Source organism: Vicugna pacos, unplaced genomic scaffold (genome assembly GCF_048564905.1).
Source record: "Vicugna pacos unplaced genomic scaffold, VicPac4 scaffold_21, whole genome shotgun sequence".
NCBI lineage: Eukaryota > Metazoa > Chordata > Mammalia > Artiodactyla > Camelidae > Vicugna > Vicugna pacos.
The window spans coordinates 17576108-17647632 of NW_027328742.1; the positions used below are offsets into that span (position 1 = coordinate 17576108).

The 71525-nt window shown below is 46.4% G+C and overlaps 2 long non-coding RNA genes, 1 other non-coding gene and 2 pseudogenes across 3 annotated transcripts; 2 read left to right on the plus strand and 3 right to left on the minus strand.

The window, feature by feature from the left end:
* Nucleotides 1-22309: 22309 nt before the first annotated feature.
* LOC140694516 (uncharacterized) lies at nucleotides 22310-28765 on the minus strand. The gene is made up of 3 exons (XR_012070138.1): nucleotides 28616-28765; nucleotides 25400-25489; nucleotides 22310-22441 (listed from the first exon to the last, which is right to left on the minus strand). It is a non-coding gene; the product is annotated as an uncharacterized lncRNA (long non-coding RNA).
* Nucleotides 28766-29657: 892 nt separating this feature from the next.
* Nucleotides 29658-41582, plus strand: LOC140694387 (tectonic-like complex member MKS1; annotated as a pseudogene).
* A 94-nt stretch (nucleotides 41583-41676) lies between these two features.
* LOC140694478 (uncharacterized) lies at nucleotides 41677-44598 on the plus strand. Its single transcript, XR_012070117.1, has 3 exons — nucleotides 41677-42095; nucleotides 42242-42304; nucleotides 44549-44598. It is a non-coding gene; the product is annotated as an uncharacterized lncRNA (long non-coding RNA).
* On the minus strand, nucleotides 42312-52583 carry LOC140694477 (eosinophil peroxidase-like; annotated as a pseudogene).
* Nucleotides 52584-56060: 3477 nt separating this feature from the next.
* Nucleotides 56061-56165, minus strand: LOC140694565 (U6 spliceosomal RNA). The gene has a single exon (XR_012070158.1). It is a non-coding gene; the product is annotated as a U6 spliceosomal RNA (small nuclear RNA).
* Nucleotides 56166-71525: the final 15360 nt, after the last annotated feature.

Below are 71525 nucleotides of genomic sequence, written 5' to 3' on the forward strand. Positions count from 1 at the left end.
AGAGATAAATTGGGAGTTTGGGCTTAGCAGATGCAAAACTGCTATAGATAAAATAGATAAACAACAAGGTCTTACAGCACAGGACACGGAACTATATTCAGTACCTTGTAATAACCTGTAATGAAAAAGAATATGAAAAGAAATATATATGTGTGTATAAATGAATCGCAATGCTGTACACCAGAAATTAACACTACATTGCAAACTGACTGTACGTCAATTAAAAAAAGAAAAGCTATGTTGAAAGAAGCAGAAAATGAGTGGTTCCCTCTTTGTCCAGGGGAATCCTTCCCTTGCCTGGAAAGATGAACGCACCGGTCCATGAAGTGAGCAAGAGCATCACCATCACGTATCCACAGCACTCATTTGGAATTAGAGAGGCAGGGCTGGCGAAAGGGGCTCTCCAATCTCTCGTAACCCACTTTCAGCTGTACCATTTGAACCAGGCTTTGGAATCGCCCCATCAGTATCAAAAGCACACAGATCACCAGATCCAGCATGGACTCATCAGCTCTTCAGCGACTTGATCCGAGAGCAACATCTCTTGTGTGATCTGGGCTTGCAGCACTCTTGCGGAAGCACACTCCCGGCTTTGTTCTCCATGGCTCCACATTCTCTTGGTCCTCCTCCTGTTTCTCTCTTGCTCCTTTCTAATTGTCTGCCCTAATTCTAAGCATTGAAGTTCCTTAATCCTAAATCTTTTCTCTGCTCTCTGCTGTCTTTCCCTCCTTGTTGTCCGCATCGACTGATGTGATTCAAACTTCCATCTATACACAGATGACTTGTAAATTCATATCTGACACAGCTCATCTCTGAGTCCCAGATCTGTGTTTTCCATTATGATCTCCACCTGGCTGTCTCAAAATACATCGAACTGAATAGAGTTTTACCTGCTCTTTGCCTCTCCCCTGACCTGGTCCTTCTCTACTGTTTCTTAGTAATGAATGGCCTCTCCATCTTTCCATTAGTCCATTCTTGAATCCTGTTTCCCTTACATCCGTATCTAATCATCAGTTCTGTCCTTTTCCTCCGAAATCTCATCCGCATCTCCATTCCACTTCCATCGTTGTTCAGCTGCAGTCAGTCACCTGGACTCACACGATGGTCTCTTAATTTGTTCTCCGTGTTCCTTGCTCTACTCTATTCTACACACCAGTCAGAAAGAGCTCTAGAAAAAGACTAATTTGGTTGTGTCCTTTCCCCTTTAAACTCACTGAATGTGTAAGTTCAAGTGCACTCTTCCCCGTGGGATGCTGGACCCGTTGACTGAGACTTGCTCCTTCCCCAGCCCCACTCCCTGCGCCAGGCTCCTATACCACAGGATGCCCTGTTCCCTCCCGAGATGCGGCACGTGGACATCCTGTTCCCTCTGCCTGGCTCCACCTTCTCTTCCTTCCCATGACACTGGCTAACTAGTCATACATACCTCCTTAAATCTCAGGTCAAATTTTAGTTCCTCAGCATGGGCTTCACTAACCCCCAAGCAAAGCCACAATGCACTTTTCTAGAACCTTGAGGACCTGTAAGTTCTTCCTTCTTGTCACAGTTGGCACATCTGTATTTATCTATGTGGTTATTTGATGCATGCCTGGAAGGAGGCTGGACGCTCCCCCAGGACAAGGACCAAGGCTGTTTTGCTCCCTAGTAAGGTCAAGGCAAATGAAAGCCATGCCAACCGGTTCTCAGCAAAGAGGCATGGAATGGAGGACTCCTGCCGCAGGGAGGAGATTCTCAGCATCCCCAGGATCATTGTGGACCCTGCCCTGCCTGCCTTCCTTCTGCACACCCCTCCATACCGGCTTACAGGACGCTCAAAAAATGGTCCGAGAAAGGCAACAGCCAGCAAGCTTGACGGCCCAGCTGTGAAAGCTGATTCTCTGCAACAGGGAGGCAGGATGTGGACTGGATTCACCAGAATCGTTCCTGCGATGTCTGGGAACTCCCGTTCCTGAGTGAGATTTCTCTTTGATTTTTGTTTCATTCTGTACTTGTTTCGTGCTGATATCAAGAACAACTGGTGGGGGGGTTCTTTTTTTTTAACTTTCAAGAAGACTTAGTAAGTATTTGAAACTGAAGTTTCCTTGAAAAGTTGAAAGTATCCGCCTGTAAAATTGCATGAGTCTGGTGTTTTATTTGTGAAAAGATTTTTAAATATTCATTCAATTTGTTTAATGCTTATAGGATGGTTCAGGCTTTCTAATTCAACCACAGGTCATCTCAGATTTTGAAAAGCCAATTTTGGTGTATTTCTAGGAATCTGTCCATTTTGTCTAAAAGTTTATAATTTTTTTAAAAAACTCTTTAGATCTGTCCTTATGTTTCCCCTTTGCAGCCCTATTACTGAGAATCTGTGCCCTCCCTTTCTTGACCAGTGTCCCCAGAGGACTATTTTGCTGTCTTTTCCAAGACCCAGTGTTTGACACCACTGACCCTCCCAGTGTTATCTTTGCTATTTTATTTCTCTCTGCTTTTAACTTTTACCATAACAGCTTTCTTTTTGCATTCTAGGCTTCTATTGATTTATTTTTCTAGCTTCTTAGATGAAAAGCTGAACATAATACCTCATTAAATTCTTTCCCAGTCTGTTGCTCTCAGCTTCCCTGGAAGCCTTACCTGAACTCTCCCCATATGTTTTCATGGGTGTTACTTTCCTTATTGTTCAGTTATATTCTTTTCATTTGCATTGATTTTTCTTTCATTGGAATTTGACATACGAATTTGAAGTTTTGTAAATATCTCAAGATTCACACATTTCAAAAGTCATGGTCATTTTTGATTTACCACCGACTGCCTTATAACCAGAGCATGTAGCACCCTTTAATTCTTGGAAATTCATTTAGACTTGTTCCATGGTGGAGTGTATGATGCTTGTGTACACGTCCCTTGTAGTGATGAAAATGACAGCGTTCTCAAACCGTGCAGTGGAGTTTGTGTTATAAGTCCACTAAACCCAGCTGGCTGATTGTGATGTTTAACTCTTTCTATCTGTACTACATATTTCCCTGCCTGACCTGTCAATCTCTAACCAGGTTATGTGGCTGTATTCAAGTCTGTTAATGAATTTGCCTGTATCACCGTATAATTCTGTCCATTTTTTTTGTTTTTATATTTTGTGGCTATTTTATTACATCCATAAATATTTAGAATTTTTATAACCTCCTAGACAATTTAAATTTAAATCAGGATATAACGACCCTCTTCATCTGTAGTAACAGTTTTTGCCTTTTTAGCCTTTTTTCTGACATTAATATTCCTATGTCAGATTTCTTTTGGCTGTTATTTGCCATGCATACAGTTTCCAGTTAATTACCTGAACACATCTATGTTCTCATGCTTTAGGCATAGCTCTTGCAAAAATTTGATTTCTAAAATTCTATCTAGCACATTTATTCCTTGTGATTACTAACATATTTGGATTTATTTTCACCATTTCATTTTGTACTTTCTCTTTGTCACACTGTTTTCTGAATTTTTTTCTTTGTCACTTATATTTATATATATATATTTACACACACATGCACACACACATTCTAAGTAGTATGTCTTAAGTTAATTCAGCATATTTACTCTTCTCATGAACAAGAAACAGAGTGTAGGGTACTCTCTCACCGTCCACATCTGGCTTACCCATGATTGTCAGTCCTATGATTTCATTGCATTAATTTTGCTCCATTAAATTACACATTCCAGTTATCACTCCACGAGCCACAGTTGGGCAGACTGGGCGTGTGCTCCGAAGTTCTTCCTCCCCTCACTTTCCTCTGAGATGCTTCTCATTGTCTCTGAAGTCAATCCTGTCAAAGTCCCTTTAGGAAGTCTCCAGGGTTGTAAAATCTTCAGTTTTTGTTTTTCTAAAAATTCTTATTATTTCACTCTTGATCTTGAGAGATCATTTCATCACCTACAGAAATCTAGACTCGTGTTTGTCTTCCTCATCCTTTTAAAGATATCCTCCATTTTCTCCTGGTGTGTACCTATAGTTTGATTTCTTTTAATCAGTTCTGAAAAGTTCCCGTATCAGCTCTTCTTTCTTTCCCTCCCTCGTGTTCCATTTTCTTGGTCGTTCTCCGTGTGTGTCTGACCCTCCCAGTATGCGACGTCTTTGGGACTGAAGGTATCTGTGGCTTCTGCTGGTTCTCCCTGGTACAGACTTGCTTCCTTACGAGGCGCTGATTTGCTGTCTATTATGAGCTAATATTGGGTCAAATGTAATGTATGCAGATCCCTCGGCACCAGAAACTGTTTTCTCCAGAGAGGATGTGCCTTAAACACACCAAGTACCACTGGGAAGGGTCACGTAGTGCCTGAGCCTGGGGCTCCCTTGAGTTCATGGTGCCCAGTGCAGCCGACCTCCAGATCCACACGAGACCAAGGAGACGTCCCGTGTTCTCAGAGGAGACGATTTTTCCCTTCAGAAATGGACTGAGTTAGAGACGTTCTTCTGGGTTCCCTCATCAGGTTTCAACCATGCCCCGTTTCCCTGAAGCCGTGGTGCCTTCAGTTGTCCTAGCTTTGTGTGGGCGGCTTGACTCCAACAAGCCGACTTTGCAAGCATCTTCAAAGATCAGTCCCTCATTCCTCTCTGGGGCCACGTCAATCCCCAAAGCAAGGCTGCCAGGACTGTCATCTGGCTCCAAACTTTGGCATGTGGGTTTTATTTTTATTGCTTGCCTTCCTGCAGCTCTGGTTTCATTTTATTCAGATTTTTTCTAGCCCTTAGAGTTCTGGACTGGGGTGTGTGTGTGTGTGTGTGTGTGTGTGTGTGTGTAACTTACTCAGCCTGAGGACATTTCAGAAACCCTGATCTGCCCCTCCTCCCATCAGCAGATTTCCGTGGAAACCTCTGCTCTTCTGTAAAAGAGGGGTTTTGGCAACTGGATTCCCTTTAGTTCTTAGATTCTATGGAATAACTGATATCCAGCACGTGTTGGGTGTGATAGGGTGTGTGTGTGTGTAAAGCAGACTGGGCAAAGACCATTGTGAAAACTTCTTTTTGCTTTAGTTCTCTCTCTCTTCCCCACCAGCGAAGAGAGTGAGGGAGTCACAGCACACCGTGATTCATGGTCCATCCATGGACACCTTCCACCCAGACTTTATTCTTTCAGCCTTTTCCTCTTCATTGATCACCATGAGCACAATCCTTTCTGGACCAAGGCACCCACTCAGATGTGTTTTTTAAATGTCCTTGGATGCAAATGTATCCTTGAAAGACATACAGTATAAACGTGACCTTAAACCACACAAATCATTTTGTGCTGCAGACCCCGTTTTGTTTTTCCACTCAATGCTGTGTTTTCGAGATCTCTCCACATTGTTAAATTTTGCTTCTCACAGTGGCATCAAATGCAAACATACATTTTCATCAAGTGTACTTATCTGGTCACCTAGGGATGGGCACCTGGGTTTCTTCCAACCCCTCCTATCACAAATGGCACCACGCATCTTTCCATGCGGACCAGCATGAGCTTCTCTGAACAGAGTATATAAGTGCTTATCTTTCATAGAAGCCACAGATGCTCTCCAGGGTGAATGAACCTGATTCCTCTCCCAACAAGGACTGAGGGTACCCATTTCCTATTTCATAACCAGTTGAAGGAAGATGGACCATATGTGGACCATGCAGTAGCAGTGAGAGTGGTGAGAAAAAAGATTCTGGATGTGTTTTCAAAGTAGACCCTGGAGTTTCCTAATGGAGTCATTGTGGGATGTGAAAGGAAAAGGGAAGTTAAGGAGACTCCAAGGAACGGAAACTGAGTGCCTTGTATTGACGTCAACCAAGATGGGAAAGACTGGAGGACTAGACTGGGGAGTAAGAAGGAAAAGTCAGGAGCCGGTCTTGAGTATGCGGAGTTTAGGTGTTTAATTAGAGACCCACATGGAAGCAGGGAGCAGGCAACTGGACATCCAGTTTGAACTTCACGGGAGAGCTCTGTGCCAGAGATAGAGGTTTGGGAGTCATCAGCACACAGATGGTGCTCAAAACCGTAACGTCAGATGAAATCCCCCAGGGAGTGTGTGTGGCCATAGAGGGGGAAGGCACAAATCCTGAGTCCGAGCCTGTGCATGTTCTAAATGGATGAGGCTGGGAACAGGAGAAGAAACAGCAAAGGAGCACCCAAAGGGATAGAAGAAAACCAATGGAGCGTGCCGTCCTGCAAGACAGAAGATCTACCAAGGAGGGGGAGGAATACATTTGTTAAATCCACCTGGAAGGCTCACCCCCCACAAGAGCATGATTGACACCTGGACTTGCTAGGCGGGCATCGGTGACCTAAGGAGGGGAGTTGCGAGGTGAAGAAAGCATCGATCTTGGGTTGGGTGTGAGTAAAAGTGAGAGTGAATACAGATCACATTTTTGAAGAATTTTGCTTTTATAGAGAAGTCTATAGGGACAGAGAGATCACAGGTTTTTGTTTGTTTTTTATGATAGGAGAACTCATAACCTGTTGATGTTGGAATTGGTCCAGGAATGGGAAAAATTGGTGATGTAGGAGGGAGGAGAGAATGGCTGGGCAATACCTTGGAGACCCCAGTGCACAGATGGGGAGCTTGACCTCGGAGAGAGTGAGCAGTTCATCTGTGGTAACAGGTAGGATGGCAGAGTACTTCCTCACAGACTTCTCGGAACGTGGGTAGAAGCAGTTAATGCAAATTTATTAACTTCAAGGCTGAGAGTGAGGAAGGGACATTTGTTGGGGCTTTAGGAGGGAGGGGAAAGTGTGAAACAGTCAACTAGGTGACCCTGAACTTCTGAGGCTCCCCTTTGCAGAAAAGAGCTGTTCTTGAGAGTTTGAACTCACAAGAAAGAGTGTGAGTTTTTCCTTTGCTTGGAGAAATCTGATTATAATTTAAATTTCCTTAATGGTTATCTGCGTACTCAGTTTTCCTGTTACTTCTGAGCCTTTTTAACATTTTATAATTTTTCCCAGAAATATATCCTTTCAATTAGTTTTAAAATGCGTTATAATTGTTATTAAGATTCTTTTCATTTTTTAAATCAGTAAGATCTGTTCTTTCCTCTTTTTCTTTCAATATTATTTTAAAATTTTCTTTGGCCAAAGTTTGTCTTTTTACTAACATTTCAGAGAAGCAAATTTTGCTATTATTCCTGTTGTCAGACTTGTTCTTTTTTTTTTTTTTTTGATCTTGTACATTTTTGTATTTTTCTTCCCATTTGTCTTTGCTTACTCTTTTTTTTTTCTAGATTTCTGCTTTGGATGTTGATTTCTCTGCTTTGTTTTTTGCTTTTTTTCCCCCTAGTTTCTAATAAATGTGGTCCCTCCTGAGCGTGTTAGCAGCTGCCCACAAAATTTGGGATGTGGTGCCCTGACTGCTCCTTAGTTCCAAGTATTTCTTTTTTAACACAAGGGTTATTTAATATATTTCTGTTTATTTCTTAACATACAGAATTTTTAAATTATTCTTTTGCATGGAGTCACAGTTCTACTGGGTTATGGATGGAGAACCCTTCCGTGTTGTCATTTTCTCCCTGGGCGAATCTGCCCTGCGTGTTCTCGGCCTCATCCTTCCAGCGTCTCTACCAAGGGACATGCTGTCTTGTTGACATCGAGCAAAACTCACCCTTGTAAAGGTCGGAAGTCCCAAATGTGTCCGCATCTGCAGGGCTGGGCCCTCCAGGAGGCTCCAGGGCAGGGCTGCCGGCTCCCGGAGGCTGCTGTGTTCTGACTCCTGGCGCCTCCCCCCTCTCCCCAGCCTGGGGTGGGCGGTTGGCTGTCTTCCACGTTGCATCCCTGAGACGCTGAATCTCCTGGCTCCCTCCTTCCTTGTGAGGACCCTCGTGGTCCCACTGAGCCCAAGCAGATGACCCAGGATCGTCTCCCCATCTTAAGATCCTGGGCCAGGCACAGAGCCCGAGTCCCTCCTGCCTAGTAAGGGGACGTATCCACAGGTTCTGGGGACCTGGGCTGTTCTGTTCTGGGGAGTGGGGAGGAGGGCATGGTTCCGCCCGCCACCGGCGAGTGCAGAGGCAGAAGCTGTAACCACCAGGTCCCCGGGAGCCACAGTGAGCGGAATCTGACAGACAGGGCCCACCGGGGGCGCGAGTCTTCTCAGCGTCCTAGAGAAACAACACAACAGCAACACAAACAGCAACAACTCCAAAGCTTCCGGAGCAGCAGCACCGAGAGGAGGAGCCTGGGCGGGGCTCGGGGACGCGCGGCAGCGGCCCACGCAGGCGCAGTGAGCCGCCCGCGCCCGCGTGTGGACAAGCGCCGAGCGCAGCGCTGGGAAAGGTCACCTGTGAACATTCAGGGACTGATTATCCTCGAGAAGGCACTGAACAGGCCGTGCTGGAAAAAAGTCGTTGCTTCATATTGCCAGGCGCTTTCCGCCCCAGCGGAGCTCAAAACTCCTTTGCCTTTTCCTCTTCTGCTGTGCTTCGGCCTGAGTCTGGGCTGGCGGGAAAGGCGTCTGGCCGCGGGGCACCCGGCCCCGGCCCCCGCGGCGGCCCGGACGTGCGTCTCAGAGAATCCTGGGCCGGCCGGGCCGGGCTGCTGGCCCCCGAGAGCTGGAGCCCAGGCGGGTGTGAGGGGCGTCCCAGCCCGCCCAGGGAACGCGGTCAGGACGGAACCCGCGTGGTCCCCAGAGGCTCGCGTGCACCCGGGGAGCACATCCCTGGGTGCGGGACTCTCGCCGCGACGTCCCCTGGTACCTCTCAGGCTCCTTCTTCTGGGCGGGTCAGAGTCCTCCAAGTCTGTTTCTTGTCAAAACAGCCCCGGGCGCCCTCTCTCCAGGAGCCTCCTCAGTTCTACAAACTATTCTCCCTCTTCTGTCACGTGGTTTGCAAAAGAGCCTGGAAAATTTTTTTTCAATTTTATCTAGTTATAAATTGCCTTTTTTGGGGAGACGCAAATGGCTGCTGAAAGTGATTGAGTAAATAAAATGCAAAAGGGGTACCGACCTCCAACAAATGCTAACAGGCCCTTCAGGAATGCAGCTGGGATGTTAGCTTTAAGTGAGAAAATTACGTTGTGGGATAAAAACATCCCAAAGCAAAACAGGAGGGGGAAAAAAAGAGATTTTGAGCGAGATTCTGGAGTGACGCACTTAGCATTATCAGTAATGATAAAATAATAGTGTGTGTGAACTCTCCTCTGAGAACTCCTCTTCTTTTCCGTTACAGTTTATTACAGGATGTTGAATACGGTTCCCTGTGCTGTGCGGCAGGGCCTTGATGTTAACCTCTTCTGCATGTGGTAGTTTGTATCTGCAAATGCCAGGCTCCCAGTTTATCCCTCCCCTGAGAACTCGCTATGTACTATGTCATTTGATGGTAATAACCTGTGCGTAGAGGTGGATTATTTCCATCTACACGAGATGAAATGGGAGCACAGAGATGCTGAATAACTTTTCCAAGGGCACGCTTGTTAATAAGTGATTGATTTCAGAACATACATTGACACTTCAATGTCCTCTGTCTTCGCATGGCTTAAACAGCGAATCGCACTTAGAAATGGAAACTTCCTGGGAATTTTGAAGCTGGCATAATGTCTTTTTTCTCCTCACCAATAGGAACAGGTTGGAGGAACTTGAAATATTTGCACGACTGACTTCTTGGTACCCTTTACAGACTAAGTCTCTGAAAGCATTTTCAGTCATTATAAGAAAATTACTTATAATGTCACTTTTGCCTTTACTGTTCAGTGCAGTTTCTCTTTGATTCAGAGGAACGCTTTACAAGACTCAGGTCAGATTTTCCTTGTACTCACTGGGAGATGTATTAGTGTCTTAGGACTACTGCCACAAAGTGACACAAATTGGGTGGTTTATATTGAATAAAGTTCCCTGTGTTATACAATAGAAACTTGTGGTTTATCTATTTTATATATAGTAGCTAGCATCTGCAAATCTCAAACTCCTACTTTATCCCTCCCTACCCACTTCTGCATAACCCCTGTAACTGTAAGTTTGTTTTCTATGTTTGTGAGTCTGTTTCTGTTTTGTAAATAAGTTCATTTGTGTATTTTTTTTTAGATTCCACATATGAGTGACATCATATGATATTTTTCTTTCTTTTTCTGACTTACTTCACTTAGAATGATGATCTCCAGTTCCATCCAGGCTGCTGCAAAAGACATTATTTTATTCTTTTTATGGCTGAATAGTATTCTATTGTATAAACATACCACAGCTTCTTTTTCTGTTGATGGACATTTAGGTAGTTTCCATGTCTTGGCTATTGTAAACAGTGCTGCTATGAACATTGGGGTGCAGGTGTCTTTTTGAATTAGAGTTCCCTCTGGATATATGGCCAAGGGTGGTGGGATTGCTAGATCATATGGTAAGTCTACTTTTAGTCTTTTAAGGAATCTCCATACTGTTTTCCACAGTGGCTTCACAAACTGCATTCCCACCAACACTGTAGGAGGCTTCCCTTTTCTCCACACCCCCTCCAGCATTTATCATTTGTAGTCTTTTTTTTTTTTTTTTTTTTTTTTTTTAGTGGTTGAGTGTTATAATGAATCAAAAGTGATCTTTTTAATGATGGCCATTCTGCTGGTGTGAGGTGATACCACATTGAAGTTTTAAATTGCATTTCTCTGATAATTAGTGATATGGAGCCAGGCCAGGAATCATTAAATGACACAAAGCTAACACTTGATAGCAGCATGGTGACTCTTTGCCTTATTTACAAAAAGACCGGTGTGGACATCACATTCTACATCATAATGGCAGGATAGCGAAGGTGACAACCAGACCCTCTGTCACACCTCTGTGGACGCATACAGAAACAGACCAGGGTCACAGGGTGTCATGGTGCCAGATGCTGGACATGAAGCCAAGCGTCCCCCCTCCTGGCTGCTCTCTCCTCCCCACCACAGTGTGGTCCAGGTTGACGACCTGGTGGAATGAAGCTCAGTTGCCTTAATTTGGCTGCTCAGCCTGGTTACTGCCTATCTGTCCCACAAGACAACCTCCTTATGCAGGGAAATCCAACACGAACCTCAACCATCCTGGGCTCTGCTCCCTGTCAACAAGCCAGGAGTCATCCTTGAGGTGGCATGTGTCCACCTGGAATGTGGGTGACAGGTCGATCCCACCCACCCCATGCCCAGTCTTTTCACCTCCCACCGCTGAGTCACTGTCACGCTCGCCTCCCCACAGTGTCACCTCTGTTCTCCCAGCGTGAATCATCGCAACTCGATTCAAGCATCTCTCTTTCACACAAGCTCCATCCTGCATCCATGTGGCTTCAGGGTTGTTACAATGGCTGCCAGTCAGTGGAACACACCTACAGTGACCAAATTGTCCCCAAATCCCCCTCAGGGAAAAAAGCATGGTACCCCTCAGGCCAACTTCCATGGCTCCCCACTTGAGTCCCCAAAACATTTCTAATTCCTGTGGTACAATGAGCGTAGAAGACTTTCACCTCCTTGTCCTCTTTAAAAGCATCTTCACTCATCTCTGCCTTAACTTTCCTTCTCTGTGTGAGGATGAGTAGGCACTGGACAGAAATACCGCCGGCTGCAGACCATGGTGAGAGACGTGCAGGGCAACAACAGCCAAAACCAAAAGCCTCGCATCTGATTTTCAAGCAGTCTTGGAGCTGGTTGATATTTGGAACGTCTATGACATCTTATTTCCGGGTTATATTCGCTTTTTCAAATGTATGATTTCTCTCTTTTCACGTGTACCTTGAAACACCTTAACCGAATAATATTCACGCCGCTCCCTCTCCTTCCTCCTCCCTCCTCGCCGTCCTGCCTCTTTTGCGTGTTCCCAGGTAGGAGTTCTGCATTTCTCTGTTTTTAGATCCAGTGGCTCATGATTGGAGTTTACTTTTTTGTCTACATAAAATCTGAGAGTATTTTACCTTTTAATAATATATTTCAAACCACTCCCATTAATTTTGGGGGAGGTAATTAGGTTAATGTACTTTATTTATTTTCTGATGGAAGTACTGGGGATTGAACGCAGGACCACGTGCATGCTAAGCACATGCTCTACCATTGAGCTATTCCCCTCACTCCTCCCATTAATTTTTATAAAAGGAATAACACCAACGTGTCAATTATCTTGTTCTCTGTTCCCTTCCCGAATGTCTCCGTGCTGTTTATTCACGTTCTCCCCACCCCTGCGTTGTCCTGCGTAGTGGAATTCTTTCACCTCCATCAACGTGACACACTCCTTCACACCCTCTGCCTGCCATGCTCCCCTCCCGCGTCTTCCATCGCCACCTCGGCTTGGCGAACACTTACTCAATATGAAGTCTCATCTCAAATGATTCTGCCCTGGAAGAGCCTCCTTCGCCCTCTGCCCTCTTCGCCCTCTGCCCTCTGGCAACCTGCATCTCCTGGTCTTATATGATTACATGTTCTGTCGAGCTGCTTTGCAAGAGTGAAAACTCCGTAAGGTTAGAGATGATTCTGCAACCGAGCACACAGCATGGTTCCTGGGACAAAGTGACTCAATAAATATTTGTAATAGCTGAATGCGTAGTTAGTGAGTTAGAGAGCCCAGCTAGCCAACAGATTTTTGAAGATTCCAGGGAAGAGTGGCCGCATCTGCTGAGGGAGCCTCCGCTTTGTTTGTCCTCGGCTCCCTGTTGTGCCCGAAATCAGCTGATGGTCAGCTTCCCCGCCCATCTCAGGCCGGCCCCCGGCAGTGCCGGCCAGCTATTTCAGGGCTTCATCTTTGCAGCTGTGGGACAGGCTGGGAGCTCTGTCAGCGTCTCCAAACCCTTATGTACTGGCTCTGAGTTCAGCAGTGTGGGTTCCCCTCTGGCCCCCAATTTCTCATGCACCAGGTGAAGAGGGACAGGCGATGACCCCCCTGGACCCACCTCCCTGAGCTGTCGGGGAATCTGCAGCTTTGGTTTCCCACTCAAATCAAGCCACACCATCTGAGGGCTCTCCACCTGGACCACACGGCTTTGGCTTTTCCCAGAACTGCATTGATGGACATTTTCAGAACCACCCTCCTAAAACTTATTATTCAAGCTATTTATTGTGCAAACCCCCATAATGTCACACATGCCACTTTGGAGGACCCATAAGAGAAATTCCACTTGCATGTAAATATCAGAAGATGCGCCCCACCAGCCTGGGCATTTGCTTTTTGACGTTCATTCTTATCACACTGCGAACCACGTGCTCACCAGTGACCTGGCTGCTAGGAATCTTGCAGCAAAATGCGCTTTCCCACCCCCCACCTAGATGGCCTTGTTACTTCTCACCGATTCCCCATGTGCAAACTGTGCTCTCCTCCCTCCTTAATAAAAATAGCAAATAACCTTCTCATGGGTCATCGAGGCTCAGGAGGAAATTTCACATCTTTGACAAACACAATAATGCCCTAAGGGTGTTATTACCACACTCACTTTTTCACAGGAGAAAATGGAAATTCAAATGGGAAGAGCATGGGTCTGAGATGTTGTTTAACTTGTCCAAGGTCTTGCAGGTGGCACGGGGCGATCCAGTACCCGGATGGACAGCATTGTCTCCAGACTTGGGTAGGACCAGGCTCAGATTGCAGCTCCTGTATCTTCTCTGTATGGCAGTCTCCATGGCCTCTTTTCCTGCATTCCATTATATTAAATATGGATCATGTGTGAATCTGCTTTAGGGGGTGCTAGGAAGTTAAATGAGATGATAAATGTAGAAGGCGAGCTTTAAGCTTCTAAGACAACATAAGCTCTCACTAGACCTTTATTTAAGAGACTAATATATTCACTGGATTTGAATCTAGGACTTTGGATTCCAGAGCTCAGTTTCTCTTCTCATTAAGCCATGTTCTCAGTCCAGAGATGGTGGAGAGAGATTTGGGAGCCAGGTGGAGAAGGCCTGAAGGCGAGTGACAAGGTGTGAAGCCAGAAGCCACTTCGGTTGAACCCATCTGCATCCACGGACTGAGCAGTGGTTTTTGTGACTTGTCCTGAGAGCAGCAGCTAAAACACATTCTCATGGAGATACTGCCTTCCTTCTGGGGGGAACCGCCTTCAGTTCGGTATCACAGAAGCAAACGGGACAATTAACATGCAGACAGATGATGCCAAGTTGTGGAAAAGTGTAGACCTGAGTCTCACTGTCTACGTAGCACACATCAGTCCAGCAAGAAAGGTCTGAAAAGGTTTCATAACAGCCTGAACCTTCAAGGGAGAGTGGAATAGACCAGCCTAGACCAGACCAGCCCAGTCCAGTCCACAGTTACCCAGGAACAAGACTTACTGACTTTGAGAAAGTATGTCTGAGATGGCAGCGCAGCTTCTTGTGTCAGCAGCCAGTGGTGCTGTGTCTTAAGTACCAAGTCTTAAGAAACTTTTTGTTGCTGTTTTTGCAACATAGTCAGTGTAACTGTGACAGTCCCAGCACTGGCGTGATCACATTCTTAAGCTGCATGTGAGCAGAATGGAAAGGCTTTCGCCCATCAGTGACATCCGCCCGGAGCCCAGACTGGGGGAAATGTCAGAACATGTGTCACCATCTTTGGCCTGGAGATTACATTTTCCCACCATCGTCTCGCCAACTGAGTCACCTCAGTAACTAGACAGAGAAGCGTGTCCTTCCTCTGCACCCTCCCATAGACAGCAGAGCGCAGCACAGTAGAAGTCCCAGATCAGCGAGACCACACTGCATTTCTGGATGTTGTTTGATCACTGCAGCTTTTCTAATAACTCACGGACCTGAGCTCTGCAAAACCACACTCACTGGAAAGAAAACATTTGTTTCAGGAGGCTTAAAGGTAGGGGTAAAACAATTGGTATTCATTTAAAACATAATGTCATCTATAATTAATGGGAAAACTCTGGTCAGTAGAGCTTGAAACTACAATATACATTGGAAGCTGGATTTCTAGTTTCCGAGATGAGAAAGACATTCACCCTTAAGCTTTTATTTTGTTTTGTTTTGTTTTTTCATGGAAAAAAAATGATTTCCAGTGATGCAACATTTGGTATCTTTTTAGTATGTTTTTGACGAGTGCTGTGTGCTCTCACGTTGTAGAGCAAGGCTCCTCTGCTTTTAAACCGTGGCCCTGAAACTGCAGGTGTCAACTTGGAAACCACGAATTCTTCTGATGCCTGCCCTCCGAGCCAACATTTGAACTCCTGACATAGTTTTTTAAAAGAAGGTTTAAAAAAAGACAATTTAAAGGCTTTTTTTCTATCTTGATATACATTCAAAAAATAAAGGCTTCCATTTTGTAAGACAATGTTGAGAAAAAAGCTGTGACTCATTGTAATATTATTGAAATCTACTCCTCAATAAATGTCCATCTAAATGCGCGACGCACAACCATGCAGAATGACGCCTGCACCCTCCTGAGAGAGTCGCGCCCCCACAGAAGTCTCACTGAGCCTATGGACAGGGAACTGTCCCAGGGAACACGGCGGGGGCCATTGCCTCATTCATTTCATCAGTCTGGATTTCAAAACCTTGTCAGTTTTCCCGTATGTAAGGGGTCTTCATGCTTCAGTCTCATTCATTTACAGAATCAGACCTAGAAAAGCACCCTGAATAATTCCAACACAATTAAGACTTAAAAACAATACAAGTACACTGATGAACTTGTTTACCAAACAGAAGCAGACTTGCGGACATAGTCAACAGACTTACGGTTACCGGGGGAAAGAGGGTGGGAAGGGGTAAACTGGGAGTTCGAGATTTGGAAACATTAACCACTATATATAAAATGGGTAAAAAAACAAACAAATTTCTTCTGACCAGCACAGGGGACTACACTCAACGTCTTACTGTAACCTACAAAGAAAACGAATATGACAATGAATGTATGTGTGCATATGCGTGACTGAAACATGATGCTGGACACCAGAAAGTGACACACTGTAACCGACTATACTTCAATTAAAAAAAAATATATATATATATATATATGTACAAATATCAGCACTAAATGTTCAGAAGGACAGGGATTCAGAAAATTCCCCAGAAGAGGTTGGCGCTTGTGTTGAGGTTGACAGGGAGGTAAAACTGTAACAGACACAGATGAGAAGAGAAAAGGCCCTCCAGGTGGGCAAGGTGGTTGGAAGAAAAGTACGAAGAGGAGATGACCTAAGATAATCAGCCAAGTGTCCTTTATTCACCCGACATGGAGTCCAAATCATGGCGTCCATCAGAGACGGCAGTAATGCAATTTGAGACTGAGTCGCAGGGGCTCTTGAAAGGCTCACAAAAAAGGCTGAAATTTACCACTGACATCACCAATCTATAGCTTTTGTTTGTTTGTTTGTTTTTGAGCCGGAAATGTTCTGATTAAAGCTGTGATTGGTAACAGTGATTTGATAGAGGTGAGAACTCTGGAGGAAGCATGAGCTGCTGGAAACAAGATGAAGATCCGAGAGCCCTGGGTCAGGGAACCCTTTAAAACACTGCAGACTTTTCCCTATAGTTCGGTGGTCGCATCATATCACACCAGTCTCAAGAACACCATGTGTCATTCTGTGACTAATTTCCCCCAACTTTCTGTGTGACCTGGACCCATGATCTCTCTGAAGCCTCAGTTCCCAACAGGATGGATGAGAGATCTATGGTACCTTCTAGCCCTAAGAGTTTATGATTCTATGACTCAGTTTTCAGACTCAGAAATGCCTCCTTATCCAACAAAGGGATTCAATCACATTCTCCCTTACACAAAATGGGGATGACCTGCCAGGGTGGCAGCCAGAGCTGGCAACAGAAAATGCCTGATGAAGACAAGTCCAAATCCAGTACCAAGCTTTCTGAGAAGTCTTTAGGAAATTTCATCATCAACTGCACAGAAACCAGGAAAGATTAAAATTAATGACTCTTACCTGCCAAGGGCCTTGGCCTCCTGTGGCAGCCAGGTGTGTTTCTCTGCTTGAAGGAGTTGGTTTTTATACCGTCTATCATAATTTATTTCTGGGAGAGGCCCAGAAGGAAAGATTTTGAGGGGCTGATGTGGCTTGGAGGAGACGCTTAGGTTCAGCGGGAAACACCCTGTGACTCTAAGGCAGACGCATGAGGAAACTGCAGAATGGCAGGGACTGGTTGATACAGTATCACTGACTCTGGGTGAAGCAAAATCCTCTTCTTCCCATGTTCCAGGTCAAATACGGAGTCCTGCTGCAGTCATGGAAGGCAAACCTCCAATCTCTGAGCAGGCTTGTCCCTTTTATGCCCTTAATGGGATCTGAATAGCTCTCAAAATTAGGAACAATTAAATAAATGGCTCTCTTCTCCATTCGTTTATTCACTATCCTTTGATTCCTCCCTTACCTTTCACCCAATCCATTGTGGAAGCCAACAGAGATTTAAAATGATTTCTATTTTTTAATTTTTATTTTTTGAGTGAGGTAATTAAGTTTATATGTTTATTTATTTAAATGGAGGTACTGAGTGTTGGACCCAGGACCTCGTGCATGCCAAGCACACACTCTATCGCTGTGCTATTACCCTGCCCCCTAAAATGATTTTTAAATGTTGACTTTTTCTGGCCCAAGTTTTAAAATACTGCCCTTTCTTGGCCACCAGAGAAGTGAGAAGAGCCCTGGACTTGTTCCCACCTCTGTCCCTGTGTGGCTGTGGACAAGTCATTCACCTTCTGGTGCCTGATACACTTTAGTTGCAAAATTGATGGCTGGTTTAGATGATTACTAACGTGCTATGACTTCATACCTTCTATGGGGCACTCATTAAAAAACACCAATATCTGGGAATTTAATAATTTAAAGCCCAAGTATAATGTTATATACCATCAAGTTCATTAAATCCATACAGGAAGGAAACAGGAAGGTTCAATGAAAATGAAATTTCATAAAAGTGTATTTTACAGACTGACAACACATTAGCCTTTTTATGAAATTATACTTTGGGGTGAAGATACTCTGGAGGACTATCAGAAACTCATCATCCAAAAACCAACCCCCTGAATTTACCTTCCAAAAAGTGATATTCCTTTGCTCTGGCTGATGGAATGGAGTTAGAAGCTGCTTCTCTTGTGGTGAATCCAGGCAAATGAGCTGGGCATCTCGAAAGAAGGCAGCTGTCCAGGAAAGGTAGTGAGAGACTTCAGGCTCTTCTTGTTTTCTTTGAAAGACATTTCTGCTTCTCAGCCAAGTTTTTCTCTGTCTGATCCTTCCCTGAACTTTGAAGCACGTGTCTCAAGGCTCTCGCCTCTGGGTTTCGAGACTTATGATTTAATGAAGGTGTGTCTTTAGATGGATTTTGACCTAGTTGGTTCTGAATGATTTCAAAATGAAACTTCCTTCTGGAAGAGCATATAGGATAACGCTGTCTTCCTGTGTGCAATATATAGTGAGCTACTGGAGTCAAGGTAAGAGCAAAATGCAGATCTGACTGTCCCTGGGTCTTGATCGTGTTATGAGATGATATGATGTCTTAGGTTCGATCTTTTTGGAATGGGCAGGGGTGGGGCAGTGTCAGCTCCAGACGAGGGTGGTCCTTCCTTTGTTCTGGGCATGAGGCATACCTGGAGGCAGTCACAGTGGATGTGTAACTGTCCTGTGGCTAATCTGTATTTTCAGAGCTTTGCTGACATGTAATGATGTGTTCCTGGACTTACTCAATCTAGTTAACTCTGTTTAGCATAGTTAGATGTCTCCCCATTAGAAAATGGCAAATTGGCCCATAAGAAATGGAGATTGGAAGACAGGAAGTCCAGTAGAAGGCTAAGAAGGCCAACAGCTTCTCATGTATGGGGGCAGAGATTCCAAGAGATTTTAGTAACAGCAGCAGAAGTGGCAGGAAATACCCAGTGAAGATCACGGGCACATGGTAGTGTGCGCACACACACACACATTTTCCAGGAATTCGGTTTATAGATGAGGCTGACCTTGGACATGGTTGGTTCTCCTCTTCTACTTTAAGAGGTAGAATTCTGCGTGCTGTACATACACTGCATGCTGATTAAAGGGACATCCATGGTCAGTGACAAAGTGATCTCTCTGTATGAGGTGACTTAAGTTCTTACACTGGCCTTCTCGCCATCTCCACCATTTTGGATGATACCTTCCTTGGAAACCCAGCTGGTCCCTTCCTCAGCTGTCTGTTTTCACCCATCTTCTGCTGGCTTGACTGTCAATCACAGCTGGACAGCTTATTTTTTTCTTTCCTGGCTAAAATGCATTTCCTCTTGTTGGTTCTCAGAACACCAAACTAATGGACTTCTTGTCCCCCAATGGTTACCCTCTCTGAGACTCACCCACTTTTCACCCCAGGAAAGGGAGGAACCCAGGTGCTCTGGTGTAAGCCATCCTGGCCTTAGGAGAGGCGTGGAGATGGCAAAGGTTCTCTGAATGGTGACCCTGGCAGCCAGAGGCCCTTGGAAAGGATGGGAACACTGCCAGGCAGCCCCTTTCAGAGTGAAGAGGGATTTATGGAAGAGAAAAATGTCTGGGATGGTTTGTGTATCTCCCTCAGCAGACAGAAAGAGGCCCCACTGTCTTCTCTAACTATTTTTTAGTGGGAGGATTCATTAGATGCTTGGTGGCTTCTGAAATTGCCGTAACACAAGGGTTCTGAGTGGCAAACTCAGTATCAATGAGTTTCTCCAATTAGCCACAGAATGTTGGACCCAACTCTAGTAGAGTTGGCAGAGGGGGTTCCCAAGAACTTCTCTGCTGGAGTGGGCAGAATGCTGTTCCTTCCTTTTCTCCATTAATCAAAAATCCTCTTTTTGGTCAAGGCCATTCTCCTATTTCCCATTGGTATTCTGTCTCCCTGTCCTTTCATTTCTCCCTCATAGGTATTCATTGAGCACCTGATATTATGTGCTTCTGGTCTTTTTCCTCTCCTTATTCCCAATCTTCCTCCTTCTCAATTAACATACAGATGATGAGGTTGGAAACCAGCGAGTTATCCCAAGTGCTTCTACTCTTCTTTTTTCTCTTCCTCTTCCATCCTCCCATCTCCCATCTCAGTCACCAATTCCTGTCCACTTGTCCTTCATAAATCTTTTGCATCTGTCCTCTTCTAGCCTTCCCTACATTCTGGTTCTGCTCTGACTCACCACAGTTTTGCTTCAAGACCACATCCTTCTCAGTGGCCTCCCTGCCACCAATCCTCTCCACCCCTTCCTTTGCTCCAGGGCTCTCTGCTACCCGCAGGACAAAATCTCAAGCTTTAGCCATGGTTCTATCTTGCCTACCCCTCTATCTCTCCCAGTCCATCACACATCACTCCTCTGCCCAAGCTCTTCGTTCCACCCAAACTAACCCATTAACATTTTTCCCCAACATGCCCCGCACATTCCTGCTCTGCCTCTTTTTCTCTGCCATCCTCCATTCCTGGCTTGCTCTCTCCCTTCTTGTCCGAGCCCAATATCTAGCTCAAGCCCTATCTTCTTCATGAAGCCTCCCCATCTGCCGAGCCCCAGGGAGCATCGTATATTGCTTCTCTTTCTCTCTCCTTTGCTTTTCCTATTTATTATCTCTTTATGCCTCTTTCCTGTTGCCCAGATTAGCTCCTAAACTCCTCAAGAGCTCTAAATTATACTGGGCAATCAGTAATATTTATTTTGATGATAAAGATGATGACCTTGGTGCAAACGTGACCTTGGCTTAACTTCATCATTCAAGCCTAAGTTCTTGACCGTCAGCTCTAAAACTTGTTTCTGGAAACCATTTCTGACTTGACTGAAATACTGTGGCTGTTCAAAGTGTAGCTAGAGGGTATGGTTTCTGAATTTTTCTCTTCTCTCTTTCATCTTCCCCAGGGTACAGCCCCACTGTCCATCCTGAGCTGTACAAAAACAGACAGGCCAGGACATTGTGAGGAGCATCTGGATCTTGGTCCTTTCACAGTTGGGTGAAAACAGCAGCTCAAGTCTGTTTTCCAGCCTGAAGGGGGAACTTCAACGCCTGTTTCCCAGATGGCGGAAGAAGCTTTCGGAAGCAACAGAACCCACGCACCCTAGTCTTGTAAGGTTCCATCCTTAGGTCTGTTTGCCAGAAGCAGGCTGGAGTTCTGCATGGACGTCGCTGAGAAGACACCCCGCTCCACTGCTGGCTAGCCCAGCACGAGTAGGTGGTGCTCACTGGGTGCCAGGGAGCACCCTCTGGGACTTACCCTAAATGGCAGATCTCACTGCTTCTTCCCGGGGCTCCACCCAGATGATCTGGGGCGGGGGTGCAGCTCTGGGAGACCGTGATGGAGGCTGGATGGGGTGAGGTGCTGTAACAGAAGCCCTTCTGCTCTACTGGGAGCCCGGGGAGGGCAAAGCGGTTATTTGCCTCTCACTCTTCTCACAGCGCTAAGAAGGGGGCAGAGGCCAGGGGAGGGGAGAGAAAGAGGCTTTACTGTCCTGCTTTCTTGTTCTTCCCTTTGGAAATACAGGGCTTTCAAGACTCTATAGAATGTCCCTCTACTCTGCAAACAGTAGGGCATGGGTAACGCTTTTTAACTATGGCTTCTGATAGGCCTTTAACAAAAGAGGAGTATGACCAGGTACTCCAGGAGGAAACAGACTCTGCAGCTTCTTCGATAGCTCATACCTTTTAAAATAAAATTTTTATTTAAGAACAGTTTTAGATTTACAGTATTATTGCAAAAGTAGTACAGAGAGTTCCCATATACCCAGTCTCAGTTTCCACTGTTGTTAACCTTCTACATCACCGTGGTACATTCGTCACAATTAATGAACCGATATTGTTACATTATTATCAGCTCAGATTCGACATCTCACATTTTAACTTAGGAAAGTCACACTTCTGTGTGCTCCTCCAGAACTCATCTGTGTCTGTTTTACGATGTAAAAATTTAAATTTACTTAACATCAAGCTAAAATGGACACCCCCAGGGACCATGAGCCATGCTTAGCCTGTGCTCTGGGTTCTCTGAGTTACTCCGGCTATCCCGGGGAGGCGTCCAGCCAGCTTAGGTAGCATGTGCTGTGGCGAGTGAGCCTGGAGTGAGGTCAGAAGATCTATCTCCCTGGGTCCCGACAACTCTGCTCAGTAGATGTGTGACCCCAGGCAGTCACTCCGTCTCTGAACCTCGCCTTCCTCCTCTGGCCATTGGGAACAATAGTGCCAGCCTGTATCACGAGGCGCTGTGACAGCCAACTGCCACCATGGATGCAGACACGGAAAGCATGATTCATGGGTAAGCGATGAATATGGAGATGAGTTCTTAGTCATGAATTTCCCCCCTGAATCCCAGCCCAGTGCCTGGGGCACTGCTACTCCTGATAATTTAATTCAGTCCAGGACAATTTAAATAATAATAATAGTGAGCAGCTACTTCAGCATAAACTTGTTCTTGAGGCATGCTGTCTGTTCGCTGCCTCATCTGAACCCCCAGTTACTGAGGAGGCCAGAAGCTAAACCTAAGACCCACGTCCTCTCTGCTGGGTTGCATTTCACAGGCTCGGGGGGAGGGGGGAGGAATGGAAAGTTTCCTTTCTTTTCTTTTTTTTTTTGGCTTCTGCTGCTGGACTTCCGGTTGGTCCTGGTGACGATGCGGGTCCCTCCCACCATGGGCTGCTTCTGATGAGGAGAAAGAAAGAGTTCATAGGGACTGTAGGCTCTACCCTGTCTCCCCAGCAAAGCTAGGCAGCTCTCGTTTTTCCATCTGGGGGTGGTGTGGATGTGCAAAACACTGTCTCCAGCCTAAGGACAGCAGCTGCCCACACAGGATTTCTTCTCTTGAACTCGGCCACTCAGGCTAGATGCTGCCACTTCTCAGAAGCCCCCGTGGGCCTGGCTACTGCCCAGGGGTGATGCCTGTCTCCCGGAACATAGCCTAGCAGGGTTTCCTAGCCTCACATCCTAAAACCAGCCTGCAGTGCTGACAGTTACTCACATTTTCTCTTTTCCCTTCTGGTTGCAAACTCTAGGAGGCTCACCTTAATCCAAGCACCTGGGCCCCCTGAGTCAATGACCTCACTCTTAGCTTCCCCTGGCCAAAGCCTAGAATTTCCCCCCTGAATCCCAGCCCAGTGCCTGGGGCACTGCTACTCCTGATAATTTAATTCAGTCCAGGACAATTCAAATAATTCTGCACTGAGCAATCGTTTGGGTGCCCCGAAGACACAAAGATAAATCGAGCCTGGTTCTTCCTCTTAATAAGCTCACTGATCAGTGGGGCAGAAAAATATAGAAAAAGGTAATTGTTCACTTATTGAGCAAGTGTCTATCATGTACGTGCCAGGCACTGATGTTCTGAGATGTCTTGGGACTCAAGATAGATCTGACTTCTGCCTCTGTGGAGCTTAGAGTTGACAATAATTTTTTTAAATAACATTTTTAATTGTATGACTGCAAAGTGTGAGAGTGTAACCTGTCTTTGATTCAGCCTTCCTGGAACTTATAAAATCTACAAAAATAAAATAGAAGCCTACAGTCTCAGATTAGGGATCTGCGAACTTTTGGCTCATCGCTGCATCTGGAGCAAGAGATCATGGCTCCAACAAGTGTAGCTCTGATCATTCCCCTTTGTGGGATATTTTGAGTGTTCACATAACCCTGGATTTCCTTTGCTATTTTTGTCTTTTAAAATTCTCCAAGAAATCTAATGTAGAAGTTCCTCTTCTTAATACAATTAAGCTGTATCACCATGGGCTGATGGGCTAAAAGAAGTTGCTGACAATCCTACACCCTGAAATTTCCCCATCCTCCTAATGCAACAGCATGAGTTGTACAAGAACCCTCTTTCAGGACACATCAGTTTAACTCCTTGCTATACAGAGTGTGGTCCATGGGTCAGCAGTGTTCGCATCACCTGGGAGCCTGTCAGAAGTGCAGACTCAGTTCCCTCCCTAGACCTACTGATCGGAATCCTCATTTGAACAAGATCCCCAGGTGATTTTTTGCATATTAAACTTCAAGAGGCAGACAAGCCAATTATTTCACGACCACCAAAAGAGGATTGTTAACCTTCCAAGCCAGGATCAAGCCCTATCTCTCCAGGTCGGCCCATTCCATCAAGTTTCAGATCTGTTCCTTATAGCATTCCTACTTACTGGCACCAAATGCTGCAACACTTAGCATGCATTTGCTGGGTCCAAGTCACCAAAAACTCAACTCAAATTGGCTTAGCTACTAGGGAAATGTTCAAGGCGGATGCGGGATACGATAATGGGTGGTCATTATCCTATGTTTCCATATTTTTGTTGTCATTTTTGTTATTTTTCTTTTGTAAAAAATTGTGGTAAAATACACACAACATAAAATTTACCATCTTAACAATTTTAAGTTCAGTACTAAGTATATTCACATTGTTGTGCAGTCAATCTCTGTTCCACATTTTTGATCATCTGAAATATAAAAATGGTAGTATCTACAAATCCCAAATTCCCAATTTATCCCTCCCCACCTCCTTTCCCCCTCTGATAACCATAAGTTTGTCTTTGAATATAGACTTTTAAAAGATCATCGCTAATTTGGGAAAAGTCAATGGATTTTAATGAGATTAAACTTGAAATAATCTTAGAGTTGGCAGAAAGTTCTGCCATTTATTAGAATGTATTGAAGAGATTAATTTCTTTATATTTCCAGGAGAATACCAAGAGGAGAAACATGGAAGGTAAATTTTTAAGTCCCTGTGTTTCCAAAAATTGAAACCTCTTCTTAAAGGGGGAGAGGCCATAGGAACCAACGTTCTCAGAGTTCTGCCATTTAGAACACTCCTGTTGCTCCATGTCTTGACATGCCACTGAAGACCTGCGCTAACTTGTTGGGACGCACTGTAGAGAAAATGGGGCTGCCCACGATAAAGCAATTAATTGTCAAAAGCTGAGCATGTTTCTTAAGAAAAGGCATTTGAGATCTGGCTAGGACTTACAAATGAACTGTTTCAGAGGCTGAGATTCTGGGTCCTGCTGACCTATTTTATTCTCCTCTGATTCGGGTAATGTCCATGTGGTAATAATACCTGCGCAGTCCCACCTGTTCTGCCTGTTGACACACTGCCTGGAAGGGGCTGGGGAAAGGTGAGGATGCGCACTCTCTTGGTGCCCTGAATAAGCTGGCCCGTAAGTAACACTCCCACACCAGACTTTTCTGGGATTAACCTCTCCAAAGCATACTTGTAGCAGATATTGTTAGTGCCCTGCCCAGGTTCCCTTGACCAGATGCTGAGCATAACAGCTCATCCCGGACTGCCCTTGGCTGATGGAAGCTATCTAGCCCAACAGTATGAGTTCCCATGAGGTTCCATTCCATTTCTTCCAGGAAATCAATCATTTCTCCAAGGAGCCCTGATTCCTTCTGATGGAGAATGATATTTAGAAACCAAGTCTGGGTACTGGGAATGCTCATTTCTGCTGAAGAGTAACTGCTTCTGGACTCTGTCAGTGGGCAGAGCTAGGTACCGTGTGGATGGGTAGTACTCATACATACTTAAAATTCATATTTCATGTCTGACTCTGTCTTTATACATATCTTTTAAAATACCCAGGGGTTTTATTGCTAACTCTGATTAGGCACCACAGGGTTCATTCTTACCTTTACCTCCTTTCCTTGCTTGTAATTTCTTTCTCAGACAGTCAGAAACATGGCTCTTGTTATGTCCAGTAGTTTATTATTTGTTCAACCCTAGTATACATAGAAAATGGTTTCAGAATTGAAACTCATACCCTTTGAGAAAGAAATTTGCCAACTTGAGTAGGGCATTTGTGGACAGTTTTTTGTCTTTAGCCTTCAGTTTCCATTAAAACACTGCTTTCCAGAGTTATTTCGGTTGGCTCCTTTCTTTCTCACTCCCTTCAGTGTGGTTATGTAAGTATTTTGTAACACAGTTACAGTTGGACTCCGTTGTCATAGCCTGCATTCCAATTTGAGTCCTTCTCATAACTTGGTTAATAGTTTAAATGTTACATACAGTGACATCCACTCATTGTGACCCACAATTCTGTAGATTTTTAATAAATGCCTAGTTCCATACAGGATAGCTCCCTTACCTCCTAAATTCTCTTATTCTGCCTCTTTATAGTCAAACCCTATTCCCAGATCCAACCCCAGGTGACCACTGATCTGTGTTCCATCTTTATAGTTTTCCTTTTTTCTAGAACGTCATATAAAAGAAACCACATGGCATGTAGCCTTCTGTGTCCAGCTGCTTTCTTCCGCTTAGCATAATGATTTTTGAGATTCATCCTAGTGGTTTTCTGTAGCAGTATTTACCTCGTTTTTATTGTGGAGTAGTATCCCATTGAATAGATATTATACAATTGTCGATATCATACAATTTGTTTAAATATTTACATGTTGGTGGACGTTTGCACTCCTTCCCATCTTTACTAGTATGAATAAATTGCTATGCATATTTACATCTGGGTCTTTGTATGGACATGTGTCGTTACTGCTCTTGAGTAAATAATTAAGAGTGGGAGTGCTAGATCTTAAGGTAGGTAAATGTTTCACTTTATAAGAAATGTCCATTTTTCCAAAGCAGCTGTACTATTTTGTATTCTGACCAGCAATTTCACGAGTCCGAGTTGCTTCACATCTTCACCAGCATCTGGTATTGTCTACCATTAAATGTTAGCATTCTAAGAGGTATAATAGGTGTGTAGTGGTATCTTATTATGGTTTTAATATGCATTTCATTGATAACTAATGATGTTGAACATCTTTTCACAGACTTATTGCCAATCATGTACCTTTGGTGAAGTGCCTGTTCAAATCTTTTGACCATTTAAAAGTAAGATTGTTTGTTTGATGATTACCAAGTTGTAAATGTACTTTTTTTTTTCCTGGATATAAGTCCTTTATCAGATATACGTTTTGTAAAGTTTTTTTCCAGTCTGTTTCTTGTCTTTTTCTTAACAAGTGTTCTCTAAGAATAAAAGTTTTTCATTTTGATGAAGAGTAATTTATTAATTTTTTCTTTGATATTTTGTATATTTTGAGTCCTATCTAAAAAAATATTTACCTAACTCAGAGCAAATATTTTCTCTTGTATTTTTGTCTGGTAGTTTTGTAGCTGTATTTCTTACTTTTAGCTCTATGATCCATTTTGCTTTAACTTACTAAATTGTGTAAGGTAAAGAATTAAATTTTTTTGTTTTTGTATTTTACAAATGGATATAAAGTTCTACCATATTTGTTGAGAATATTATCCTTTCTCCATTGAATTATTTTTAGAATTCTGTCAAAGATCAATTGTATATATTTTGGACTCTCTGTCTCATTGATCTATATGTCTATTTTTATGCCAATAGAACAATTTAGTGATTATTATATTTTTGTATTGTCTAGAAATTAAATATAAGTCCTCAACTTTGTTTTTCTTTGTCACTTTTTTTTTTTTTGGCTATCTAAGTCTTTTGCATTTCCATGTAAACTTTAGAATCAGCTTGTCAATTCCACAAAAAAACCTGGTGGATCCCTCATACCATACACAAAAATAAACTCAAAATGGCTTAAAGACTTAAACATAAGACAAGACACTATAAACTTCCTAGAAGAAAACACAGGCAAAATATTTTCTGACATAAATCTCAGCAATGTTCTTCTAGGGCAGTCTACCCAGGCAATAGAAATAAAAGCAAAAATAAACAAATGGACTTAAACATAAGCTTTTGCACAGCAAAGGAAATCATAAGCAAAACAAAAAGACAACCTACAGAATGGGAGAAAATATGTGCAAATGATATGACTGACAAGGGCCTAATTTCCAGAATATACAAACAACTCATATAACTCAATAACAAAAAAACAAACAACCCAGTTCAAAAATGGGCAGAAGACCTAAACAAGCAATTCTCGAGTGAAGACATACAAATGGACAACAGACACATGAAAAAATGCTCAATATCACTAATTATCAAAGAAATGCAAATCAAAACTACAATGAGATATCGCCTCACACCAGTCAGAATGGCCATCATTCAAAAGTCCACAAACAATAAATGCTGGAGAGGCTGTGGAGAAAAGGGAACCCTTTACACTGTTGGTAGGAATGTAGTTTGGTGCAACTATTATGGAAAACAGTATGGAGATTCCTCCAAAAACTAAAAATAGATTTACCATATGACCCAGCAATCCCACTCCTGGGCATATATCCAGAAAGAAGTCTAATTTGAAAAGATACGTGCACCCCAGTGTTCATAGTAGCACTGAATACAATAGCCAAGATATGGAAATAAACTAAATGTCCATTAACAGATGACTGGATAAAGAAGTCATGGTATATTTATACGATGGAATTCTACTCAGCCATAAAAAAGAATAAAATAATGTCACTTGCCGCAACATGGATGGACCTGGAGATTGTCATTCTAAGTGAAGTAAGCCAGAAAGAGAAAGAAAAATACCATATGATACCACTCTATGTGGAATCTAAAAAGAAAAGAAAAAAAGAAGACACAAATGAACTTATCTACAAAACAGAAACAGACTCACAGACATAATAAATAAACTATGGTTAGCAAGGGGGAAAGGGGGTGAGAAGAGATAAATTGGGAGTTTGAGATTTACAAATACTAACTACTATATATAAAATAGATAAACAAGTTTCTTCTGTATAGCATAGGAAACTATATTCAGTATCTTGCAGTAACCTATAATGAAAATGAATACATGTATGTATATGTATGACTGAAATATTATGCTGTACATCAGAAATTGATACATTGTAAACTGACTATAAAAAAAGATAAAATCTTAAAAAAAAAACCAAACCCAAACCAAACCAAACCAAAAGAACACAATACTTACTTAAAGGGTTTCTAGGAGGACTGGGGACAATGGAAACAGAGTGCCCAGGCTGTAGAAGATCTTAAATAAATAGGGTTATTGTTATGGTGAGTCCTTGGTGTTAAACAACAGTAGCATTGTTGCTTAGGGCTCCCAACGCCATATAATCAAACTGGCATTATATTCTTGAGTTCAGGGGACAATTGCTTACTCTGTTGGAGGAGCAGTAAATAAATGTCAAAGACTGGTAACTATTGACATCCCCAAGATGCCAGAGAGCCAGACTCGAGGTTACAGTGTGTCCTGCCTTTGACAGGCCAATGAAGCACGTCTTCAGAATGGCATTTTGTTGGCTATTCCTGAGGTGGCTTAGGTGGCCATCTAAGGTGGCTTAAAAATCCGGAAATAACACACGCAGGGGAAAAACCAGTGCAATAATAACACATTTTCCTTCCTTACTGTTAGCTTCCTTGTTTTTTCTTTCTCTGATTCAGTGAATGCCAACACAAGGATTATTAAATCTCCTGACATTTTCGTTTTCTTCCAAGAATGTATCTTCATGTCTGAGTAATTGTCATCACCTCCCCTGGTGAGGGGGGAAGAAAGGGTACATTCTGTGAGTCACGTCCACTGATTTACAGGCCAAAGTTTCCCAGCATTCAGTGGAAGGCCGAGTCGTGTGGCAGACAAACTAGTAGCTGAGAACTCAGGACACTTGGGTTTGGTCTCCATCACCATTTCTGTCTGAATCTCTGTAAAAGGGGCCGATGGTTCTGCTTTAGTTTCCTCGTTTGGAAAGTGCATCAAGCCTGGCCTTGGGTATAAGCGCGCTTCGTTCGCACACGTTCTAAGCGGTGACCCCAAAAGGACCCCGGCTTGAGCGCACAACGGGGCTCCGCCCGGGTGGCGCCCGCGCTGGGCAGGCGGCTGCGGCGGCGCGTGGGGAACCGCGAGTTGCGCGCGCAGCGCCTCCGCCGCCTCCCGAACCCCCGCCCCCGTTGCCAGGGGGACTGGGGCGACGCGCTTTCCGGCCCCGGCGCGGCGCGGCGCGGCGCAGCGCGGCTGTCATGGCGGAGGCCGCCTGGAGCACAGACACCGGAGAGGCCGTGTATCGCTCCCGGGACCCCGTGCGCAACCTCCGCCTCCGGTAGTCGCGTTGCCTCAGAGCTCCGTGCTTTTATGCTCTCAGATAATTGGAACCTGAACTACAGTTCTCGGTTGTTCAGGGCCCCTACTTCCGTTTGCAATCCTGACCTCTGCCCGGTCTCCCCGCGTCTCCCTCACCACCCGGAACCCTCTTCAACTCACAGCTTCCAGACCCACCCTTTCAGGACCTTTCCTTTCCCACATTCCTCGGAGCCCTGTGTCCCCAGTGTACTTTCTCATCCTTACTCTTCTCCTTAGGACCCCGTGCCCCACTCACCTCCCTCTCTGTTGCCTTAGCCCTCCCCTCTACTGTGTTTTGTTTCCCCCGTTTTTGCTCTGTGTTTATCTCCTGGTTGTGTGTCTTGTAACGGGTATTTGGGGCTTCGCTTTCCCTGGCAGAGTCCACCTGCAAAGAATCACATCAAGCAACTACCTCCATTACCAGCCTGCTGCCCAGCCCGGAAAGGACCTCATAGACTTGGCCACTTTAAGCCTCCCCCAACCGCCAGTGGGTGTATGGTGGTGATGTGGCCCCTTGGGGATCTGGGGAAGGGCCTAGGGTGAGGTTACCTCTTAAGACAAAGTAGACCCAGGTCTGTAGTCTGAGGAAAGGCATAAAGAGGTTGAGTTTCTTGTCCAAGGTCACATGGCTGGTAAGCGTTGAAGCCAGGATTTGATCCCAGGCAGTTTAAACTACATTATGTTGCATAAAAATTGAATAAGCGTAATTCCTGCCATCAAGATACTGATCTGAATTGTGGTCAAATGTAGTGAAATAGCAAATACCATACTTTAGATATGTTATAAATTTGCCTGTCAAACTAAATACCATTTGTGGCATTTTTTTTTCTAAGAAAGAATGCTCCAGGCTTGAAATATACTTACAAACCCTTTTCAAAACAATTTACAAATGGGGGTCTGCTTGGGAAATGTATATATGAACATCATTTTTACTCTTGCAGTTTTCCTTATCTGGGAAGCCAGAAAAGTGAGCAAGAGAGGACATTGTGTTTGTGTTAGGTCACTGCTCTCTCTGCTTTTGTTGTCTGTTCAAAAATATTTCTGAGCAAGAGTGTGAGCTGGTGGGTTGTGAAGCATGTATCTTTGAAAAAGGCATACCCAGCCAGGAGTATATGTATTAGATTTGGTTCTTTAAAAAAAATCTGTTCTTTGCAGGGAGGGTAGAGCCCATGCTTAGCATGTATGAGATCCTGGGTTTGACTCCCAGTACCTCCATTAAAAAAAAAAAAAAAAAAAAAATGGGCGAAGGATATGAATGTACAATCTGAAAAGAATAAATACTAACTGCAGACAAGATTTAAAATAAAAGTTATTCGACTTTCCTTTTCTTTACTAATACTTAGTCTCTTAAGGTTACAGTGTTTGATTCTAGATATATGGTTTCAGGAATAGTAAAGATAAAAACACCACAGTTTTTTTTCTAGCAAATATTGACAGTTGGGATTGAGGAAGAGCCATTCAGCCTATTTCTAAATTTCAGTGCCTCACACTGAGTTAGAATAAATAATTCCTGGAAGGCATGACTTCCATTTATCCAGATTAGTGATTAAGACTTCTTAGGTCCTAATCTTGGCTTCTACACATATCTACAGCATCTCTAGAGTGAGTCTAGGGTGAGTGCTTAATAAACCAGTGAGTTCCAACAGGTTTTGTGCCAAATGTAAGAGCAGGGACTTTGGTTATAACCAACTACAGAGCAAGAAGTGGTGCTGGTTTGGCTCAAACAATTGACTCTCTGTTGTCTTTGGAGGTGGACACCGCCCAGATGAAGATGAAGAGGAGTAGGCTGTGATTGGGTGGCAAGAGAAGCTCTTTAGCCAGGTGAGCCAGTGCCACTTGTCTGCTCAGTCTACCTCCACCTGGTCCACCTCCCACCTGGCTGGTAGCTGGGAAAGATTCTTGATCCATATCGCCAAACTGATTTCCAGAAGGTTGTAGCAGTTGTATACTTCCCACTGCTGTATTCACGGGGTCAGTGTAACATCATGCCTGCCACTACCCAGTTTTGTGATCCTGGCTAAGGCACTTTCCACCTCTGGGCCACAGAAAGAATTACTGTTTTGCTATGTCAATTCTGTAACAGTAGAGTTGAATTAGACTATCACTCTGGTTCCTTTTAGCTCTAATCTCCTTTGGATCCCCTGTCCTCCATTAGTTTAGACAAATGAGAGTTGGTTGTGAAAATGTGTTGGATTGCATCATCTCTATAGAGCTGATTTGACCAGTTACAGGAAAAAAATTTGACCTATTCTTAGTAGATCTCTGTTTCCTTGTGACCTCAGTTTGAAGTAGATCTGTATCAAAATGAAGCAGCCTGCCAGAGTCCTTTGGATCATCAGTACCGTCAAGAGATTCTGAAGCTGGAGGATTCGGATGGGAGGAAGAACCGACGAATCTTTACTTACACTGACTCTGACAGATTCACCAACTTGGAGGAGGTATTGTTCTTTTCCCAAGTCCCATAGCTCCCTTCACCTTTGCCTTCCCTAGCTTTCTGGCCCCACTGTCTGTTAAGACAGAAGCCTGTTCAGGGGAGATGGAGAGCCTGTCTAGGAGCCACGGTGTGCCGCTGGCAGCCAGGCCAGAGTAGGTGGGCACAGTCCGCAGGTGCTGTGGCTGCAGCTCCCTGCTCCACCTGCTGGAGGGACTGGGGGAGCCAGCAGTGTCTCTATTTTTATTTTATTTTATTTTTAATTTTTCGCCACAATTCAGCAGCTGCTTCTCAAAACCCACAAGACCGAAACAGACAAAGATTGTGTTTGTACAAAGCACAGTTGGGCCAAGAAACTCATCTCAGAAAGGGACTTTTCCCCTCTGTTTAAGGCAAGTTTGAGACTCTGAGTCACGAGAGACCATTTGGCAGGGAGATGGTGGCAGGTCTCCTGCCAAACTCAGCCTTTTGTGTATGGCTGCCTGCCGGAGGTACATGGCATCGTGGTGAGATGAGCTTGCAGTGGGGACTTCCCTGTCAAGCCACTTGCCCAAAAGGGTCCTGGAGATCATTTAAAGTGTCCATAGAAATGTGGCAGTATCTCTAATGCTAGACTTGCAGACTGTAAATTGGGAGAAACAGCCACTGGGCTTTTCCTCCATGCATCGTGAGATCAGACAGGTGGGTGGAGTCTAGAACCATATAGATCAAATTCAACATGGATTCAGCCAAAGCTGAATATATATGAGTTTTAAGAGGAATTCAGTACAACACAGGGAATGGCTTATGTCCTCATTTTGCCTGTGACAACATGCCCTCGGGGATTTCAGTTTTACCTTTTCTTCAGTCACTGCATGATGTATTCTTTTTAGTGAGATTTCAAACTCCTTGAGGGAGAGTAGAGCGTGTATTTTCTGATTTTTGTCTGTGACCTTGTAGATTTCTGCAAGGAGCAGGTGTTAGGTGAACGTTTTTGAAAGGTTGATGCTTTCATTAGGAAAGCTGTGGGTTGGTAGATACAAAGTTTGGGTTGTCTGTTTTGGTAAAGAAAATTACAGTGAAGTGTTCATTACCCATGTGCGGATTCTCTACAGAACACTTGTATTACATGTGGCATCTTCCAGCTACCTAGTGAATGTCAACGTCTAGCAGGCAGACTCACCCAACTTTTTGGTGGTATGTGCTTAGAGACTGCAGGCTCATTTTAATATTAGCACAAATAAATTCATTTCTGAAGGGTAGGATGCTGCTAAAATCTTAGGGCAAACCAAGGCTTGGTTGGACTGTCCTTTGGGTTGTCCCCTCCATTAACATGTGTAACTGTGAGGTGGCTGTGCCTCTTAGGGTCAGGTCTCGGGTGAGGTTTCAGAAGGAGGACTTCCCTCCAGGTGCTTGGTCCCATGTGGCCCTGACCAGATGGCTTACACAGGGCTGCCCTGTTTTCCCAGCACTGTCAGAAAATGACCACCGCAGCCAGTGAGATGCCATCCTTCCTGGTCGAGCGAATGGCAAATGTCAGGCGGCGCCGGCAAGACAGGCGAGGGATGTGAGTACCAGTGTGGATGGCAGCTGGGGGGCCTTTGTGGTCCTTCCAGGCCAGTGTTCTGTCTGCCTGCTGACTCAAGTGTCCCATTCTGCGGAGGCCCCCACCCTGGTGTGCTCCCCTATGTTCCTCCTTCAGGCTCTTCTTGGGGGGCCAGGGGAGTGACCCTTCCTGTGGTGTCTCCCAGGGAGGGTGGCATCCTTAAGTCACGAATCGTCACCTGGGAGCCCTCAGAAGAGTTTGTGAGGAACAATCATGTCATCAACACCCCTCTTCAGACGATGTACATCATGGCAGACCTGGGGCCCTATGGAAAGTGAGTGCAGCCCCTCGTGGCCCGGCTCAGACCCTCATCCTTCCTCCTTTCCCTACCCGCCACCCCCCGTTGTAGTCATCCCAGGTATGTGGGAGGGAGGGACTGTTTTCTTCTTTTTTCTCTTTGGAAGAAAGTATTTTGCCATGACAGTTCTCACTACAGCCTCTGTCCTCTCTGACGTGGGCTGCCTACCTCTTCCTCTTTCCCTGGAGGTGGGACCAGTGACCTTGGACCCTGGTGTGGATTCCCTGGTTTCTAGGCTTGGCTATAAGAAGTATGAACACGTCCTCTGTACTCTGAAGGTGGACAGCAATGGTGTGATCACAGTAAAACCTGACTTCACTGGCCTCAAAGGACCCTACAGGTGAGGAGAGGAGGAAGGGGACAGTGGACACCGGCACTCCTTTCCTTGTCTTCCCTTCTTGCCCCTGGTTGAGGAGAGTCTCAGAAAGCCCTTCGTCTGTTCTAACTCTTAAATTCCCGGCCGGGGGTTCATATTCTCTTCCAGGCCATAGACCCTTAGGACACTGGGCATCCTGTTCTCAGAAAATGTGCAGCTACACTGATTTGAAAGTGATGACTTCAGCAGTGTAGTTCAGTGAAAATAATTCTCTGCGCTGCTGCACGCAGGGACTGACCCAGACGGGGCGCAATGGGCTTGGCCAGGGCTTTTCCTCCGGGCTGACCTCTTCTGTCTTAGAGTAACAGAACCGCAACTCGGCTCATCCCCGGGCTGGGTCTGCAGGGCCCCATCTCCTGTCATCAGAGTTAGCCCTTTTGTGGCTTCGACTTTACAGAATTGAGACGGGGGAGAAGCCGGAGCTGTGGAAGTATACGATTGACAACGTGTCGTCCCTCGCACAGCCTGAGGAGGAGGAGCGGGAGCAGCGTGTGTTCAAGGACGTAAGAGCTGGTTCGTCCCAAGTACCGGAGAGCGGGGAGTGAGGCCCCGTCCAAGGCTGAGGTCTGCAGCTGCGAGGTCTCGCTCTTAACGGCCCCTCCTGGCTTAGGAGTCGCCGCTGACATCTCACATACACGCTTTTGGTCCTGTTGTAAGATCGTCATAATAACGACCATTTACTTGAGCATGTACCATGCTCCACGCAAGGCCCTTCACATGCTTTAGGTTATTTAGACTGTACCACAGCCCTCTGCGGTGAATACCTTTATTGTTACCATTTTATAAGTGAGGAAATGGAGACTGAGAGGCAGCTGAGCGTTCTGCCCGAGGTCGCGTAAGCGCGAGAGCCAGGCCGGTCCCAGACCCGCGGACTCCGCGCCCTCCGGGCCTCACTGGGATGAAGCTGGCAGCGGCTGGGATGCTCCGGCCTCCGGCTCTTGGTGGCAGTTCCCGCTCCTGCTGCTTGTCTCCCTCCCGTTTGGAACTGGATCCCGGCCTGGCTGCGGTCACCTCTCAAGTTCTGGTTTGCTTTGTCTCCTCAGCTGTGTGGCCGCCACAGGGAGTACCTCAGCAGCCTCGTGGGCACCAACTTGGAGACGGTGAGGAGCCCGGCGTCCTGTAGCCCCAGCCCCGCCGGCGGCTGTGTTCAGCTGGAGGGTTCTGACCATCCCTGAGTGCCGTCTTCTCCTCAAGGCCCCCAAGACATACTCCTCAGTGTAAAAAGGAAGTGAAAATTAGCATGTGGAGTGTAATCCTTGTTACGTTTTAACAACATTGCATGTTGATCTAGAACTGTTAGCCTGTAGAAGAAGGTCCCAAAGGGGACACACACTATGGGCGACTTTCTCTGGGCAGTGGGCGGGTTGGAAGATGGCAGGTGGCTGTTGTGTGGTGAGAGGGTTAAATTAGGAATGTTTACTTTTTAGTCTCTAAACTTAGATATTTTTGAGTTCTTATCCGTGGCAGTGTATTTATTTATTGCTTTATAATTAATTTTATAAATATAGGAAGGAAAAATATCTTCCTTACTCTTCATGTCGCCATTCTTCCTAAGTGCCCCGTAGAGATGGGCTGTCATTTTTGTTTGTCAAATAGTTTGGCTCTTAAAAAACAAAACAGAATAGTGTGAGTTAGTTATTCTGTGGTCCTACTCTGTGTCTTACTGCAAGAGTTCCATTTCTAGATCTGGAAACAAGGATGAAATTACCCAGTGGTCTCCCTCTCTCTCTCTAACAGATGAACTTTCATTATTTTTTACATTGCATTAACATCAGATGTGCAGTGTTAAAAAGCTGGATAAGATAGATACACAAGTGATGAGAAAAGGAAACTGCCTAGTTCCTGGACCGCAGCCCTTTACGGGGAGCAGGGCTCTCTAGTTCTCACTATACGGCAGAAGGCAGCTGTGGATGCTTCTCTTGGCTCTTCTCGAAAATATTCATACTTTGTTGCCCTCCCCACCATTTAAATTAGGTCCTTTCCCCACTGTGTTACATGTTTTAGAAATGGAGGGAACAGATCTGTGGAGAAGTGGCTGGTAGGGCGGAGGTGTGACAGTCAAACACGTGGGTCTGACGTCCAGCGTCAGGTCTCCCGGGGGTTTGCCCGCGGGCTGGAGGAGGGGTGCCGGCGCCCTCAGACCTCCTGACCTGTTCCCACTTCTCTCTGCCTCAGACTGTCCCCGGTGCTCTGCGGCTTTTTGTAAATGGAGAGGTAGGTAAGTGTCTTACCAGACGGAGATCCCTTGATGCTCGGCCGGGGCGGGATGGAGCTGTGGAGTGAGCCGCCCCGCCCCAGTGGATGCCTTGGGTTGTCTGCAGCACTTGGGAGGCTCAGGTGTGAGTCCTTCCTGGAGACAGAGTTCCTGGCTCTCGAGGAACTTATTTTTCCAAGTGTGTGGGCCCTTCAGGACTGGGTCGGGTGCTAAGGGTGATAGGAAAATAAGCTGAGACTGTTTCCTGTTTTCTTAGTTTCAGCCCAAGGCTATGAGTATGACAATCTCTACGTGCACTTCTTTGTGGAACTGCCAACTACTAGTCAGTAATGTTCCTAAGTCTCTCTTTTTGTACGCATTCTGACAGCTTTCCAGAGGCATTCAGTCAGGCTCCCTTCCCCACTCCTCCACTAAAATTGTCGCTGTTCTTTTCAGGGTCATAGATCACTTCCAAGATATGAATCCTGTGGTGACGTCTGCTTTCACCCTGCTTGTCTCTCAGAAGCATTTGCCACAGCCCACTTTCCTCGCTGGAACCCTCCTCTTGGCTTCTGGCTCCATGCTCCTCCTTTCATTGGTGGCTCAGAGGCCTCCTTGGCTGTTTCCTCATCTTCTGTTGATCTAGAATTATTAGCGTATCCAAGGCCGGGCCTGGCCTTCTATTACTCTCTCTCTCTCTACAGTCTTTCTAGGTCTTTCTAGATGGCTTCATCCATCCCATGGCTTCAATACTGCTTGTATGTCTCAGACACCCGGGTTCTCTGTAGCCTTAGCCTCTCCCCTGAACTCTAGACTCCTGTACAATTACTTCTTTGTCATTTCTGCTTAACATGACCAAGAGAACTCTTAATTCCTCCTCTTGCCTCAAACCCGCCCTCATTGTCTTCCCCCACTTAGCAGAATGGCGTTGTCATCTGCATAGTAGCTGATGCCAGAAACCTAGGAAGCATCCTTGATTCCTCACTTTCTCTGGCTGCCTGCATCCGGTCACTCTACCTCCAGTTCCTGTCAGTTCTGTCTCCAGAAGATGTCCTGAATCATCTGTCTTCTCGAGCATCCTGGACCAAGCCACCAAGCATCTCTTGCTTAGGCCAAAGTATTTAGTTTCTAACTTACCCTCTTGCTCCTGTCTTGCTCCCGAGAGGAACAGTTCACTTGCCGCATATATCATTGCCACATTGAGCCTTTAAAAATGCAAACCAGTTGTCTCTCTTGAACTTAAAACCCCAACAGCTTCCCTTCTCACTTAAAGCGAAATCCAAACTCCATTCCCTGAAGGAGCTGGCCCCTGCCTCTCTCTCCCTTACAACATTCTGGTCATGCTTTCTTTCTATTCTTGAACGCCCATCTGTGGCCTTTTCAGAACCATTTCCTTTGTCTGAAACCTTTTGTGTCATATCTTTGCATGACTGGTTCTGCTTGAGTTTAGGCCTCAGCCTAAGTGTCCTCTCTGAGTGGTGTTCCCTCCCTACGTGGTCTAAATGAGCATCCAAGTCACTCAGTCACTCCTTCACCCTGTTTTATTTTTAGTTTAGCATTTATTACCACCTAAGAGTCTCTTATTGGTTGGTTTGTTGTCTGCACCACCTCTCCTCCACCCCCAACTAGAACGTTAGCATCATGAGAGATAGGAAGCTTTTCTTTCTGGTCACCAAGATGTCCCCGGTGACTGGTCATAGCACATAGCACATTGCAGACACGCAGTATGTGCTAAATGGAGGATTTGTTGCGTGAATGAATGGATAACGGAACTTTGTCTTTTTCTCAACTCCTTGCTCTCCTCCCAGGTAAACTTACTACGTGTGGTCTTTTGCTTTCAGATTGGTCGAGCCCAGCGTTCCAGCAGCTCTCAGGAATCACACAGACCTGTGCCACCAAGTCCCTGGGAATGGTATGGCAACGGGGGGGGGCCTGGGAGGAGCAGGACTCCTGGGATGGCATGTGACGAGCATCAGGCTGACAGCCTGGGGAAGGTTCCACTGTTGGGTCTGGCCCTTCGCTGTGGGCTCTGCAGGGCTGCCTCGTCCAGGGTCCTCTCTACCTTTTTGAAAATGGTCACAGCTTGCATTTGGGTGTCCTTTCACTTCTCAGCCTCTTGCTTCCTACCTGGGGTGATAGTTTATCTTTTCCCCTTGTGGGGGTGACCTTGTCATTGGCCACAGGGGAAACAAATTCCCAGTGAGGGCCTGTGCACCCCATGACACTGAGTATGAAATAGTGCTCCTCTCTTTTCGGACAAGGCGGCTTACTTCTCCTACCCGTTCACATTTGAGGCCTCCTTCCTCCACGAGGATGAATCCGCTGGTGAGTGGCCTGGCTGGTCCCTGGCCGTGGGTCTCCGCAGGCCAGGCCGTCTCCCGGGGAGGCCTCCTGTGACCTGGCTGCTGCTCCTACTCATGCAGGTGCCCTCCCGGAGTGGCCTGTGCTCTACTGTGAGGCCCGCTCACTCGACTTCTGGCAGAGGTATCACGTGGAAGGCTACGGGGCTGTGGTGCTGCCTGCCACCCCAGGGGACCTCTTGTCCCTGCCCTCCACGTGGCCTATGTGCTCTCGCTCCCAGAAACAAGACTAGTACTTCAGAAGATTTGGCCGCTTCTCATGAGAAGTGGGGATGATTGGGAATTGGAAGCACTTAACTTGCACAACTCCTTGCTCCTTTGGGGCAGATTCCCCTTCTCCATTAGAGACAGCCGGCTGAAGGGACAGCTACCTGAGAAGTTGAGCAGCTCTGGTCTCCGCTCCCAGCAACTCTTGATTTGACTCCTGGCCTTGAGGGGGGCACTGCATGGGAAGTGGGCTACTGGTGGGTGTGTATTGAGTAGATCGGAAGCCTTTCTGAAGTAACAGCCCTGCCGTCTGTTGTGCGCCAGGCACTGTGCTAAGTGCTTCTCGTTTCATTCTCCCCACCACTTGGTGAGGCGTCGGTGTTGCTATTATTTCCATTTTGCTAGATGAGGAGACGGGTTCAGAGAGGTCGAGAAACTTGTCCTGGTGCACAGGTAATAGCTGGCAGAGCAGAAATTGGAATTCTGATTGATTTCCAAATGGGGACCCTAAACCACCATGATGACCTTCACCAGAGGCCAGGTCGTCACCAGGCCAGATGTTTTACTGGTGGCGAGGCCCGTGTCGTTGCTGGGGAGTCAGCAAGGGGCCACGTGCCCGTCCCCGCCGCGGCCCCATTCTCCTCTTCCTGCACAGGCACACACACCCTGAGAGTCTCCACGTGGAGGCCCCTGGAGCTCGGCACCGTGGCTGAGCTGAGGAGGTTTTTCATTGGTGGCTCTCTGGAGCTGGAGGACCTTTCCTACGTGCGGATACCAGGAACCTTCAAGGTGACTTTTGTCTCTGGGGAGACTTCATGCTGGGAACTTATGTCCCTGTTTCTTCTGGAAAAGGTGGAACCGGGGTTAAGGCCTCTTGCCCATTGCTTCATTATTGCTTAGTCCCTTCCTTCCTGTGTCTTCAGCTGGAAGTCTTGACCGTATCTTAAACTAGGTACAGACATCCACACGCTGTCCTAGGAGAGCTGTGGAAAACAGTACACTTAGAGATCTCCCCTGGTCCCTGTCAGAATAACCAGCGCCTCCTTCCAGCCCATCCTTGAGGCTTCCAGAATCAGAGGGTTGGCAGGCAGCTTACAAGACTGCTGGTACTCAACAGAGGTTGGAATGTGCCCTGATTTACAGTTGGGAGCCCAATGTTAGCCTTGAGGTGATGGAGTCTGGGTGTTGGAATGAAGTTTCCCCAACAGAACTGTTCTCCCCAAGAATGGGAATAAGAATGGGAGTGAGGCCAGCATGGTGCCTGGGGTCTAGAAGCCAACAGAAACCTGACGCTAACTGGATGCCGCAGGGGGAGCGTCTGAGCCACTTTGGACTCCGCACGGAGACCACGGGCAGTGTCACCTTCCGCCTACACTGTCTGCAGCAGTCCAGGTGAGTGGCCCTGGCCCTCTGCCTTGGGGCTCTTCATCCCAAGGGCTGGAGAGCAGCCGTGGCCATGTGGCGGGCTCCCCTGCAGGGCCTTCATGGAGTCAAGTTCCCTGCGGAAGAGGATGCGGAGTGTGTTGGACCGTCTGGAGGGTTTCAGCCAGCAGAGTTCCATTCACAATGTGCTGGGTAGGCTCCCCCTCCCCCAGCCAGCCACCCAGCATCCACATGGGCCCATTTCCCGCCACCATGGCAGCTGACTCCTGTGTCTGCTTCCCTCACAGAGGCCTTACGTCGAGCCCGGCGCCGCATGCAGGAGGCCCGAGAAAGCCTTCCCCAGGACCTAGTGAGCCCCTCGGGAGCCATGGTCCGCTAGCTCGCTGCAGCCCTGGCCTTCCACATAGAACAACAAGACGACTGGTAGCCAAGGCCATGCCCTCCCGCCTCTTCATCTTTCTGATTAGAGATCACAATGCCCTGCTGAAAGCTGGCATCACTGAGAGAATCCCAGGCAGGCCCCCCCTGCCTCGTCTCCAGCTGCCTCATCTTCAAAGCTGAAGACCCTGTGGCCCTCATGTGGTCCCCTTCTCCATATGTCAGACACTGCAAGTGGGCATCACAAGGCAGGCTTTTTGGTTTGAGGGCAGTTTGGGGGTGGGCCCAGAGTTAATTCTGTCCTCGCCTCAGCCTCCTCCCGGCCTGTCTCACAGCCTCGGTGGCAGAGCTGCAGTGCCTTCCGCTCCACACCTGCTTTATGAACGGAGGCTCGAGAAGGAAGGCAGGCGAGAGAGATCTCACAGTCCCGGCCCGAGTCCAGCTCCTCTTCCCCGGGTAGCCTCCCCTACTACCGGGAGCTAGCTACATTTGCGATAGAACTTATTTCTGGAGTAAATGAAGGCTGAAGGCAGTGCCCAGTCCTTTCTGCTAGCTGGCTGGTATCTTTTATTGTGTTTTTTTTACATAAAGACTTTTTATACTGACTGATATTCTGTCCCCTGATTTTCTGTTCAGGTCGCTGGCGTGGCTGAGGTATTCTCCTCCTTAATGCCGAGGCCCCCATGCCACTGCCTTTCCCAGTCCCTGCCTTTTTGTATTCCAGAGTGTTTCTTTTGATTCTCTAAACTCAGCCCCCGGGAGAGGCTCAGAGGCTAGTGCCAACTGTGTCTTGGCAGCACTCCTTTTAAACATCTGGAGCAAAGCATGGGACTGAGGTCATGCCCTCCCCAGCCCAATGCATAAACCAGCTTCTGCCCTCAGCGATGCTTTATTGGTAGAAGCAGAGTGTGCTGCCCACCTGCAGGCTCCAGGGAAAGACCGTGGGTGGAGTGGCTAGAGGCTGGGACTCTGTGGCCCCCGTCATAGGCAGGGGTCAGGGACAGGCTGGGAAATAGAAGAAAGTGGCTGGAAACCTTCCAGATGACTCTTCTTGCCAGGTCCTGAAGGCCCCTTGTTTGGTTTGCAAGGCCTTGCACCTGGAGCCGATGTGCAACCTAATAGGTAAGAGGCTCCGTTAGGAGGAGGGTTCAGTGCTGCTGGGAGCCCGGCTGTCACTCCCAAAGAACCAGCTCTGAGCGATAGCCAGCAAAAGCATCAGCAGGAAACGGTGGCCCCGGGGGAGAAGGTAGCCTTGTGGTCTTCCCCAGGTTCCCCCGTCTCCAAGGCCAGAGGCTCCGATGGACTCCTGCGGAAGTGGCACAGGTGGGCAGGTAAGGAACTTGCTGGATATCCAGACATGGAGCTGCTCTTAGGGTGTTGGATCCTTCCTGATTGCTCCCCAAAGTCCCAGGGCCCTGGAATTAACTTGTCAGCCCAGAAGCTAGTGTCCACCAGGAAAAAATCTCTAGAGACAAGATCTGTTGTTCTGCTTAGAGGCCTGAGAGGACTCAGCCATCCTGTCCAAGGAAGGATGTGCGGGCCTGACTAGCACAGGGCTGTTGGAGGGGGGCCTCCCTTTACCTGCACAAGCCTCATGTGCCTCTCCAGGCTGACAGGTTCAGTCTGGGGATGGAGTTACAGTTCACAAAGCCCAGGGGGTAGGTGTTGGCCTTGAAGATGTCCCTTGGAACAGTGGTGATACCAGTATTGTCACACACAATTCGAGACAAGGAAATCTGGCGAAGGGCCTGGCGCTGGCGCTTGGTGAAAACACCCCGTTTCTGCCACCAGAACCTACAAGACGGGGGAGAGAGGTGGATGAAGTTTGGGGGGAATGAATAGGAAGGCGCACCCGCTGTGTGCTGGGTACTTTACATACATGATTTCATTCGCCTGTCCAAAATCCCTGCAGGAGAGGTGTGATTCTCATAGAGGAAGACTCAGGTTCAGTGGTCAAGTAAATTGCCCAGGATTAAATGCACAGTAATATACGTGGCCAGGGCTGGATTTGAACCCAGGTAAATGCCAAATCCAAATAAGGAGTCAGGTCTTAAACCTCAAGCTTATTGGAGGAAAACCAGATTTAGCCATTTCTGCATGTTTTTGGGATCAACCAGCCTGGAACAGTGAAGCTGAGAAGTCTGTCTCCTGGGTTAAAGGTGCCTGTACCTCAGGCAAGTAGTCTCTCTCCCTCTGACCAAGCTCTCCAGGGAGGAGCCTCCTGGTCTCAGATCTTGGAAGAGATGAACCTAAAAAGAGTACTTTCACTGTTTTTCAAAAAGTTGAAGCATAGTTGATCTACAGTGTTCTGTTAGTTTCTGGTATACAGCTTAGTGATCCAGATATATATATATATATATATATATATATATATATATAAACTTTGTTTCATTGTTGAGTCTTGGAATTCTAGTGCTTTCTGCCCTGCATCTGGGGCTGGTCCCTTTAGGGTAGGGTCACTTACCTGTCTCCATTTCGGGCTCTTGTAAACTGGTTCTCAAAAAGACAGGCCAGAAGAGGCCCCACTCGGGCCCCTGGCAGAAGAGGCTCGGCGATGGCCCCAATCCAGATGTCAATGTTGTCAGGTGTCCCGTACAGACTCAGGAACTTCCGTGCCAGATCCCCGTTATTCAGCACCTGGCTAAGCTGCGCCAGATTCCGGGGCTGGGAGAGTCTGCAGAAGCGCCTCCACGCGTTGTACCCTGTAGGGAGAGGGGACAGAAGCCGTTTAGTCTTCCCTCTGCTGGTTCCCATTAGCTTCTCTCCACGATTCCTCCCAAGAGAGCTCTGTGGTCAGGCAGTATTGAGCAGAACAAAATCCCTGCTGGCAGAAGAGGCCTTGAGCTTTTCAAAGACCAAATCACTCCCCTCTAATTTTCAATGTGAGCAGACAACCACGCTTTCTGTCTATCAAACGGAGGTATATACTAACGTAAAACACTGTTGTAACCAGCATTCACAACCACAATGATATTATTATCGGGCTCATGGCATTAATTAGACACAAAGAAGACAGTATCCAGAACATGAAAGACACTCAGATTTGTAGAATGAATGAATAAATGAATACATAAGTGAACAAACAAAGAAATGAACAGCATAGATACAATGTATCTGCTCAGAAGAGGACCACATGGTCTTCTTTTTATATAAATGAATCCATTTATATAAAAGGTCCAGAATAGGCAAATACGTAGAGAAAGAAGATTAGTAATTTTCAGGGGCTGGAGTGAGGATGGGAAGTGCCTGTTTTTTTGTTTTTTTTTAACATTTTATTGTAGTGTGATTCCTGTATAGTAAATTACACATATTTCAGATGTACAGTTTGATGACTTTTGATAGATGTACACACCAATGAAACCACCACCACAATCAAGGTAGCTAACATTTCCATCAGGGGAGTGCCTGTTATGACCAGGTTTCTTTTGTGAGTGATGGAAATGTTCTGATATTAAATATGAGGCACAACTCTAAATACACAAAAACCACTGAATTATATACCTTATATGGGTGAATTTTATGATTTGTTAATTCTCTCTCAATAAGCTGTTAAAAATTTTTTCCCACCTACTCAGAAACTTACAAAGACCAGCCATACTGATTTGTCAGCTATCAGGATCCCACACCAAGACCAAGTCATAATACGGTGGGGACCGTCAAGATAGGCGATAGCTTCTTCATAGCCTAAAGAAACAGGAGTCCAAAGTCGTCCACCGAACTACAGCTCACAAATACCATCCCCCGGCTGAACAAAGGAAAACCGTATGATGTTCCACCATTACTAAGCCCTGCTGTGTGAATCTCTCTCAGGACCCTCCCACTTCTGTGAGGTACTTTGTAATGTCCGTGTTACCAGTGGATATTTGCTGAGCTTGAGCAGCTGTGACTTTTCCAAGGTCACCCCCTCTTTGCAGTGGAGTTCAGATCACAGTTTCCAATTCCAAATTTGGTGTTGGAATTGGGACGGGATTGGAGGAGACTGCAAGAGCTAGGATCAAGAAAATATTTCTGGGACAGCTTGGCGGGATCAAAAACAGTGTGCCAGTTTGGCTGGCTAGCAATCTCACATCTCCAGCAGGGGGCGCCCACAGGGCTTTAGCTGTCCCGGGCACCCAGGCGTAGGGAAGGAAGGAAACTCAAGTTCTTGAGTGCCGGCTATGTGCCCGCCAGCTGCTGTGTTAGGTGCAGGAGGAATTGCCCACACTTCATTATCATCGGCCACAGAGAAGCCGAGGCAGATGGGGCCTCAGGTTGTACTGAGACAGAGAAGTAGGCGATGGGGAGGGGGAGAGACCAGCAAAGCGGGGGCCAGTCTTTCCATAACATCGTGGATTGAACAGGGGAAAGAAAGGAGGAATTTTTAACTTGACTGGAATTTCACTACTTCTTAGTTCTGTGGCCTTGGGCCAAATTACTAGATTTATTTCCTCAGCTATAAAAATGGCTATAACAGCTACTTCTCAAGGTCATCGGGAGGACTAAAAGAAATCCATCAAAGTTCCTAGCAAAATGACTAATTTTTCTTCTTTCCTGGGGTAGAACAGCCAAGACAGTTTTAATTTTACTCCACCTGTTCCCTGCCTCTCAGAGCCAGGAGCCAGCTTCTATATCCTTGCAACTTCCTCCTTGGAACTTGCCAGGGTACTGGGGAATGGGGTAGCTCTCCCTTGCCTTTGAAACCTACTGTTTTTTTCTACTTGGAAAGTCCTAATCTCCTTCATTCAGCTCCTCTGTCCAAGTCCTGGTCCTGTGGTGACCCTAAAGCTAGAAACCCCACGGTGGATGAAGAAGATACTGAAAAGGAGGTCCTCAGCCTCAGGCTTGTGTGCCTCTGAACCACAGCACATCCTGGTGACAGTCCCAGTCAGAAAGGAACCCTGGTCAGGCAAAGCCTGAGAGGAGGGGAGGCAGCCCCCTCACCTGGGAGGCCGTGGTCGCAGCTGCGTTGCATGTTGAGGGCCGCCAGGTCCAGCCCAATCCTTCTGACTTGCCGAAAAAGCCGGTCCCGGAGCTCATCCACTAACATGGAATCTTGCCGGTTTAGCTTGGCAGGGGTGGCCATGAGGCCTCAGAGGATGGGGTCAATGCCACCTGGTGGTGGGAATATGAGCAGCACAGATTGGACCAGCCTCTTGGAAGCCCCTGAATCACATGATGCTAAACTAGCTCAGAGCTGGACAAGCCAGTCACTTAAATTCTATGATGTTTGTATCAGGAAGCAGTGACCCAGGTGGACAGGAAGGGAGCTGGAGCTGGCAGGGAAAAGCACCCTCACTTCTTCTAGAAGGAGTGGAAGGAAGCTCCTTTCTTTCAGGACCACAGCCACCAGTCTGACATCAGTCTCCTCCTCTTTTAGAAATCCTCTAATCCTGGAGGGGATGGGGGCACGTGACGAAGGGTCTTGGTGACACCCGCCCTGTTTTCACTGCCCGTGACCTGAGCAGCAGCCTGGCCTCCTTGCACTAAGCTGGGCCCCACCCTGACTCCTGGCTGCCTCTGGAAAACCCAGGCACCTTCGTGCACGATTCGCCAGCTGGCGAAGAAGGCAGAGCTGAGTGGGACCCATGAGTTGGGCGCCGAGGCCCGGTACTGGCTGTCCAGGCGGAACATGAACGGCTGGAGCATGGTGTGGCCGAAGCGGAAGGCCAGGGTGAAGACGTTGGCCACCCGGGGGTCTACATTGGAGCAGTACCCCCGGTAGGGGCCCAAGGTTCTGCTGGCCCTGGCCTGGCCCAGAACCAGAGGCAGAAAGTCCCGGAAGGTGATGATCTGGAAAAAAGATGTCAGAAGATCATTACCTTAGTGGCCCCCACCCCACGTGCTTGCCTTAGGGCAAACCTTTTGCTTTTCGAAGCCTGCTCAGACATACTAATTCTTTATTGGCATGGTGTCAAATGTGGCCATGTTGATTTCCCATTGTCTGATGGAGACACTGAAGCCCAGAGAGGGTGCGTGACATGGTCAGGGTTACAGGTCGGATCTCAGGAACATCCCCAATCAGACCTGGCTGACTTGGGGCACATCCCTGAGGATGTGTTGAGGAAGGTGGGAGTCACTCCCTCAGATGGCTTCTCTGGCCAGATTGCCTTCTAGGGGATGCTGGGACCCAGGCTCCCTACCTGGACCATGGCCCCCAAGATCTTGCGGGCCTCCTGGTACAGCTTGTCTCCAGTCCACCGGGGGTTCAGGCGTCTCAGCTCAGTAGCCAGCCGGTTGTGCTCTTGCACAAAGAGGGTGTGCGTGGCTGCCAGTTTGGGGGTTTCCGTTGACCGGGTATCACCTTGAAAATCCCAAGATCAGAGTGAATAGAGCTCTTCCCACAGAAATGTCTTTCTGCTAAGGCAGACAGAGCTCTGGGGACTAGAAAGAGGTGGTGGGACTTTGTGACCTGGGCCAAATTCTTGGCCTCACTGGACCTCCATCTCCTCAGCTGTGTGGTGGGGCTCCACCAATTACCACCCTCCTTCCCAACACAGCGGGCCAGGACGGGGAGGACTGTGGAGTCCTGGGTCCCGAAGTCCCTGGAACGGGTTTGGGGCGGGGGGGGAAGCACAGGGCAGCTGCTGGGCTTGGGCGGGAAAACCTTTGCCTAATGATTCTGCTCTGCAAGATGACCAGATCCGCAGCCAGTGAAGGGACACAGTGACTAAGGGGCCTTGCCTTTGGGACTGTGGGTCACCCTGCCCCACGGGTTGCATCCCTCTGCACGGTCTGTCCCAGGGGCTAGACCTTTCCCCAGCTTTGGGCTCGGTGTCATGCTGCTCTCCCCAAGGAGCCCCAGGGAGGGAGAAAGGAGGAGGGCTGGGCAGAGCCTGTTCCTGTCAGCAGACTTCCTTCCATTGGCCGGGAAGGAAAGTACGTTCCCAAAGGTGGCCTTACACACAGTCACTTGCTGGCTTTGAACTAAGCTCTTTTGCACGTGGTCCTATTCAAACTACTCAGTTTCAGTAGACATCTCACAAAGGTGCATGCTGCTCTTGCCAGCAACAAAGAAACATATGATCCTTAAAAAAGGGGCTCGAGATGACTCCCTGCGAGGGAAGTGGTGGAGCAGAGTGGAAAGAGCCCAGACCTGGCCACTGCACTGACTTGATTCCCACCGTGGGCTCTGCCACCTGACCCTCTGCTCTGGAGCACATCAGTTACCGTCCCTGAGTTTCTCATCTGCAAAACGAGGGTGATAATAGTGCCCTCCTTTCAGGATTGCTGTCAGGATTAGAGATGGCACATTTAAATATCTGAAACAACCAGAAGCAATGACCATCATTATTATGACCAGGACGGTGTGGGGGAAAACCCTCAGAAGAGTTCAAATTATGCATCCAGAAGAAGGCAGCAGGTGACAGTGACTAGCAGCAGTGGAAGGGAAACTAAAGAGCGTAAGGGAAGTTAGCCCCAAGAAGGAAAAAAAAACCAGGTGAAAGTAAAACTACTTTCAGGGAATTAAAGAGGCTATTGCTGTGTGAAAGAGAGAGAGCGTTTTCTCTGAGGTCCCAGAAGCATGATGAAGAGCAGCAGATAGACAGTAGATCAAAATGAGGGGGACCTTTCCGACAGCACTGCTCCAGATAGACTTCTAGTGGGTGAGTCCGTTATCACTGGAGAGAGTCAAGCCGTGATCTCTGGCCACACTTGGGTCACTTGCAAAGGGACTCCTTCCAGCATACTGATTCTGTGATTACTGTGCACAGATCTGCGCTGTGGTGTGCCAAACACTGAGTTATGGAGCCATATATCCTATCCTATCCCACTGTGGCTTCCCAACCTGGAACCCAGGGACTGGCTGCTTCCTGGGGTGACCCCCCGCCCACTGTGTCAGACCTGCCAGGAAGCAGGGGATGCGCGCAGAGCGGTTGGTGAGGAGGAGGGGTCATCGTGCAGGTTGTCGAAGGGCAGCAGGGCCCGCCCGTTGTCCTGGAAGCGCTGGTTGACGGCCAGCAGCCCCAGATGGTTGGTCCAGTTGCGCAGCTGCAGGGCAAGGGAGACCTCGCTGCTGTACACCATGCTGGCGTCCACGAAGGAGGTGAGCGCGTTGATCTGGTTTCGGACTTTGTTCCTGTTTCGGGGGCAGGCGGGTGCCTAGCGGAAGAAGGGAATGCAGTCACGCTGGTTGCTGATGCGGGGGTCGTTGGGCGGGATCTGCGGTGGAAGAGGAATCTGTGACACTGGGGCTTCTCACGAGCAAGCTGCCTCCTCCTGGTCATCCCCCACCTGCTTCAAAACCTTGCTCAAAACTCCCTTCTTTCAGGAAGCCCTCCTTGACTCACCCAGACTCACGGTGCTCACCAGGCCATCTGAGCATCCTTAGCACTTTGTGTCATAGAGTCATGAAAGGTTAGAAATGCATGAGGCCTTAGAGCCTCATCTTAAGGATGGGGAAACTGAGGCTCAGAGAGGGGAAGTCACAACTTGTCAGCAGGAGAGGAGGGGTGAGAACTAGTTCTCCCAGCACATGAGCCTGTGCTCCGTTCATTCCATTTAGTTCGACAGGTGTTTCCTAAGCACCGTTCTGTGCTGGGTGCTTCAGAGACTGGGAAAGCCACCAAAACTCAGGGCAGGTTGCGGGAAGCTGGTAATTCAGTCAAAACAGACACCCACGTAGAGTAATGTAACTGTGAATTGAGGCAGCATTTGCTGTGCTTGGTCTAAGTCAAAAGCTAAAGGTGTAATAGGATGCTGGGGAAGGCTCCCCTGAGGACCTAGAGGAAGGAGCCAGCCAGGGCCCCCACACATCGCATCCCACACTAATAAGGGCGAGTGAGTGTGTGAGTGTGTGCACGGACCTCCCCTCCATCCCCAACAGAGGCTCTGCTCCCAGGAGTCCATCTTTCTTCCCCAGTGTTCCACACTATCATTGCCTCTCAGCATGCACGGTGCTCACAACCAGATCCCAGGAACTGGCAAGAACTGCAGGACCTCGGACCGCCCCAGGAGGGAGAGAAGGGCAAGAGCTAAGAGACTCTAAAGGCTTCAAAAAAAAGGCAGCAGCCCAGAGGCTTCCCCTGCTGGAAGCAGACCCATGGGTCAAGGCCAGTCTCAACTGCTTCCCTTCTGTGAAGCCTGCACTGAACCTCCTGGCAGGTTGCGCCACCCCCACCCCTCAAACACACACAGAACCAGGAGTCTTCTTGTCTCTGTGTGATATCCCAGCATCACAGGCAGTTCCTTAATGCTCCAGTTCCCCAGTCCCAGCTCTTAAACTTAAACTTAAACCTTAAGCCTATGACACCATCACCTGGGGGTGGAGGCCACACCAGGGGCCCGGGAGATTATGGGAGGGTAACTTGATGGGGAAGCAGGGAGGCAGCTGGGCACAGGTCCTCTCACAGTCAATGCCTGCAGTGAAGGCCACCCTGGCTGGGGACTCGGGGGCGAAGTCCAAGTCGTGGTCGATGAACTGGCCCCACTGCATGAACATGAGGGACCGGCCCCGGTCGGAGGTCAGCCTCTCGCTGGGGAAGCGCACGATCTGGTTGGAGACGGCCCGGACCTGGTGGGGAGGTAAGTCAGTGTGGGGCGTATGCTCCTGACCCCTTGGGGTGTCAGAGCCAACCCAGGACTCGGGATGGCAGGTCACCCCTGCTGGAGTTAGCGTATTTTTGCATCCTCTCCAGCCCTCTTCTCTCCTATCCTGCTCAGCCCTACCTCCTGTGTTGCTGTCATTCCTACAAGAATGATCTCTGGCCTGGCTCCTGATGATTCCAGGAGTAAAAGGAGGGGGAGGGGCCAGGTTGGCTGGCTCAGACCCCACCTGCTCCTCCAGAGTGGCAGATAGATCAAATTGATAGAACAAGTTATAGACTCGTGGATAATTAGATGGTAGAATTGATCGACAGATGCAAGGACTGGTTGCTAGGTGATGGATAATAAATATGGAGAGAATTGGATAGATGGAAAGATCAATGGAAGAAAAAATAGTAGATAGATGTTGATAGATGGGTTGATGATAGATCGTTCTGTTACCATATGAATAGAAAATGGATAAATTGTTAAATGTGAAACAGTTTAGGTCAATAGCTAGAGCTACATTAAGGTGCATTGCTCTTTAGTTTAGCAAGGTACTTTGATACTAATTTTTCCGGAATAAAACGATACTGTAATGGCTGGCGTTACTTTATCACATCTTATATGGATGTTTATACCAAGGACTTTATTAAATAGTCACAACAGCAATAGGAAGTAGGTTTTACTGCCATTTTACAGCTGAGGAAACTGAGACTCAGCTGGAGTCACCCAGCCTGCCAGCCATACAGCCCAGATGGGAGCCCTGGCAGGCTGACTGTGGGCTGTGCTTTGACTCCCTGCGTTTAGAAGAGATGGGGCATCCTCTAGACCCTCAGCCCTGACTCACAAGAGGGAGGAGGAAGCCGTTGCGCCTCTTGCCGGGGGTCCAGCCGAAGGGGAGCGACACCCCGTCCTCATACTGGGCTGGCAGCCAGCGAGCCAGGGCCTGGTTGGCGGCCCCCAGCAAGGGTCTCCTCCTGTGGCGGTGGGTGGGCTGGGGTCAGCAGGGCTGGGAAGGAGGGGAGGGAACAGGGCAACCCCAGGCCAGGTGCCGCCCCAGGCACCCACCTGTTGTTGCATCTCCCAGTGATGGTGCGGTACTTGTCACTGCACTGCTCAGCCTCATCCTGGACAGCGCAGCCACTGGCCTGGGACAGCAGCCGCAGCTGGGGTTTCGTTAGCACGTCTGGAGGGGGAGGGGCAGCGGGCAGGGTTCTAGCTCCTTCTTGACCTAGTCTGTTCTGTACCTCCCACCCCTTTCTCCTCTCTCCTCCCAATGCCCCAAGGCCACATGCCCTGCACTCCCGCCTGTCTCCCTTCCACTCCCAGGCTGGGGCAGGCCTGGGGCGGGGAGCTCAGTGGGGTGCACAGTACCAGTGACATTGAAGGATCTGGACTCCTGGAATTGCAGCTTCTCCTCCAGCAGCCCCAAGGCCACGTGCATATAATCAGCAGCCCTCACAGCTATCCTGGTTGCTGCTACTGGCTGTTTGAAGTAGGACAGGAGGTCCATGGGGCTGGCCAAGCCACTACAAAGGCGCTGCTTGATGCTGCCCAGAAGAGGAGGAGTGAGGGCCAGGAGAAGAAGCAGACCCACCCAGCAGGGCCCCCACCGTGGGCAGTGGGCAGTCAGCACGGGGGAAATAGACAGAAGGCTGGACGGAAGGGAGGCTCTGCACTGACATGGCACTGCCCCAAGGTGCCCAGGGGCAGCTGATGGGTGAGAGGCCCTTGGCTGGAGTCCACCCCCCATCAGTGACCCTCCCAGGCCCACGCAGGCCCCAGACCCATGCAGGCCCCAGACCCAGGCCCAGGCCCACCTCCTCTCAGTCTGATTGTAGGCAGAATCCACCAGCAGCTTGGCCTTTGTTATGCAGCTCTGAAGGACTGAGGTGTCCACCGCCCCAGGGAAGGCTGTTCAGGGGGAAGGGGACTCAGGCTCCAGGGCAGCCACAGGCCCCTCAGACCCAAGTCCTCCCCGCTCCATTGCCCCTCTCCTTGGCCGCCCGAGGGGCTACTACCTGGGGCTGTGCCCTCACAGGGCTGGGCCAGGATGAGTGTGGCTAGGACCCCCGCCAGGGCCGGGAGCAGCTTCATCTCTGCAGTGAGACCCCAGCCGCAGTGGGGTAAGCGATCACCCTGTGGGGGTCCTCTGCTCCCTTCCCGTGGCCTCTGAGCTGACCTCTCACTTCCTCCTGCTCTTCTCTGGAAGGAGCTGGGAGGGGACTTTTATAGCCTGTTCTGAGGGAGGGAGAGGAGCCCTGGGCGTCAGAAGCCCAGCCTCTTGAGGTGGGGCTCTGGGACTTCCCTCTCATTCTGGGGGGAGTCATGGGACTGAAACACATACCCCCTCCACCAGCGTGGGGATGTTCTTTCCCCTCACCTGCTCACTCCTCTTTGCTGTCAGGTTCACTGATGTATTTGTCCCAGGGCGCAGAGCAGCACCTGGAACATAGAGGGTCATTCAATGAATCTTAGCTGGATGATTGAGGAGTCATGTGAGCCTCTGAAGACTGTGCCTGGTCCTGCCACTAACTAGTTGTATATGGTCTTGGGCAAGTCACTTCCCCTCTCCAGGCCTCAGTTTTCACATCCCTAAAATGGGGCTTGGGCTAGATGATTGGCAAGGCTCCTCTCCTCCCCAACAGGAAGCTGAGGCTGCCTTCTTGTTGTACCTCCCATACCCCCAGAATAAGGCGTGAGACTCAGCAGGTGCTCAATAAATTGGTTAAGGGAATGAATGATGTAGGATCAATGATTGATTGGGTCTCTCTTCCTTTCTCTCTGTCCTCTTGGCTCTCTCCAAGATGCAGGCAAAGGAGAGGTGATGGCAGAGGGAGGGCCTGGCAGTGAAAATCAAGGGGGTATCTCATAGGCCATTTGGGGGGTACAGTGAGATGTCACGGGGGAGCACCCAGCAGAGGGGTGGCAGCAGGCCTCCATCCAAGCCGAGGGCCTGTCTCGGGCTTAGTGCTTCTCCATGTGATTCTTCAGTGCGTGTCAGTAGCACAACACGAGTGGTGGGTGTAAATTCTAACGTGCTCTGGGCTTGGTCACCAGTAGCTCCCTTGGTCAGCAGGGGAGGCTGCAGCAGTGGGCTCAGCCCACCTGGGCTTGGACTTGGCTCTGCCCCCGCCTGCACTGCCTTGGCTCATCTCTGTTTCCACATCTGAAGGGTAGCACGCCCCCAGCCGGTCCTCCCCCCGGGGCCCAGGCCTTCACACCCCTGGCCTTTCCTCCTGGTCTCCTCCCCTGGGTGAGCCCTGCTCGTCCTTTGCCCCAACCCCATCCTGCTCTGCTTGGAGGGCACTCACTCATGTCTCTGCACTCGGCCCCAGAGTCGCCCCGCTGCGCCCTGTGGTCCTCACCCCTTCTTCAGGTGGATGTGTCCATCCCTTCCCCAGTGCAGACCCCGTACTTGCTGAGTGTCTTTGTCTCCCACTCTCTGTCCCCCGTGCCCGACCAAACCCAGTCCCATCACCTTCCACAGCCTCCTCCCACACCTCCACCACCGCCCAGCGGTTGCTCTTGTAACAGCCCCTTCAGCAATCCCTTTCACAAGCTCCAGCTGAGGGCCTGCCGATCTTATCTCCCTATCTCCAGCAGGGGCCCCTCTCCTGTGCCCGGATGGGGATGGACAGTCACCACGCAGTCACTGAAAGCCCACTGAATTCCTTGCTGCTGACCCCCTGCATGGCCTGGGGAGATCACACCACTCCCTGGATCTGTTTCCAGACCAGTGAGATTGGGACAGTGGCCTCATGAGGAGAGAGGTTGTAACAGTTGTAGGGCGCTCCTCAAATGTGCTGGCCTCCCCTGCCCTCGGGAAGCCAGATGCCCCCAAACGTTGGACGGTGGGGTAAGCCAGGGTGGGGTGTATGTAACCCAGGTCACTCTCCTTCCAGGGTCCCCCCAGAGAGGACTTAGACTGAGCCCGGCTCTCCCCCCAGTTCTTCGGCAGTAGTGAGGTGTGCCAGGGTTTTGCCACAGCTGTGGGACAATCTTGAGATAGAACCTGGGCTCTAGACCTAGCCCTGCCAAGTTGACTGATCTCTTAAGGAAGCGGGGGTTGGTTCATTGACTGCTCAAGGTGGTGATGAGAGGAAAGCAGAAAGCAAGTGGCCGCTATGGGGCCCTGCACAACCAGTCTATGGAGGGCAGGTTCCCAGGGCCGCAGGGCTGGGCGGGCAGGCAAGGATCAGGCAAGGATCAGGCAAGGGAGAAGCTGGGTCTGCCGCCTGGCTCTCCTGCCTGCCCGCGGGACCCTGCCCCTACGCCCCAACCACCTTGACCCTCCACGGACAACGTGTCCTCCCCCTTGTCTGCTCCAAGGCCTCTGCTGATGATGCAGGAAGGCTCCCTCGGGAGCCACAGCACTCAGCACCCAGGAGCTTGTTGAGAGCAGTCTACAAGGGTGACTGAGAGCTGGCCTGCGTCCCAGGCCCAGCGCCGTCATCCGTCTGGGCAAGCTTCTCAGCCTCGGAGCCTGCCTCCTCACCATTGAATGGAGGTCCTTGCTCTGTTTACTTCACAGAGCGTTTATGGGAATAAATGTGAAACGCTACCAGGGCCTGGCACACACAGCAGGCACTGGACGGTGTTTGTGTGACAAGCTTTGATTGTTGCTCCTTTACTGAGCTGACTCCAGCAATCACCATCAGGTTGATGGTCAGCTTTGCAGACCATCCAGCCTCAGGTGCCTGGGAGGAAGGAGGGCAGGAAGATAGGAAGGGAGGCCTCCAGGGTCAGGGTCGTTTAGACCCTGGTCTCCGAGCGCTGTCAAGGCGGAGTGGGCATGCCTTTGCCTGTGCCGAGGCTGTCGGAAACTGAGCGGGGCGACAGTGATGGAAAGAGAAGCCCTCTTGGGACCCTCCAGTTTGGGCACCTGCCCCATCTCCGGCTGTGACCATCACTGGGGGACAGGACTGGATACATGTGGCCCTCACTGGGTGAGGTGAGCAGTTGACAGCTGCTTTTTCTCTGTGCTCAGGGTCAACCACACCCAGAGACCAGAAGAGGGGTGCGGGCAAGGGCTTTTCCATCACACCCACTGAGACCTCGCTGGAGAGACTGTCCTAAGCGTTGCCCAGAAGTGACCTGGAGTGTTTGATATAGGAGCAGATTCGTTTCTGATACCTGATCCTCTACAGAACAAAATTATTTCCAGGAATACTCATTAAATGATACAAGTAATAATAATGGCTAGGAAGGAAATGCACGGAAGTTCTCTTTTATTAAATTTGGACTCAATCATGCCAGTAAAGAAATAACAATAAAATACCACAACATAAAAAGGAAAAGAGTAGGGGAGTAGTGGATGAATCCTTCTTAACTACATGAATGTGTTTTAAATAAAAGGAAAAAACCACATATTGGTGAGTTTTAATATAATATCAGTACAGTTTCTGTTTTCTTGATTCTTTCTCTTTGTTTGATTTTGTTATTACTTTTTTTTTTGGTCGGGGGAGATCATTAGATTTACTTATTTATTCTTAGAGGAAGTACTGGGAATTGAACCCAGGACCTCATGCGTGCTAAGCATGTGCTCTACCACTTGAGCTATACCCTCCCCTGTTTGCTTGTTTTTAATGGGAACACTTCATGAATTTGCGTGTCTTCCTTGACCATGGGCCATGCTAATCTTCTCTGTATTGCTCCCAATTTAATAAGCAAGCATTTGATTCATTTTTTTTAGTGTTAAAGTAAACAAACATTTGGAAGACTAAATCTCAGTGTTAAAGATACTCGAATTCACTAAAATATTTATATAGTAATTAAATTTTGCACTTTAAAAATAGTGCATTTCACCATTTGCACCGTTTCACTGTTTTAAACCTTGAACACAAAGTATAATTCCAGGGGGGCTGGGGTGTAGCTCAGTGGTGGAACGCCTCTGGGTCCTTGTACATGTTCCCTTTGCCTGACTAACTTTACTCATCTTCACAACCCAGCTGAGACCTCACTTCCTCCAGGAAGCCTTCCTTCATTCCTTTCCTGTTCACCTCTCAACGTGATTTGTGTTCTGTCCGCAGAGCACCCTGTGCTGACACTTCTCTCCGCACACACTGGTCTGTGCTGAAGGCACGCTGCCACTCAGTCCACCTCCTGGACTGGCCACAGAGCCCTTTGGGGGCCCCAGGCCCGATCTTGTTTGCAGCTGTGGACCCAGCACTGTGGGCCTGGCCGGTGCTCGGGAACGTTTGTGGAACATGAATGAACTGCACCGTGTTCTGGCTTAACTCCATGAATCCACACACCCTCTTTCATCCTGGACAGGAGAACGTGTCCTTTCCCCCACCACATGAGATTTCCTCTTCTTTCTCCAGGTGACAATTTGGAGCTCCCAGGGTCTTGACCCAGAAAGTCCACACAGGTGAAGTGGGGCACGGATTGGGAGCCCCCATGATGGTGACCTGGAGCCTTCGTGTGGGCACTAGGTGGGACCCGTGACTCTCCTGGTGCCAGGCCGAGGGCCGGAGCCAGAGCTGCGAGTGATACAGGCAAAAGAATGTGGGGCGAGAGGATGGCCATGTCCCAGGTCTCAGTTGAGTCCCTGGGACGTACCCCACCAAGTGTGGGTCCTTAGCTTCATGCAGGAAAGATTTCAAGAGCGAGCCACTGTTGAGTGCAAGTGGATTTATTCTGGGAAGAGGGTAGAGATCAGTGGCAGAGCACATGCCTAGCATGCACTGGGTCCTGGGTTCAATTCCCAGTCCCTCTATTAAGAAAATAAGTAAATAAGTCTAATTACCTCCCCCTCCAAGATTAAAAATAAATAAAAAAATTTAAAAAGAAAGTAGATTTATTCTGAGAGATGCATAATCCACAGACAGAGTGTGGGCCATGTCAGAAGGCGAGGGAGCCAGAGGCAGCGATGTACGCTGTTGCTAGATTTTATAGGCTCAGTGACTTCATTTGCTAACAAGTGGATTATTCCAACTACTTTGGGGAAGGGGGTGGGATTCCCAGGAATTGGGCCACTGCCCACCCTTTGACCTTTTATGGTCAGCCTTAAAACTGTCCTGGCACCTGTGACAGTACCATTTGGCATGCAATTGTGTTTCAATGAGTGTATATTGAAGCTCAAGTTTTATTGGGAGTTGAATCGTTCACCATCTTGGTGCTAACTGCTGTGTCTTTATTTTAGTGGCTGTACCCTGCCCCCTTCCCTTCCCTCCTGTCTCAGTTAGAGTGGGTGCTGGTCGAGGGATGTGAGAATTGACAGCCCTCTGAGCGTGGCAGCCAGGGGCTGGGACGTCAGAGTGGGATGGCCCAGGTGCCTGGGAAGCTTGGCTCCCTGCGAGGCCCGTGTGAGCTGTTCCCTGTGGATGTGGAGTCCAGAACCCGCTGCTGTGGATTAAGGTGGTGTCTGTTAGCTTTCTCTACTGTAAGTTTGTAATTAATAAGTAATTTGTAGGAAGTTCCTTTCAAGGCTGGATGTATCCATTCTGTTTCTCATAACTTTCACCCATTGGTTTTAGCACGCATTGATGATTTTCTAACTGTGTTATTATTTATGTATTTATTAGTTGTTATTCTACTGTAAGAAAGAACTTCCCTTACTCTGCCAATTATTTATTTATAACTATATGGGCTCATGGGTTTTTATGTTATTCAGTGGGATATAATACATCACTATTGTGATTTATTTGAATGTTCATATTGTTCCTTTGAACTGTCTCCTGTGTCTTTTTCACATGTCCCCATTATTCTTTAAGTACTTACATATTTTCTGGTTTCTAAAGATGTTCTACACACATCTTGTACTTTCTCTATCCCATGCCTGGAATCAACCTTTTCTCCAAGGAGCCCAGGTTCTTTTTATTAGAATATAATATTTAGAAAACAAGATCTGGGCTTGAGATGTGCCAGTTGTTATTGGTGTGTCATTTCTGTTAGGTTATTTTAGCAGATGGAGCTGGGAAATGTATGGGTGTATATTTTGCTTTCTCTCTCATATGTATATGTAAATGTGTATCTATATCTATCTATCTATCTATCTATCTATCTATCTATCTATCTATCTATCAATCTATACACTGATACTTTCAATTCCAATTCAGCAAAACAGGGTACATTTTAGTATCCCCCCTTTTCATACCTGTACTCATCCAACAGTGAGAAACTTAGCTCTCATAGTCCTCAATATATTTAATCATTTGCTCAAGCCTGGTATATACAAGAAGCTAGTTTCAAAGTTTCTAACTCATGTCTCAGTAAAAACCTTACCTGGTTTCTTTCTTTAAAAAAAACAAAACAGATCAGTTTATTTTCTGAGCACAGTTTTAATGATAATATGACATCACCAACAGCCAATCAGAAAAGTCTCTGGTGTTGGATGTTCGAACACCATTACATATTTATGGGTAAGCACCAGAAAGGTTTCAACCCTGTGTTACATTTCCGTGCTTACTCACTTCTTTTTTTAATTTTAATTTTTAATTTTAATTTTTTCATTGAAGTATAGTTGATTTACAATGTTGTGTTAGTCTCTGGTGTACAGCAAAGTGATTCAGTTTTATATATATTAGATTCTTTCCTATTATAGGTTATTACAAGATATAGTATGTAGTTGCCTGTGCTGTATGGTAGGACCTTGTTGTTTATCTATTTTGTATACAGTAGTGTTTATATGTTAATCCCAGATTCCTAATATATACCCCCCCAACCCTTTCCCCTTTGGTAACTATAGTTTGTTTCTATGTCTGGGAGTCTGTTTTGCCTGGGGTTTAAATGTAAGTTCCAAGCCTCCAAAAGTGGGATCCTGGTGAACAACATTTCAGTTTGCTCTCTCCCAGAGTCCTGGAACTTAGAACCTTTTTCTTAAGTGCAGTTGCCAAGTCTTAACCCTCATCATTTGGTTATAGACTTGTCTGAAGTTGAAGGTTTGCTTCCTTGAATCTCTCTCTCTCTCTCTCTCTCTGTCTCTCTCTCTCTCTCTCTCTCTCTCTCTCTCTCTCTGTGTGTGTGTGTTTATTTACTTATTTATTAAAGTATAGTCAGCTTCCTTGAATCTCTCATTACTGCCTATTTTCAGTAGTCCTCCCAATCCCCTAGTGCTGCATTGCAAGTTATTTTTGCCAGAGTTTCTCCATATCTCCTTCAGGTCTGCGTGATCTTTGACACCATTCACTTCCAACTAAGCCCTGACAGACCAGTACAAGAAAGAATTGGTAGTCTCTTATTATTATTGTTCTTAAAAGATAAATTGAACTCTGTGTGTGCATTCAAGCACATGTGTCTCTCTGTGTGTGTGTGTGTCTGTGTAGAGGAGGGTGTGGATGTGTGTGTAAATGGTTGACAGGCACCTAGAAAAGTCAGAGTTAGCAACTATTGCCAAAACCGTTCAGTTGTATCAGCATTGCAAATTTATAGTATACTCAGGTAATTTTCAGAAGGCTTTTTTTCCAGGAGAAAAATTACATTATTTTGCAGCATCATAAATTGCTGTCTTTTTTTTTGAATACTAACTATATGTAGCTTTCGAATGCTCCATCTCACTTTGAAATGTCAAAGTCATCCTTCTGAAAAGTCACACAATTAGGTCAAATATATTGCCTAATAAAAATCTTTCACCTTCTCAATGAGCACTGGGACAAAAATAAGAGGCCTCTAAGAACCATTCACACAGGATATGGGTTAGATCTTCTAATTTGAATATCCAGTATTTTAATGATTCAAAATCTATTTTAAAAATCAATCACTGCTCTTGAGGAAGACACAAAAGAGACAATATTCCATTTAAGACCGTGAACTCGGGAGTCAGATAAAACTAAGTTACCTAACTTTTCTACAGTTCAGTTTCTTTATCTGTAAAATGGGTATAATAACAGTACTTCACTTGCAGGGTTGCTGCATTAAATAATATATTGCAATAAAACATTTAATGGTGTACGTACGCCTAGGACATACTCAATAAATGTTATCTCTTCTTGTAAATATTATTCAGATCTACCATCCTTTTCTTTGCTTCTAGTTCTTGGTTATTTTTCCTTTCCCCTTGTAACTGTTTTGCAGTTCTGCTCCTTGCCCTTCATTGAAGGGAGATTGTTTGATGATTTCCATGCTGCTGTCTCTTCTGCTGTGTTGCTTGTGCATGTGGTATTGGTCAAGGTTTATTGCTGATTCTCATATGGCTCAGCTTTTGCCCATAGAGCTGTCAGGTCTTCAGAGGCACTGTATTGAGGTCCTAGTATGTATTTGCCTGCTTCTCACATCTAAGGTGATATTAATGAGGTACAAGAGACTCTCAGTCATTGCCCTACCCCTAACTACACCGCCAATCAGGTTTGTCTTTTGTCTCTTCATTGTTAGCTATGTTCTTTTTGATATATGCTGCTTTTTGCTACTCCCACCTCCCAACTTCTTCAAGTCACTGCCACTATACTTATCTTTTCTCCCTTTAATTGCTTCTCTAATATTTTCCTTACCTTTTTTGCATGAAATGTCTTAGGCTTATATTTTATATAAATCACCAGTCAGTGGAATACGCTTTTCACACTGCATGTGAATTGACCAATCATAATATACTTGTTGAAATATTTCGGTCTCTTGGACGTTGTTCATTGATTCATTTGTTGGTGGCTATTTAGAGGCTACTCCTTTTATCTTAAATAAGGTTTTATTTTGTTTGGATAACTATTAAGATATGTACTATTACAGTAGACTGAGGCTCTCAAACAGCTAGTCTTTTGGAAGCTGAGGTCTTACCACATTTTGAACCCAGAAAAAAATCTTTCCTGTAACATATTTTTTTTAGAAAAACCTGGAGCTGCTTTGTCTGGGAAGATACCAGGATGAGGCAATATAGAATTTAAGAGTGTAGCCTCTGGAGTCAGACAGAGTTGTCCTTGGAAAGGCACAGATAACATCCTTTTTTATCTGTCTCCTTGTCTTAATTTTTATCTCTAAAGAAATTACTCACATGGAGGCAAGGGCCTCCGAAGTCATGTAGGGCCATAAGAGCTTTACTTTCCTGTTCCTAAAAGAGCACAGAAACCTTTCTGAAGTAAAGGGCATCATATTGGCTACAGGCACTGGTTTCTTTTTCCTTTTTCCTTTTTCCTTTATAGTTTATTGCAAGATATTGAGTATAGTTCCCTGTGCTATACCATGAGACATTATTGTTTATCTATTTTATATATAGTGGTTTGTAAACCCAAACTCCTAATTTATTCCTCCCCTGCCCCTTTCCCCCTTGGCAACCATAAGTATGTTTTCTGTATCTGTGAATCTGTTTCTTTTTGTACTTAAGTTCGTTTGTCTCATTTTTTAAGATTCTACATATAAGTGATATCATGTGATATTTGTCTTTCTCTGTCTGACTTAACTTCACTTAATATGACAATCTCTAGGCCCATCCATGTTGCTGCAAATGGCATCATTTCATTCTCTTTATGATTGAGTAATATTCCATTGTATATATACCACATCTGCTTTACCCAGTCATCTGTGGATGGACATTTAGGTTGTTTCCATGTCTTCGATATTGTAAATAGTGTTGCTATGAACATTGAGGTACATGTATCTTTTCAAACTAGGGTTTTCTCTGGATATATGCCCAAGAGTGGAGTTGCTGGATCATATGGTGACTCTAGTTTTTAGTTTTTTTAAGGAACCTCCATGCCATTATCCATAGTGGCTGCACCAATTTATGTTCTTACCAACAGTGTAGGAGAGTTCCCTTTTATCCACACCTTCTCCAGCATTTATTATTTGTAGACTTTTTAATGACGGCCATTCTGATTGGTGTATGGTGATACCTCATTGTAGTTTTGATTTGCATTTCTCTGATAATTAGTGATATTGAGCATTTTTTCATGTGCCTGTTGTCCTTCTGGATGTCTTCTTTGGAGAAATATCTATTTAGGTATTCTGTCCATTTTTTGATTGGGTTTTTTTTTTGTTTGTTTGTTACTGATTTATATGAAGTGTTTGTATATTCTGGAAATTAAGCCCTTGCCAGTCACGTCATTTGCAAATACTTTCTCCCAGTCCATAGGTTGTCTTTTTGTTTTGTTTATGGTTTCATTTGCTGTGCAAAAGTTTATAAGCTTAATTAGGTCTCATTTGTTTATTTTTGCATTTATTTCTATTGCCTTAGGAGACTGACCTAAGATAACATTGCTACAATTTATGTCAGAGAATGTTTTGCCTATGTTCTCTGCCAGGAGTTGTATGGTATTGTGTCTTATGTACAAGTCTTTGAGCCATTTTGAGTTTATTTGTGTGTATGGTATGAGGGCATGTTCTAACTTCATTGATTTACATGCTGCTGTCCAGCTTTCCCAATACCACTTGCCAAAGACACTCGTTTTTTCATTGTATTTTGTTGCCTCCTTTGTTTAAGATTGATTGACCATAGGTGTGTGGGTTTATTTCTGGGCTCTCTATTCTGTTCCATTGAGCCATATGTCTGTTTTTGTATAGGCACTGGTTTCTGCTCCTCTTCAGAGCTGAGCTCTCTAGTTGGGTTTGCCCAGAGAGCATCAGGCCTGTGCCTTACTCATGGAGGGAATCAGAGGGCTTCCTCTAAAAGAATGATTTTGACAGTGATAAAAAAAATAATGCTTCTAGAAAACCAGTATTTATTGAGAGTTTTACATGTACCAAGCATTCATAAACACATTTAGTTTTGTAAAAATTTTGAGTTATTACTATTATTCTCATTTTTATAGATGAGCAAACTGAAGCCCAGAGAGGTTAATTATCTTGTCCTGAGTCACAAGGGTAGAAAGTTGCAGAGAATTCATAGTCAGTGTTGTCTTACTCTAAAGCCATGCTTTTTATCACAGCAGGCTGCTTATAGACCTACATGACTCTTGCAAACTCTGTGCTACCCTAGATTCACACACAGGGAAGGAATCAGATTGGTTCTCATTTGCATAAATAAGGTTCCAGCTGTCTAGATGAAAAAAAGACATTTATTATCCAGCCACATTCAGAACCAACTGAACAGTAAATATAGTGGCCAGAAGATAAAGATCAAAACTATCATGTTTATTACTAAGTTATATTTGAGGCAGTGGCTTGCCATCCCTCCCCTTATCTTGGAATTACCCACTTGAAGGTAAATTTGGTTCTGCAGAACATAGCATTTACCTAGAGTTGCTGCCATACACTGGTCTGGTGTGAAGAGGGAAGGAGAATTCTTATAGATTTAGATTATTGGCCTACTAATATAATTTTGGACCAATGGCTATAACCCATCTAACAGGAAACTCACTAGATCTCAGTGGAGAGGAGTATGGGGCAGGGCTAGAGGCCTAAAGTTTTAATCCCTCCTCAGGGAAACCAAAATATTGAGGAATAAACACTCCCTGTAATATCTCTGAAGTTTAGAGATTTTACCCAGTGACAGATACATTAAAAATGATAAATCAAGGCTACAGTGAGACTTTGGCTTTGTTTGAAAAGAAAAATAAAGGCTAGGTGAAAAGAAGCCAAAGAATTTCTTCTTGTTAGAAATATAACGCATTCTGTGGCCCAGGCAGACATGGCTTTGAGGTCAATTTCCTTTTCAAATCAGTGAAACTTATTCACTAAGTTTTAAAGTAGTATATCTGGGGGAAAGGTATAGCTTAAGAGGTAGTGCGCATGTTCAACACCCAAGAGGTCCTGAGTTCAATCCCTGGTACCCCATCCAAGACAAAATCAATGAAGAAACTTAGTTATGCCCCACTCAGGAAACAAACAATACCAGCAAAGCATGTGTTTTCATTACAGTGGTATGTCTGTTTTAAAAAAAAAAATTTTTTTTTTCTGGAAGTCAGAAAAATGAGCATGAATTGAAGGTTTACTAATCTCCTCTGAGCAGCCACTGGGCTAAATAAATTGGTGAGCAAGGGAAAGATTGCAAAGGAAATAACTAATAAAAAATAGGAATTGCATAGGAGGGGTTAAAAAAAAGTCAATGAACCAACAGATGCAAAGTCACATCCTAGTGATGACTTAAGAATGTGTAGAAGTCTGTAAGAAGCTATCAAAGTGTGGTGGAGCTAACTGGGGAATACAGTGCATGAGAGATGGAAGTTTGGAGATGGGTTTTGAAAGACATGATGGGCATGACTTGGCACACAGCCTTTCATACGGGACAACAGCTTGAACAAGGAGATGTGGTCAGTATGGGGAAAATTGGTATGTGACCACCTAGATTTAGAAACATCAGTATGAATGGCATTTAATCAAGAAAAAAAAATTAGTCAGATAAAAATCAGGTTGAATTGATAGAATAAAATACCTTGACTGACAGTGGCCTCTTCCACAGAAATATTGCAGGAATATTATATGTGGGAATATTAACTGAAAATGGCTTGTGGAAGCAATATGATCACAAATTTAAATCAACCTCATTGTTGGTGACTTTCCCCCAGAAGTGAAAGCAATTCTCAAGAGATTTTTTAAAAAGAGAGACAGAAAAGAAAAGTAAAGAAACAGCCTGAGATTATTTATGTGAATACCTGCCACATTTTTTTGTTGTTTGTTTTTTTAGTGAGGTGACCATTTGAATGGTTTTGAGGAGAAATCCCAAGTATATTTTCAGAAAAGAGGTGCTAGATTTGACCTAGAGATGAGTTTGGGAGTGCAAGAAAATGGAAAGTTTTTGCATTAGCAGGATGTGACATTTTTGTTGAGCTCAGACATTCACTAGTTCTTCTTTCTGCAAAACTGCAGACAAGTATTTGCATAGCCTATGCCTAGAAGAAAGGATTTGTGACCGTGCAGATGCCAGCTACAGTGGAATCTCTTGGGAGAACACCTGTCCTGCTTGCTGAGGGACACAGAATTCCTGGACTGGATGCTGACCATATGAAGAAGCACCTGGAAGCTAGACCTTCATCTGCTATCCTCCAATCAGAAAATAGCAGCTCTGCTCCAGACTGTGACTCCAGATGCCCAGGAAGATTGCCTGCACTTCTGATTGCAAGTCTTGTTCTGTGACTGGCTTTCAGTCTGTCTCTTTCCAAGTATGACAAAGTCAAGCAGTTATTAAAATATAAATGCTGCCAGCCTTTTCCGTTTCCTGAAGAGAAGGATGCTATCTTAGTCTTAGGTCTTAGTCTTTTGTCCACATTCCCTGATGATCTGGTCTGAATGTTTATGAACCCCAAACTTTATGTGTTGAAGTCATGATGCTCAATGTGACAGTATTAGGAGGGGGCCCTTTGGGAGATGATTAGGTAGACCACCACCCTCATGAATGAGATTAAAACCCTCATAAAAGAGGCATGAGAGAGCTCCCTGGTCCCTTTTACCATGTGAGGACACAAGAAGTCAGCAGTCTGCAACCCAGTAGAGGGCTTTGACCAGAACCTGACCATGCTGGCACCCTGATCTTGGACTTCCAGCCTCCAGAACTGTGAAAAATAAATTTCTATGGTTGATAAGCCACCAAAACTTGGGGTTTTTTTTAATAGAAGCCCAAGTAGACTAAGACATCTGGTCTTTGAGGCGCACCTCTCTTTCATGCACAGTTCCTAAACTTTCATGATGAAAACAACGGGAAAAAAAAAAAGAGATTTAGAGAGAAAGAAGACACGTTGGCAGATATGCTATATTGGTCTACATGATGAAGATGAGCAAGAGAAAAATATTCCATAATCTGGGAGATATTGGTAAAGGTATTTTGTGAGATGGGGAGGGATTTAGGTAAGTAAGAAAATTCTTAGAATTGTGGGATGTGAGAAGAGTAGGAAAGGGATTGTGAGAAATTTTGCCAAGAGTATGACCCAGATACTCTAATATTTTCCAAGTTTAGAACTACACCCCCCATCCCTTATTTTAAATTATTCTTGGCTCTTTGGTTGTATTTACTTGAAACAACTTCTTTTAGAGACTGAACCACATGGAAGAGAGATGTGCAATAGTTAGGCAGATTCAACGTCCTGCAACTTTTACATCTAGTAGCTCACTTTATCCTTAAAACCCTCCGGTGAGGTAGATAAAATCATATCTATTTTGTAGATAAAGAAGTGAAATCTTAAAGAGGTTTTATGAGTTACTGAAATTTGTAAGTATAAATGACAGAGTCAAGATATGAGCGTAGGTTTTCTGACCCCAAGCCCCAGTGCTTTCTGCCCTTCCATCCTCATCACAGTATATGAGTATGTGCCATGCCTCATCACAGCCAGCCATGTTCTATTCCCAGTGGACAAGCAATAAATGACATTATTCTGGCTGTTGTGGCTGTCTCCCCTTGCCCCCCTCAAAAATGAACTTTATATGAATGTGGAACATCCTGACTGCCTCATGATGTTTTTAAAGGTAAGGATTGCTGCAGCTCTTTCTTCCAGCGAAGGCTTGAGAGGTGATGAGAATCAGGATGGGAATGCCAGTGAATGCAAAGAGGATCCCAAGAGACCAACGTGGGAACAGAATGAAAGTTGATGGCAGTGGTTCCCATAATGTGATTCAGAGGCCACAAGGTCACACTGGGGGCCGTCATATTGATCTGTATGAAAGCTCATGTCTATGCTTCGCTTCCGTCAGAAAGAATAAAGAATTATATTTTACAAAATGCAGATACGTCCTTAACTGGGGTCATTTAGCCATTTATCTTGATGATTCTTGTTTACTTAGATATGGGTTTCCTAAACCCATGGAGATAGTCAATCCATAAAATCTTTTATTCTGCCGAAGTCCACCATGAACTGAAAATATTTGAGGGGTTCTTGGTGTTTGTATGGGCTCAGCTATTCTATTTGTTCATGATAAATAAGAGGTGCTGACAAGTTGAAGCACAGCTTCTCTTGAAGAGAGAAAAGCAGAGTGTGTTGGTGTGAATGGCCACGAGCACTTGTTAACTTGCACACACTGAAAGATGCTGCTCAGAAGCTTCACTTGCTACTGTAGAGTGTCCAGAGCTGTCATCCTTCATTTATTTGTAAACCAAATGCAACTAAGCCCCTTGTTTGTCCATTTCTGCTGTGTAAATTTCTTATACTTAGAAGAAACACAAGATCCCAAATGATCCTCTAAAAAGAATAGAAAAGTATTATCACTTGTTACTAAAGTTCTTGTGCAAAATGGAAAAGGGAATTGACATTGTGTATATTGACTGAAAAAAAGGCTGCACAACCCCAAAGTTGAAAATTACGTTTTATTCAGAGACATTACTGAGGACAATAGCCTGGAAACAGCCTCTCAGATAGCTCTGAGGAACTGATCCAAAGAGGTAAGGGAAGAGCCAAGAAATATAGGAGTTTTTGCTGGGAAAAAAAACAAAACAAAACAAAAAGAATAACCGTGTAGTCAAACATCCAAAGATGACTGCTAATCACAAAAGACAGGTATCTCAAGTTAATTATTTTAGTGCCTTTCTCTGTATGGGAAGATGCAAGAGTTTGGGGTCATTGAAATTATTCCTTTGATGTGCATCTTACCTATCTAGGGCCAGTAGCTTGTTTTTCTCCATCCTGAATTCCCCTCAGGGCACATGATCAGAGGCGGCTGCAGAGGCTGCCGGCTTGATGCAGGCATAATTCATTGTTTACCGGAACAGCAGGTATTCCTTGAAATGGCAGGCAACACCTTTTTTTATCCACATGTATCACTCTTAAACATCTCTTTCTTCAAAATTCTACATCTTATGGGAGCTGCCATTTCTCTTTCTGCCAAACAACCCCATTTTCCCATCTAACGTTTTTTTCTCCATGCCAGTGGGGAAAACACTCCACTTTCAGAAGGTCTGGCTGTACGTTTTCTCAAGCAAAGAAATTGTTTTTTGTTTTTGTTCTTGTTTTTGTTTTTGCTCCTATAATTTGCATTTCCAAGAATCACTCTGCTGTGCAAAACCAAAGTTCTTAGTGGAGATCTAACTTCCTTGAAAGATGCAGGAAAGGAAGGATTTTAAAATAACTAATAATTTATTATTTTTCTCTATCATATGATTATTTAACAAGCATTTATTGCAAATTTAATGAGCACCTAGCTGCCAGATACAAAGTAGAGCAAAATGCCCTATCCGCAGGGAAAATCCAGACGGTGGGAGAGAAAGACAATTGACCATAAACGACTGTTCAGTGTGTTGAAGGCTCTGATGCAGCATTGTTTATGGTAATTCAATGACACATAATAAGAGTCGCTAATGATACTGAAGCAGGGCAGGAAGGAAGGCTTTTAAGAGGAGATGATGTAGGGACTTAGTACCCAGTGATTAGATGACAGAGTAAGCTAAACAAGGAAGGTAAAGAAGTTGACATTCAATGGAGAGCTGTTAGCAGATAAGGTAGTGGGTCCCTGGAGAAAGGGAATCAGGCATGGCTTTCTTGACCAAAGAGAAGCCATGGTTGGCTTAACTCATCCAGGGATCTAAGCCTGGCCATCATGCTTGTCCTTAAACAGGTCTCAGTAATAATGCTCTTAAGGGAACAAAAGAACAAATGACTGTTATCAGGCAAGAGAAGTAACAATAGCAAAGATAAAAAATCAGTTGTAAAGACTCCCAGTTCTGTTTCAGTGGGAAAGATTAGCCTGAAGCACCATCTTGAGCTGTTGTGGAGAATTTAAACCACCCCCTCCCCCGCAAGCACTCAACCAACATGTGGAGCCAGCTAGTGCTCTCTGGGAATCATAAAACCCCCACCCCTGCGCTTTCTGTGTGTGGAGCCTATTGACACTTTAACTCCCACAGCCCACTGCAGTACTCTTCCTGTCCCTGCATTTCTGCAAGATAAACATCTTTTCTTGATGTGTGTTTATCCTAACAAAGCTAAACCGCCCCAAGACATAGCCCATCTCACAATCCCCTAGGCAGACAGGACTCACCACCTGCCCTTATCAAAGTCATAAATCCTATTGTAATTGACTGTTCTTCAATTGAAAAAAAAAAAAGGAGTTCCTGACAGATTTTACAACCACTCTGGTACCTGTGCGTGAATTGATGATGCCGCCCCTGCTCCTTGTGGTCACAGCCTCGTCCCCCCAAATAAAAGACCCTGCGCTGCCACCCTCGGAGCTCATGCAGGCACATCTCGTCCATGTGACCCCTTGTTGCCTGTAACAGTGCACCTATTAAACTTTCCTAAACGTTCCTCATGGTCTTTGGTAAATTCTTTCACTGCCCGCGTTGTGTCCGCACACAACAGATCTCAACCGGAACCTCAGGGCTGATGATGTAGAACTTTTCTGACCCTAATGAGCTCAATCAACTGAAGCTTGAACTCTGTCAACCTTCGCCACAATTCTACGCTGAATTCTTCTCTGCTTAAGCCCCTTCATGAATATGCACATATGCTTAGTTTACCACTTCCCTAATTTTGCTGTTCAGGGAGACATTGCTTTGGGGAAGATCCTTGGTGTTCTCCTTACTTGCTGCACGTAATAAATACTTCCTTCATCTGCTCTTTGGCTTGTCTTTTGGCTCTACACCCACCAAGAGGTGAATCCAGTTTTCAGGTAACAAATTTTGGCAACCTAGATAAGACATCTTGGCTAACCTCTTGGTTTCTTCCAGCTCCCAATAGGCTACGCAGTGGGCTGCGGCAGCTCACCTGGGGGAATTTGTCTTTGTTGCTGAGAGGATGGGTACAGGAGATCCGTCTTAGCACCTGCTTTGTTGAGTGCCTACACCCCAGCTCACAGAACAGACTCAGCAGCCACTCTACACATCGAAGTAGTCCTTTTGGAGAGGTGAGTGCCATTTACCCCACAAAACAGCTTCTGGGCTCTGTCCCCATCTCAAGGGGGAACGAAGGGACAATTCAGGGACTGCACAGTTAATCTGATCTGGTCTGGTCAGCTTGGAGGGTCTGAGAGATTGTAAGACAACCCTGTCCTCCAAGTCTTGGAGGCTGATCAGGGAGGCCTGATTGTGAAAGGCCTCAGTGAGACCATCTATGTCTCTCCTGGCTTTGGCCCTCATTAGGGGGTCCTGGTAACTAAAATTACTTGTAGAGGGGTGCTAGTTTGGTATACCTGAACAACCTGAGTGTACACTTTTAAATTATTAATTGGAAAAACTTACTTACCAACTCTCTAGAGAAGGAAATTTTCAGTGGGGTAAGAACAGCTGAATTTGTGTCTCCACCAACACTTATTATAGATCTCTTGGTTAGGGACAAATCTTCAACCAAGATCTGAGGATATGGGGGACAAGATATTTGTCCTCTCTGACAGCCCGTTAGGGTGCATTCTGAATTATTGGAAACTCTATGGCTATACCTCAATGACAAAAAAATAAAAACAACCTTTTTTTTTTTTTTTGCAAATACTGTCTGGCCACAATACCAGCTAGGTGACCAGGAGAAATAGAGAATGGCTCACTAAATTATAACACCATTTTCTAACTTTTCAGTTTTGTAAAATCAAAGAATAAAAATTCCTCTGCCTTTTTGGGTAAGATTAGAGACTGGCTTAGGAGATACACTACCCTGGACCCTAAGGATCCAAGAAGTGCAGTGGTAAACACCTAGTTCGTATCTCAGAGTACTCCAGATATTTGCTGCAAACTTTGAAAGATTATGGTGGGACCTAGCATCCTCACCTCCCAACTAGTTGAAGTGGCCCTTAGGGTTTTCAATAACCAGGACATGGCAGAAGAAAAAAAAAAAAAGAAGAGGACTAAAAGCAGAACACCCCAGGTGTGAATGGGTGCCCCCTGCCCCCAACGTGGGGTATGCAGACTTCCAATGAAACTGGGACCTAGTCAGCACACTTACTGCAGGAAAGAGGGACATTGGACAAGGGAAGGCCCTCACTGTCCCCAGAGAGAGAAAGGCTGAACTAAGCATCCTTCCTTTCAGCTCCCAGGAGCTGAAGAAGAGGACTGATGGGGCCTGGGGCTCCCCAGTGCGTGCCGCAAGGTACCATCCCAATCTCCCCTGAGGAGCCTCACTTAGAAGTCACATAAAGCCATTTGAATTTTTATTAGATACCGGAGCCACATTCTCAGTGTGGGCACCCTGAAAGGGTCCCCCCCTCCCAAGAGGGGACACATCAAAGGAGGATCAGAAAACAGAGATACTAGGAAATCTCACCCTTGGACATGGCCAAGATGAGGCTCCTTTGACATTCTAAAACTCGTTTTGCTTTGCGGAGGAACTTGCATAT